This window comes from Oreochromis aureus, linkage group 15, assembly GCF_013358895.1.
Source record: "Oreochromis aureus strain Israel breed Guangdong linkage group 15, ZZ_aureus, whole genome shotgun sequence".
In the NCBI taxonomy this organism is placed as follows: domain Eukaryota; kingdom Metazoa; phylum Chordata; class Actinopteri; order Cichliformes; family Cichlidae; genus Oreochromis; species Oreochromis aureus.
In genome coordinates, this window is record NC_052956.1 from 22,938,676 (window position 1) to 23,010,764 (window position 72,089).

The 72,089-nt window shown below is 39.7% G+C and overlaps 3 protein-coding genes across 5 annotated transcripts; 1 reads left to right on the plus strand and 2 right to left on the minus strand.

The window, feature by feature from the left end:
* Positions 1 to 4,840: 4,840 nt before the first annotated feature.
* Positions 4,841 to 14,793, minus strand: pex3 (peroxisomal biogenesis factor 3). Its single transcript, XM_031751603.2, has 12 exons — positions 14,584 to 14,793; positions 12,078 to 12,209; positions 11,902 to 11,983; positions 11,654 to 11,697; positions 11,387 to 11,508; positions 10,381 to 10,447; positions 10,225 to 10,279; positions 9,895 to 10,033; positions 9,737 to 9,807; positions 9,524 to 9,646; positions 8,376 to 8,472; positions 4,841 to 7,656 (listed from the first exon to the last, which is right to left on the minus strand). The coding sequence occupies exons 1-12, from the start codon at positions 14,654 to 14,656 to the stop codon at positions 7,573 to 7,575; spliced, it is 1,089 nt and encodes a 362-aa protein (XP_031607463.1). The 5' UTR covers positions 14,657 to 14,793; the 3' UTR covers positions 4,841 to 7,572.
* A 477-nt stretch (positions 14,794 to 15,270) lies between these two features.
* On the plus strand, positions 15,271 to 20,932 carry adat2 (adenosine deaminase tRNA specific 2). The gene is made up of 6 exons (XM_031751606.2): positions 15,271 to 15,531; positions 16,998 to 17,102; positions 18,254 to 18,404; positions 18,487 to 18,593; positions 18,801 to 18,873; positions 19,046 to 20,932. Exons 1-6 carry the CDS (start codon positions 15,436 to 15,438, stop codon positions 19,072 to 19,074), a joined length of 561 nt encoding a protein of 186 aa, XP_031607466.1. The 5' UTR covers positions 15,271 to 15,435; the 3' UTR covers positions 19,075 to 20,932.
* Positions 20,933 to 25,245: 4,313 nt separating this feature from the next.
* On the minus strand, positions 25,246 to 57,497 carry aig1 (androgen-induced 1 (H. sapiens)). Of its 3 annotated transcripts, none has more exons than XM_031751604.2 (7): positions 57,189 to 57,496; positions 46,580 to 46,735; positions 43,132 to 43,233; positions 29,081 to 29,196; positions 28,612 to 28,778; positions 25,828 to 25,839; positions 25,246 to 25,594 (listed from the first exon to the last, which is right to left on the minus strand). In XM_031751604.2, exons 1-7 carry the CDS (start codon positions 57,327 to 57,329, stop codon positions 25,518 to 25,520), a joined length of 771 nt encoding a protein of 256 aa, XP_031607464.1. In that variant the 5' UTR covers positions 57,330 to 57,496; the 3' UTR covers positions 25,246 to 25,517. The 3 variants fall into 3 exon arrangements, 2 of the variants coding, with proteins under 2 accessions (XP_031607464.1, XP_039454440.1); XM_039598506.1 differs by lacking the exon at positions 57,189 to 57,496 and adding an exon at positions 55,095 to 55,152; XR_005608272.1 differs by lacking the exons at positions 25,246 to 25,594; positions 25,828 to 25,839; positions 28,612 to 28,778 and having other exon boundaries at positions 46,558 to 46,735; positions 57,189 to 57,497.
* Positions 57,498 to 72,089: the final 14,592 nt, after the last annotated feature.

The window sequence follows — 72,089 nt, forward strand, 5'->3', positions numbered from 1 at the left end:
AAACAGGTTCAGCTCAATATGGCCGCTCACCACATGACTGTTTGTCACAGTTTGAACTCTTGTAGTGGCACTGTTTGTTCCTGCTCCACACTGTGACTGTCTTTGTCTTGTTTGTGGTACAGAATTGGAAATCCCCTTGTTGTTGAGTTAAAGTCTGACCCGCTTCATGTTTCTGCATGATGATAGTCACGTCTGAACTCTCAACCCTCATTGCAACAGAGGAACAGGTAGTTCCTCTGAAAATACATGCTGCAAGGTTATGTGGAAATTCTGCCACACTTAAATCAAGGAACAGAGAAAATTGCTTCTGTCTGTGCAATTGTCTGACTTCAGTTGCTGGATAAAATAATCTCAAAAAGTCTTTATCTTACAAAAAACCACTTCTAACATTTTTTTATCCTAATTTGATACTTCAAAGTACATCTTTTGAAAATTGGGGTGCCCATTAATTTATTTATATTTTTGTTTTTGAATGTGGTCTCCAAAGTGTGAGCAGTTACCCCAACGTGTAAACCCCCCCCCCCAACAAAAACACTGTTCCCTCACCTCCCTCTATGAGGGAACAGTGCTAACCTATGTTCTGAATAATTTAACTTAAATAAACAGTGAAACAGTAAAAGGTTTTTTGTATTTAGATTAATTCAGTCTAATTTTATGTGTTTATGCATACATTAGATCCCTAAAAGAGTATACAGTTACCTGGAGCTCCAGTGGTTACTCCTACTTAGCCTAATTCCTTTGTTCCTATTTACTGTAAATTAGTAATCAGTTGCTCAGTTTGTTGTAATGTAACATTTTATTATTTTAACCATTCAATCCACCCACACCCAAAGGACAAAAAGGGCTCATATTTTCTCCTCCATATAAGGGAAAATGTTCAGGTCAGAGCAGAAGATGAAGTCATGTTGACTCACACTCCACCAGGAAGAAAATGAATGTCATTATGTGTGTGTGTGTCCACACACACACACACTGACACAGGACTTTAAACAGATTTTCGATTAAAATCCCAAAAGGACACCACAGCACTGGAATATTAGAAATCAATCTGAGTGAGGTTGCTGATTGATTGTTTTGATTGTTCCTGCTTCCTCACAGCTGACCCTTGTACTTGTGTGCAGCCGTGCCTCTTTTGTCTTCCCTGCTGCTGATGTTTAGTCTGCTGGTTTTTTTCCACTGTTTGCACTTCTTGCACTTTTATTTAGATAAGAAGAGCGCTCACAACAGTATTCAAGTCTTCTGCCAGCTGGTAATTTCAACAATTGTGCAACAGCTGATGCATCAATTATTTTGATAGATGATATACAAAAATAACCCCCCACTTGGACCTTGAGTTATCTGGAACTGTGGTGACAAATAGAGGCAGGTAAACATTTACGAATTTAGCTGACTCCAGAGCTTTTCTCCCCAGTCGTCTGTCAACTCTGGAACAGATACTGAGGTTAGATATGTGAAACTTTAATTTAAAAGCTCAAACTTGGGAAACATATGAATCAGTTAAGATCTGTCCCTCAGTTGACCTACAGACCGAAACACTTCCTCCACCCAGAAAGGAGACAGCCTAGAAGTTACTGAGTTTCTTAGCAGGAAGTTTTCTGTTAGTGTCTGGCTTAGTTTAAGAGTAATCTTTTCTGTCTGTAGTTTGACATTTAAATTCAAAACATGATGCATAAGCGGAAATGAGTATCGGGGAAATATGTCTACATAATGTTTGTACTGTAATTACATTAACTTGCCTCACAACCTTTAGTATACGCTTCTAAGTGAATCCAAATATTTTGAACTAATTTTGAGAGCTAACCTTTCACTTTCTTTAAATAAGCATCATCATCATCGTGCTATGACTGGTGTCACTGCAAATACTATGGTGTTTTCAATGATACAGTCCAATAACAGCATTATGACTAAAAAGACTTGCCATGAAGTTTCCTGAAAAAGCTGAAAATGGCATTCAAATGGGACCTTTTCTGCCATACTGTTACAAAGATGGATGCTCTTTCTGATCATGGAAAAGTTTCAAATAATGAGGTCAACAAGTAATTCCTGTGAGCATAATGCACAGGCTTCAAGTGCTGTAAATGCTCAGTTTCAGCCACTTTTTTCTACTCTTTGTGCTCTGTCATGTCAGAGTTAGAGGAAATATCCCTAATAAGGTCTGCTCTGGCTGTGAATGTGGAAGCCCCGCCCATCAGCTATTTGAATTTTCTTCGTAAAGTGGAGCCAGGCAGAACAAAAAGCTTAAAGGTTTGTTGCCTTTTGAGATCCAAGCCCACCATTTTCCCAGGTTTTGCGTAGCAGGTGGTGAGCTCATTTTCTTGGAAATAAAAATGCAAATCACCTTTGAACTGTGCTGGTCCTTTGGCACTAATGATTTTTCTGTGGAAATACCTTAAACAAGTTCTGGCACCGACACCATATTTACAAAGACAGATCCCTAAAAATAACAAAGGTAAAGGTACTTATTCTCTAGCAAAATGTTCCCATCAGTGTTATTATTACTGTTGAAGATGATTCACATGTTTAAGGTTGAATTTCCTTTTAAAACGCTACATTCTATTTATTCTACAGTAATCCATCATATTCTATAAAATAACATGCCGGTAATGTGGCTGTTCTGTGGAAACCAACAACCTCTGAAAGCCGTTTTTTCTTTCAATCTGCTCAGAAACACAGGCATACCACTTGATTATAATAAGAATATAATAAATATATTTATTTAAAATAAACACAGCTTAAAAAGCTTGAGTAGAGTGTGACGTGGGTATTTATCAATATCTACAGGTGGATCAAATATTAATGAAAAATAAAGGTGGGACATTAGCAAGACAGATGGTTAAACTTTATAGATTTAATCAATCAAGCAATTTCTCAGAGATACTAATCTGGTGCTGATGGAACATGCATCTGTCCAGCATTACAGTTTTATTAAACTGGACATGGCAGGAGGTCCCCTCTCAATCATCAACGCTTTCATTAGTGATGAATTATTAAAATGAGTTATTGAAACTTTCATATGTCCTACATGTTGGCCGAGGTGGTTAGCAAGACAAAAGTATCTGTTATAACTGAATCTTAGTGCTGATCTACTTGGTAATGCTAGGTGTTTCCACACAAAGTGTACATAGTAGCTGATCTCAGAACCGTGAAAGCAGAGCCAGCAGCAGCTTGCCTAACACGATAGTCTCCTATCAGTTTCCTGTCAAAGACTAGAGGCTTATCCACACATGCACATGGACAAACAACCAGAAAAAGAAGCTGGCCTCTCAGCTTGAGAAGCTTCATTTATTTTTAATGGGATACAGACATGCCCAAGGGAACGCCTACCTCAGATTTCAGAAGCTCTGTAATCAAGCGGAATTAATTTTGCTTGCAGAGACAATAGCCGACTGTGGCCACAAGGTGGCAGTAATGAAAAAGAAGGTGGTAAATATGCAATAGCAAAGCTTTGCGATGATGCTTGAGATGAAATGAGATAGATCGTTTTATTTTATGTTTTAATTGATGTTTATTTTTACGTCTCACTAGATAAGCACTGCTTGCTTTGATGGAAAGTCACTTTAGCTTACCCATGTCTAAATATTGTTGGCTTCCACCCAAAACAAAAAACAAGACTTGGCAGTATGCAGGAGCATAGTGCTGTCTGTGCAAAACTCCAATATGGGAACAGCAAAACTGGTCAGCTAGAGGAACTGCAAAAATCACTGGGTGATCAAGGTGGCAACATTTTTTTTTTTTAAACTGTCTGAATCTTATTAGACACTAGTTACTGATGCTCCTTTCTGCTTTCTATGTGGAGTTTGCATGTTGCCCTTGTACCTGAAGCCAAGTATGCTTACCCAAACATGTGCATGTTAGGTTAACCAATGATTCTAAATTGACTATGGAGTAGATAACGCACTGTGTGACTCTATGGTTAGAATTTGATTTGTAATCTAAAGTCACTTTGAGTGGTCGGTAAGACTCAATCAGCGCTATAAAATGTGGTCTAAGTGGATGGAACTGGTTCTAAATTGAGCACTAGTGGAAAATGGTTTTAGTCTTGTGTTTTCCATTTTAGTTAGAATAGTTGAAGTTGCACATTATAACCACACACTGATTTTCCAAAGCTCCAAAGCTTAACTGGAGCATTTATGATGGGTTTGATATGCTCGAGGGCATGTGAGCTGTGGTTATTCCCTTTAACTTTCTCTGATCAGACTTAACCTTCAGGTCATAATAAACTGTATCAGATCTGTGTTTAAACTTAAACTTCTATCAAACTAAATACAGACAACATTACATCAAGTTGTCAAATAGTTAGAAAAATTCAAACTCTGATGAAAAAGTTAATCCACAAAATACATCTGAATAATAATAATGACAATATTAAATCAGCTTTCTCCTTTTGTGTTAATTTTCAGTCTGACCAACTTTTTTCACATCATAATGCAAGGTCAGCCAGCCTTATCTTGGTTTGCAATGCAAGAAAGCAATGAGCTGGGCTTTTAATAGCACACATGAAGAGGCTGTCTCAATCTATCCATAAGACCACAGTGGAAAGAAAATAATGTGACTGTGATTACGAAATGTTTTATTTCTATTTTAGGAAAATCTTTCCACTAAATTAAGTAATTAATCCTTTCATACGTCACAAGAGTCACACAATTTTTAACAGCCACACTGATCATTTTCCAATACCAGCATTTTCCAACATGTGGGAAAATGCTTATCATCCTAAGATCTTATCTTAGAATGATAAGAGCCCACAGTAGAGAACAGTAGAGTGCCCCTTAGTGACACAACAACTTCATGAAAATTTCCAGTTTGAACCTATAAAAATACACAAAAGAAAGACAGTATATGAAATCACGTGTCATATGCATTATCTCTTTAATGAATTGATACAAACATACATTTCAGCTGTCATTCAGGACATTATGCTTCAAAAAGGCATAACATCTGTGATTAAATACAGAGTTTTACATTCTCACCCTGCTGCGTTTATTATGCAACTCGGGAACCAGGAACTAAGTTAGTCAGACCGTCACCTGTTTCCTCATGTTCTGAGAAGGAAACTAAGTGAAAAATTTGCCTTGACAAACAATTAGTGGAAAGTCAGACTCAGAGTTTTTCTCCATTACAGCTGCAGGAGCATTTCAGGCGATCAAAAGTGATCCACAACTTTGCTTAAATTAAGACTTTTAGGAGCAGAGATTTTTATGCAGCAGATATGAGAGTGAATACACCTGGCTGGATGTTGTAAATTCTTGTAATCAAAGCCGTATGAGACATAACGTATCAAACATCATATGAAAACTGCGATGGAGACAGAATTCAGAACTGAAACCTGGCACTGACTTCTCAGAAAGAATTCTTGAAGCCGGGAGTTTTGATACTGATTAAATCAAACACCTTCAACTATCAGCAACCTCATTCCTCTCAGTGAAAACAGTGACTCATAGGGGCTCAAAGTGCAGTATTTCTCAATGTTCTACCTACACGATCAGCTGATCAGGTGTGACTATTTCTTTTAAACTCTCTTTTGCACATATACTCCTTCCTCCCCTCAACCCGATGGCATCTCAGTGTCAGCTTCACATCTAAAAGCAAACAGTGGCTGCACCTTTGTAAAACTGCAATCATACCAGCTCATAACTAGTATTCATTTTAACAAGAGTGCATACACGCTGCCATACTAACGGAAAGGCATATACAAGATCTCTTGCGCATCCTTCTGAGTTGTTTGTGAGTTGGACTTCATAAAACAATTCATCTCAACAACTCCGTTTCTGATTTACAGGATGAATTTTTACTGTTTCAAAAACACAAAAGAGATTTCTTTCTCACAGGACAGCCCCAGGGGCAGGTACACCTGTCCAACATTCAAAGGTGTGGTTGCACTTTTCTAGAAACAATGCAAACAACACACTGAGTGCAAAGGTTCATCTGCCCTTGTTGCAAATGCACACACTGCTGCTCTTTCCATCACTGTGAGAGGTATGCACAAATAAAGCAGTGAGGTACTTTGATGTAAAAGTGTCACTTTACCAGACTGATGAAACAGTGATACGCGCCCATGTCTCAGAAAAGGGCCTGATGTAGCATGTGTAGGCAGAGAGTGAAAATATGCAGCACAGCAGGACGACAGGAGAAAGATTGGGCTTTGAATAACAGTCCTGTAGTGTCTATACAGATGAGTCTAAAGCCAAGTGGTCAAATACATATGAGCATAAGAAAAATGGGAAAGATTAGAAAGATTTTGCACCAAAAATGAAATTAACTTGAAATAATGAGAAAAATATCTGTGCCATTTAAATAAAATGATGCTGCTTTCTCACAAAGACGAGAATATTATACCAATAATATAAAGAATTGAAAGACGAGGGACTTCAAAACAGGGGAAGCAACTTCATGTGAAGCTAAAGGTTGGAAATAAGCATATAAACAGTTGAAGAAGTGTGGCACCTTGTGGACAACAAAGGAACTGCAGAAGTTAGAGTTAAAAGAGCCTCCAAAACAGATTTATAGCATGAAATCAGATTAAAATTCAAGGAAGTCTTCATATAATTTATAGCTCCATATTAAAAAAACACAGTTAACTACACTGGGTGTTTCCAGCATGAAAGACAACGCCATTGGCATGTCTCAGCTATGCACATGGTCTTTTTCTGTAGCTATATACACTGGATTACAGCATTGGTGACGTACGAATGTCACTCCCAGCTTGTCATGCTTCACACATTTCCCATTGTGGAGCACCCCATTTTAACCCAAATAGCCACATCTTTTCCTAAGACCAGCCGAATTAATTTTAGTGCCCAAACTCAACCCGTAAATGAGAGTGAAAACATGTGAAAAAGGCCCAAAAGTGACACAAACCACCGTCCACTGACTGATAAACCTGTGACCAGAGACCTTACGCCATCAGCAACCATCAAACCTCCCAATGTTGGTAGAACTCTAAAAAATGGGTCATTTACTCTCATTCCATCACCATGTGACACTTCCAGAATGAAAACAAAGATACAGATTTTACTATCCATGACATTTTCATTAGCTTCTTCATCCAAGTTTAAGTTGAAATATTCTGAAAACACCATCTGCTGCACCATCTGCCCCCCACAATAAAAATACTGATTAACAACAATAATAGAAATGTGTCCACACCTGACCAATCTTACAAACAAGCCACTACAGAAGTTTTAACAGAAAAAGAGAAACACACTGTAAACTCTTCTGATCTTCAAACACACAGCCGAGGTGCAGAGCAAACAAAAACCACCTTACTGGGTTAAATGGGACTCCAGTTCCCAAGGAGCAATGGTCCTAAAGTTGATTGCAGGCTCTGCTCTGACTACAGACTCAGTGGAGGTCTCATCTTCCTCCTCCCGTTTGGTAATTCACCACGGCGCTGAGCTTGAACACCCCTGCTGTCCTGCCGTGGCCACAAATCACGGAGTAAGAAGTCTGCGAGATGCTGAGGAGGAAAAGTGTCTCATGAGGAGCTGACAGTCCAGGACTTTTTTCATCCCACTCTTCTTCCTCTTGAATCCTCCCTCGCCTTCTCCTCCTCATCTCGTCCAATCCAGACGATTACTTCTGCAGCTCCTGCGGCGTGCTGAAGGTCTCGTAGACATTGGCTGCAAACTCCTTCACCTGGTCGTTCATCAGCAGCTCCTGCAGAGATTGCACAGATTTAAACATGTTTTATTAACATACAACCAAGTTTGTAAGAAAATAAAAGTCAAAATAAACAAATCTGCAATATGTTGTCTTTGTACAATTTTTAATTAAGTAAAGGATATACATGATTTGGTTTTATTTACATGTTACACAAATCCTAACTTTTTTGGAAAAAAATAAAAATTAATATATAGTCAAACAATCCTCTTAAATAATAAAAATTAATATATAGTCTCTTAAATAATTTCAATCAAAATAAAGGTTTGATAAAGGGCCCAAAAGTGCAGATGAATAAGAATAAAGTCATCTAAGAGTGTCTGAAACACATTAAAGAAAGTGAAACGGATCGCGCAAGAGTAAAGATTTCATAATCAATCTGACAGTGACTCTCTAGAACTCATTAACATGTGTACTCTGATATGTGAGCTGCAACTGTCAGCAGGTTGGAACATCTGTTTGAACATTACGCTCCCAACAGTAAAGAAAATCAAAAAGCAAACAGGGTGTGGACAATGACCAATTGACAGATAGCCAGCAGCTACAGCAGCTGCCTGTTCCAACTGTTTCACCCTGAATCTGGCTGTTTGAAGACTTCATAGAAGTTATTAACAGGTCAAAGCCAGTTTGCCATTCTGAAATACTGCACATCTCTCTGATACAGTTCCCTCCCACCGTTTGTTCATCTGAACCAAGAAAATGGTGTTCGATGTTACCTGAACAAAGTGACTGGGGGTCTCGCTGCAGATGGTGTTGATCTGACCGTTGATGATGGGGATGATCTTTGCCAGCGGCAGACTGACTGCAGACAGACTGAACACACAAACAGAAAAAGACAGCAAAGTTAAGGTAATGCCCACTTGATGCTAATGTGTGCTGGGAAATAAGAACAAGAACAAAACCCCCCCCAAAAAACAAAACAAAACAAAACACCCACCTCACAACACTTAATATGTTTATAAGGAGTGTCTTTTACATTACACATGGCTGGTATTTATGTTCAGACAAAACCGAGGAGTGACCACGACCTCCACAGAATCAGATCTGACAACCCCAAACAACCGACAGTGAAGCAAGTTAGATGTTAATATAGTCCTCCTGAACAGGCAGGACTATATTAATGTCCATTTTGGCATTCCCAAAAGGAAAAGCTTAAAAAGAACAATCAAAGTACACGTCTGAGACCTGACTTGAATGTTAACATCTTCTAAATCATTATGTGTATTTTCAGTTTCAGCTTGTGAAACTGGCTCTCTGGTTACCTGTCAAAATCACTGCGGCAACCCATACTGAATATATGCCCTGGTGAGGACCAGGTTATGTTCAGAGGTTTAGTTTAAAATCGCCAGGAGGGCCCACATTTTCCTTGATTCTTATATTCGCAGCACGTTTTAAATGCAATATCGATTCTCTGCTGGAGGGACATTTTTACATGTGCAAGCTGTTAAGCCATACTTTACTAAAACCACTGAATGAAGTACAAATTGAACGCTGTAATGTCACAGGAATGAAAATGTATAAATGTCTTTATATTTGATGGTAATCTGCTGCTTGGTCTGTTTAACACTGCTGGAACTGCAGCTACTTGAATGCAGAACATAAAGGGATTATTTTGTGTGGAAGAATATGAAGCGCCCCGTTTTATGTGAGCAGAATGAAGCAGTTGTCAAGCCAACGTAGCCAAAGAAAGCCCGGCGTTATTGTAATTTGTTCACAGTGTAACCTTCAGGTCACCAAACTCACAATGACAGAATAATATCTCCAGCTGCTATCACATATGTAGGGATTTAATAAGATTTCTCCACGTTTCAAATGCAAATGATAGCAGTAAAACGAACCAATAAAGCAGGTGTCAATGGCTTACCTATCAGGTCCACAGCTGGGGGCAGAGTCACCTGGAGGCGGGCGGAAGAACTCGGCCAGGTTGTCACAGAGACGGGAGAAACCTCGGTTCAGACAGGCTTTGAGGACAGTGGTGAAGTCTGGACTGAAGTCAGACACAAAAAGCAGAAATTCACCTTTCACGGGAGCACAAACACAATCTTGTAGCATACCTACAAACAGGTGTGTCATTTACCTATCCAGCATGTCTCTAGTCTCGTTAAGCAGCTTTATGGTCATAATGTCATTCTCTGTAAGCCCGCACGCCTACAGAAGCAGAAGAAAAGAGATCTGTAAGACTCTGTAATGGGGTTTTCCCATGAATGGCGGTGTAAATCTGCTGTGAGCAGTCACCTGATCGGCCAGCACGTTCTCGTCATCTGCAAGCAGGTACCAGGACAGAGACCGCCTCGAGCTGGCCTCCATCTCCGCTCTGATCCAGTTCAGCTGCTGCTCCAACTCCAGCAGAGACCAGGTCTCCTTCAGAGACACGCTGCAGATGAGAAATAAACCACGTTGATATTTTGATGATCGATTTTTTAATTTAAAAGATGCACAACAAAGACCAATACAAATAATTTATTCCACATTGCTTTTACCAGCCTAAGCTAAGTTGTTAATAACTTGTTCCATTGCTTTATAGATCACTGATGGATAATGAAGAGAATAATTGCTGCAGATCACCTTCCCAGTGAGCTCTGTACCGCCTTCTTCACTACTGTTATCAGCTCTGTCAAACCTAGTGTGAGACAGAGACAGAAGTCTGTCATTACAAGAGTCCTGCACTGACAGATGGAAACAAGGATTTTACAGTTTTCTGCTTTTGTGTGAGTGCTATACCGTCTCCCAGTAGGTGCTGGATACTTGACAAGTACTGCTGCTGGACGTCTGGGGGGGCAAGAAGAGTCTGCAAGCAGACACACAACACAGACACACTCCCGAATAATATTCACCTCAGCTTTAAACAAATACAGGCAGAGATTTTTTGAGCCAATCTAAGCTTATTTTAATTAACAGGTCATTAGTTAAATCTTTCACGTATTCTCTTCTATGTTATTCAGTTCAGGCAAAAGCACTGCTGTGCTGCTCTCTTTAATCACGGCCATGTGTTACACTTCACCAGTTTCACTGGGGAATCAAATAAAACTGGACCTTTTTTTTTTTTTTAACCTGTTAACAGTGTTCGTCAGGGAAACCTTGGGTCCTGGCATATCTGGATATTCATTCAAACATTTTCACACAAACCTTAGATAATCTTTCATCTTACTACAGGAAACAGGTTTCTGGTGCAGGAGTCAGTACACAGGACGACTATTTCCTAGCTGTGGGTACACCAAAATATTACCCGTCTTACTGTCAGACTGACACAAACAGCATAACTGGACACAAACTGGGAACTAGCAGGTCAGAAATGGGCATTCTCACATTCTCATATCACTGAAAGATGTGGGAAATATTTTCTGACATGTACCACCCACCCAAACAATGTCCACCCTGCCAGTGGACGTGTTTGGAGCATGACAAAGAACCCAAGGCTTTGCCCTGGGCTCCAAACTCTCCAACAGACAAACCACCCCACAATTCATCACCTCAGTGTGGCAGAAACTGCAGGACAGTCCGAGAGGCTCACAACAGGTCAGGGCTTTTTTGGGGAATCCAGATAATGTTTAAAAGGTGTATTTTTTATGATCATGGATAAATATTATCAGACAGATATTTAACATGTCTAATATGTCTCTCTCTTTCCAAACAGTTTCCAAAGTTCCCAAAACTCCTGACACAGTGAGCTGCAGCTGATCCATTTATACAGTAGTCAATCAGTTCTAGGAATCACTGTGCTCCTCACCGTTGTGCTCTTTCCCACTGAGTTATCCAGGTACAGGTATCCTCCAATGATGTTCAGCTGGACTCTCAGTAAAACCACCAGCATACAGGTGCTGTACACCGCCACAATCGTGCGTGTAAAACCTGAGCGAAACGACAAGTTCTGTTATCAAATTTTAAGTTTTCTTATGTTTGTTTTTAAATCCAATAAGTCATTTATTAGATTATTTAGAGGCATTCGGATTTTACTCAGATACACTCTGTGACATCTGAACTGAAAAACACTTACTGATGATCTTTAAATCTTCCCAAATCTCCAGTTTATTAGCCGGTCTGTAAAGTAGATGTGAAGGAGAGAAATGGGCGTAAGCCACTGTACACATTTATTTCACCACATGAACTTGTTTTCCTCAAGAATAAAAAAAAAAAACTGCAACAGTCAACATAAAATAATGAACAAAAGAAAAATGTAGCCTTAAATAATAAACTTATGTGTACTACTACTGTTTGAACGAGTTAAAGAAGCTTTTTCCTCACTTGGACTTGAGTAGTGTTGTGAGACTTTCTGAGTTGAGTTGCGTGACAATGGCTTCTTTGAGCGCCGGGAGCATGGACAGCACTGCAACACACATTTAAATCTTTCACTTCAGTGTTGATCCTCACCTTTTTCTGTCAACTGTTAGTCATAACAAGGTCAAGTGTAAAATAATTACCAGTCATGTTGCAGGTCCTCTGGTTGCTCTCGAAGTGGAACTGTCTTCTGGCCTGAGCAATGTACTCTGTAGCCTCCCTCTCTTGGATCTCGCGGAACTTTATCTGGGCATATTTACCTAGAAGGTACACGCCTGAGGAGGGACACAGGCAGCACAATGAGGTCACATTAGATGAAGAAAACTATCCTTGGCTTTGGAACGATGCAAAAGCTAACCAGGATTTGCCCTGGAGATATTTATGACATGGAATAATACCAGAGGGCTGTACTTTCAGTAGCAGATTTACAGATTTGTGACGAATTAAAGGTGTTGAATCACTGTGTAAAATATAACAGCTCAAATGAGCCTTGAAATGGATTCTCCAAGTTTCTCCAGTGCAAGGATAAACACTGTTTTTCAAAAGTATATTCCCTAAACCTAACCATCCAATAGTTGTAACTGTGAAAACATTATGGTGTAAATTACACAGGACGGGCCATTGGGACTTCATTAAATCACCTTTAGCACCTTTATGGGGGAAAGAATTTTAATTGGTGGGGCACAGGTTGACTGGCTACAGTGGCGTACAGGCACCTTCTATGTATCACATTTATTTGATTGCAGAACCAAACGTTTCCTGAACTTCGATCAGATTGTTAAGCTATATAATTTGCAGCGCAATCAATTCTGGAGATATGTCCAAACACGCAGTTCTTTATCAAAATGGCTGGAAAGCCCCACAAGTTGTCCTGCAGCCAGGCCTGTGGAAGCACTGCTTTCAAGATCACCTCTAAGATGTACCATTTACTGCAAGATCAGTTAGCTGACCCTCTTTCCAAAGTTAAAGGTTGTTGGGCCCAAGATCTGGCAGTGGACAGATCTCCAGCTGAATGGGAGTCATGACTTCATAATGTTAATACCATGTATAAGGAAATAGGCAGCAGATTTATCCAGTTAAAGATAATCCACAGGTGGCATTGAACACCGCAACAATTGCAAAAATGGAATTTGATTCAATGGACATTTGCTGGAGATGTGATAGCCAGGATGCCTCGATTCTACATATGCTATGGAGCTGTCCGGCACTTTGGGACTAGTGGGAAAATATCATGGAGGTCATTTTTAGTGTTCTGAAAAGAAGATTTCGCGTCTCACCAAACTGTCCATGCTTGGTATAACCATAGAACTTTCTGACTGTGACTTCTCCCCCCATAATAAAAAATGGATCATCCTGGCCCTTACTACGGCTAAACGGGTCTGACACTGGCAGGAAAAGTGCCCCCCTCCCTAGGAAGAATGGTTGACGACAATGGTTAAATTGGCATCCTACCTACGAAAAAGTGACTTATAGTTTAATAGACAAACTCTATCAGTATAACTGTATTAGGTCGTCTTTTACTAGCTGGCTTTCTGGAACTTGAGGTGCACAGGGGATGAGGGAGTGGTGGGTGTGGGGTCTGGTGCGTGAAAATAGAGTGTAATAAATGTAATTTTTCTTGTTTTTTTTATTTTTAAACTTTTAATATAAACATGTTGAAACAAAAAAAAGTATATTCCCTTATTGGGTGATTTGATGATTGCGGTAGAGAAGTTTAAACAGCTGCTCAATTAAGCTGGGATTGGACAGTAAAAACATGTGATCATTTTCAAACCATCCAGTGACTCAATGAACTAAAGAACTGTCATTCTGCAATAGACAAATTTCATCAGGAAATAAAACGTTTCATCAGAAGACAAAGGTGCTCATTCAGAAAAACTTGCACTGCAGGGACCCTTGCCTCCTGGTGCCACTGCCTGCTATCTCTGGACTCCCCCCCCACATATTTACCACTCTCAGTTTTAAACCAGTAAAGTCAAATCAGAAGTAGAAACACTGCATATTCTTAAACATTAAAAATGTGGGCTAATTATTAAAAGCCCCCCCACCCATTTAGCCACCGGATCCCACTTACAAATGTGTGCCTATGTTACGACTTGCTGCAGATGCTATAGCTTATCAATTAATATGATTAGTGAGACTGAATTTTCCATAAAGCCACGTGAGATAAAAGGCCATCAGTTATGTGGAGGTCAACGTACACTTAATTCATTTTAAACACGAATAATGAACAGCTACACCAAACTTCATTCATTTGTTGGCTATTTAAAGAGCCCCATATAAAATACACAGTAAGAACTCCAATTAATAGTATTTAACTTAGTAATCAACTACCACATAATGCAGTGTTAATTTCGGTGAAACTAACTGGTTTCCTAAAAAGGTCTTTTCAATGCAAACACACCTTGTGGGTTGTTTAAAAAACAGGGTAGTTTCACTAAATATTCTGCGGCACGATGGAGAAAACAAATTCTGAATAAACCAAATACCATTCTTTTTTTTGATGCTTTTGAAATATGGGTTAGTGTGCATTTCTTCTGTCTTTATTTTACAGGGGGATAAAAAGCCCAGTTTAAACGCTGTTCCGCGGAGTCTGGCGTGTTGCTGCAGTCTTGCATTAGCACGGCGGCTAACAGGAACATGACTTACCTCCAATTAGAGCTCCGGTGAAAATAAATTTCTTTTTATGGCGTTTTATAAAATTCCACGCAGACGAAAACATCCTCGGACAGAGAGAGGGCCACCAACTAAAACAACAAAAACTCTATTTCTAAATTCTTTCTTACTATTTTACGGACATGTTTCGGATAGCAGCTTGCTAACTCTCAAAAGTGCCAAAGTACTTTGGTCATGGTAACTATTGTAATGACTTCCGGTTATCTATTTCAAAATAAAACCACAAGTCGAACTATAATACAGTAATAACAACGTGACTATGTCTGCAACAAGGCTCCTGGAAACATTCTTATTTATTTATGCAAGGAAGAAGCACTTACTATTTTTTAAATGCATATAAATTATACAATACAATGCAATATACCAATGCACATACAAGCTTTGCAAAACTGAGCCAAAATTTTAAAATAAAATATTTCAAAATTTGACGAAAACAAAAGTGGATATCTAATATATAGATAGGTGTCAGACTTGTCTCTGAAGTAAAACACTATAGATTTTTTTTTTTTTAATCTTATAAACGAATCGTATCGAGCCCTAAAAATTTAGCCCTGTATGTATCACTAGACCATGAAATTGTTCTTTTATTTAATTGGGTAACATCGATAACGTCCGGTTTAGATCCCTCCACAATAGTCGTCAACTTGACGTCATTAGACCAGAACGAGCGTGGAGCGCAGGTGCAGCGAGTGGTCCGTCCAATATTATCTTCCCCCCACCGGTGTGAGTTCGTTGCATCGGCGCGACAGCGGGTAAAACGGGAATTAAAAAACAGAACTCTAAAAAATGATTTTTTTATATTGAGTTTTGGTCACAGCAGTTGAAATGGGAACAGAGGAGGGTGGTAAAGAAGAGTCTGTGGAGCTGTTCTGTCCAAGTGAAGAGGAAATTGAGAGGTGGATGGCCAGAGCTTTTGACATGGTGAGCTCCTGTTTTTAATCACTCCGTTAACTCTTCAGCCGAGTCACGGAGACTTTGTTGTTTGTTTTGTAAAATTTACAGTTTTAAAACAATTGTTTTCATTTAAACTACGAAGTTTCTATTTTTTTTATTTGCCTTATTGTATTGATTGAGGTATTGGTTATTTTTCTAGCTAACTTTATCTAGTAATGCTACTTAGATGTCTTTATTTATATTTCATTTTTTCTGTTATAGACCTCTGATGTCCCTTTTCTGCTGTTTATCCAGGCTCTGATCATGTTTAGTGATTAAGTAGTATTATTATATACAGCTGGAAAAAGTTTATTTATTATAGTAAATAATAAATAATGTAAACATTTGCCAGATATGGTCACACAGGTGTCTCCGTGAACCTCGTAGATGTTTGTAGATAACACTGTGATCTGTAGTAAACAGGTGGAAGAGAGCGGAATGAAAATCAGATAGAAAATCTGTGTGAATGAGAAAGACATAAGTGTAATAGTCAAGGTAGACGAGTTTAAATACCTGAGGTCAACCATCCCAAGCAACAGACAGTGCACAAGAGAGATGAAGAAGAGAGTACAGACAGGATGGAGCAGGTGGAGACGAGTGTCAGGGGTGATTGTTGACAGAAGGTCAGCAGCAAGAGTAAAAGTGAAGGTGATGGTAGTGAGACCTGGTGTGATGATCTGGAGATGGTGGCACTGACAAAAATACAGGAGGCTGAGCTGAAGATGCTCAGATTTTCAGTTGCAGTGAGCAGGATGCACAAGATTAGAAATCAGAGGGAAAAGCTTAAGTATTTGGAGATAAAGAGGCAAGGCTGAGGTGGTTTGGACATGTGCAGGACATGTACTGGACAAAGGGTGTTGAATACAGAGTTGCCAGGCAAGGCCACAGAGGAGGTTCATGGATGTAGTGAAAGAAGGGTTAGTATGGCAGAGGAGGATGATAGAGATGGCAAGATGGTAAATGGTAAATGGCCTGTATTTATATAGCGCTTTACTAGTCCCTAAGGACCCCAAAGCGCTTTACACATCCAGTCATCCACCCAGTCACACACACACATTCACACACTGGTGATGGCAAGCTACGTTGTAGCCACAGCCACCCTGGGGCGCACTGACAGAGGCGAGGCTGCCGGACACTGGCGCCACCGGGCCCTCTGACCTCTTGGTCAGAGGGCCAAGAGGCAGAATATCCACTGTAATAACCCCTTAATCCTTAAAACATAGTGTATAATGTAAAAATAATTTCATGTGCCTCCTTTATGGTATTAAGAAATGTCTAAAAGTTTAATCTAGAGAATCCTAAAGACATCACACTCTCAAAGCTGTGAGTTGCAGCCAGAGATCTGTGCACAGGCGTATCAGTGATTTTTCTCTTCTGAAGTCCTTCTTAACACTAAGTAATTTTCCATCTTTAGTTCCTTCCTGTTGACTGCCTTTTTAAATGTGTTTCTGTAGGCCAAAGAAGCTCTGGAGAATGGAGAGGTGCCTGTCGGATGTCTCATGGTCTACAAAGACGAAGTTGTGGGGAAGGGAAGGAATGAAGTCAATGAGACTAAAAATGTAGGCAAAATCTGCCGCACATGACTAAAGCTGTTTGTCTCTGCAAATGCATGTATGAATGGTCTTCTTTCAGAACTTATAAGTCAACAACTAAGACAAAACAAAATGAATAAACTGATACACTAAATATTGGTGTGGAGAAAAGAAAAGAGGAGAAGAAGAAATAATATATTGGTATATTAAAATGTAACAAGTTCAATAGTTTGAACAATTATCTGTTCAAACTATTGAACAAACAGGTCCCAGAGGGTTTGGGTTAATGGTGCCCTGTACAGTAATCTTCAATGAACCCCCACTGTGTAGTTTGCTTTGACCGACCTAATTAGTTTCTGTTATCTGCGAGTGTCAGATCAATCACTGATCAATATTTGTCCTTAAGTAAGGCAACTCTGTAATAGTGAATCCTCTGTGGCGTGTGGAGTGAGAGGCCATAACTGAGAAAATTCTTTCATGGTGTGAACAGTTTTCCTTCCAAATAAATGTGGCTCAAACTAAGGAAAAGTCCCCACTGTCCCTGCATCATGTCTGATTAAAGATGAGCAAGAGGGCGTGAACAGACATACATCTGGGCACTGTTCTTGATGAGAAAGTGGATTTTGGATTTAAATATAGTCGCTATATATAAGGAGGAAAACACTTTGCTCTTTTTATTTGGTTGCTTGGGTCATTTTTGTCTTAAAGTCTGAGCAGTTTTATTTTTAAAGTTCATACAGGTACAGGAAATCCTTTTCAGCTTTACATTTAAGTGCAAAGAGAGATGGTATCAAAAAGTGTTTTTACTGCTGAAGAAATTCGGAGTTAAAGCGTCACCTTATCTGGACTGAAGTACAAAAAGTTCCCACCTCACCTCCACAGAATCAGCTGTGCTTTTTTGTATAATGATTTCAGCCCATCTCATGAAAATACAAAGAGTCTTTTGTAAATTTTGAAATTTTCAGGGCTGAACCTCTGTTTAAAAACTGCAACCAAATCAATTTAAAGCCACTCCAAGGGTCCACACTCGCCATTGGCTTTTGAGCATCAGTATGAGGGGATATATCAGAGTTTCAATCAGCTGTTTAATGTTTCATGAAGTAGAGGAACAAATACCTGAGCATCAACATGATACCTGAGGTTTGCATACGTTTCTTTGTGCGTGGTGGTTTTTTCAGGCCACTCGGCACGCTGAGATGGTCGCTCTGGATCAGGTCCTGGACTGGTGTTGGCGTAGCAGCTTGGACGTGAAGAGCGTGTGCGAGCGGATAGCGCTGTACGTCACCGTGGAGCCGTGCATAATGTGTGCTGCAGCGCTGCGCCTCCTCAGTATCCTCGCCTCACCTCTCTGCTAGTGTGTGTGTGTGTGTGTGTGTTTGGATTCAGTTGTTGTTCCTTTACCAGCTGTCAGACATCCCCGTGGTCGTGTACGGCTGCAGGAACGAGCGCTTCGGAGGCTGCGGCTCAGTCCTGGATGTCTCCTCTGCAGACCTGCCTCACACTGGGACCCAGTTCAAGGTCTGTGTTTGCTCCTGGTGTCTTTCTGGATTCTGCCTGCATGTTTGTGGAGTAGTTTGTGGTTCCTGCAGCTGAGTTCAGAAAGCTTTGGGCAAGCAGATCAGCTCCTTTTCTGAATGGGATGTTCAAGAGTTACATGAATGTAAAGTCCTTGTGTGGTGAATATGATAGTGGTTATTATATGTGTGTGTGTGTGTGTGTGTTCAGTGTATTTCAGGTCACAGAGCAGAGGAAGCTATAGACATGCTGAAGACTTTCTACAAACAGGAGAATCCAAATGGTGAAAAACAAAACCACTCTGCATGTCTTTTTTTTCTCCTCCTCACGCTCCATTTTCAAAGTGTTTGATATTTTCATACTTTACTGTTGCTTTTTTTGCACCATTGTTTCTTTTTTACACTATTATACCTTCTCTTCTTTTCTAACAGTGTAAAACTTTCTGTCTGTTTCAGCCCCCAAACCCAAAACAAGGAAGGAGTGATCTCCCAAGAAACATCCTATTACAAGTTTTTAATATTTTTGTGTGGATTTTTTTATAATATTATTAATTAAATTATATTTTACATACATTTTTGTATATTGCTTTTTTTTACTATTTGTCTAACCTTTTTTTTACCCATTAATATGACATTAATAAAAGACATATCTATTTACAGTTATAATTTAGCATTAGTGTTTCTGTTCATGCAGACTGCCACCAGAGGGCGCTATAGACCAGCGGTTTTCCTGTCACTGAACCTCCACATAGCAGAAATTAAACTTTAGTCTTTGGAGTAATAAATACTGTATTTAAAAGAAATTTATGTTATTTTCCAAAACTAAAGGCTCAAGAATGACAATAACAAATGATTTTTAGAAAGGAGGAGGCAAATCTTCACTGGATGTTGTGCGGGTGAACTTTACACGCTCTTTTCTCTGTCTTGCGTATTGATTTGTATAGTTTAGAAGCACACTCTTGGCCTGCTTCATCTGTAAATGTGATGCATACCACTTCCTGTGATATTTTTCCGAGAACGAGTCAGGCAGTGTGAGAAACTAAGGAAGTGTGCGTGTGCCTGAGAGCGCTTCTCAACGGGAGTGACCTTCACAGCTGCTCGTATAACAGAAACACACATGCTGACACAATTTAGCTCGTTTCACTTCCTCTCAGACACACACACACACTCTGTGGTGTGTCAGTTGGTAGCATTAGCAGTTAGGTTGTATTGACAGTGTCTGCGTGTGCGTTGCTGGGTATGTGTGTCTGTTTCATGTGTCCTGCTGCTTTTATTCCTCCTTCTGGCTCCAACAAAGGGATTGATGGAATTTAAACTTTTTTGCACTTTCTTTTACTCTTTGTCTTTTCAAGGTTGTCACCACTTCCTTCCTGTCTCCTTCCTTCCTTTTTGTGGCTGATAACTTCCTTCCTTCCTTCTCCACTTCCGTCCTTTTATTTGTTAATTTCCCACTCCCCTTCTTTTCCATAATTTTGTACAAGTAGTTTTTTGTCTTAAAACTTTCTTCTGCTTACTGTCCTTTTACTGCTTTTGACTTTTTTAATTTTCCACTCTCACTTTTTCCTATCTTAAAGTAGAAAGTTATTTTATGTCACTGCATAATAAAATAATAATAATGATGAAACAGGATAACATTGTGCGAACACGATCAAGCTGCATATAATACACCTGCTAATTAGCACTATGTAATAGACTAAGTGCTACATTTTAATCACTAAAACTGAAGCACAAACTTATTGAAGCTCAAAGCAGGACATGTTATTTGTCACATAGTAATTCCATTAAAAATGCACCAAAAGCATAAATGTGACGTCCAGATCAGCGACTCTCTTTAGATAGTAAGAGTTATAAACCTTAGTAGTGAGGCTTAGCAGACAGCTAGGAGCTATAGCTTTGTGTCGGCATACTTGTCAAGCCTTAAAATCCAAAATGTGTGAGTTATTAAAGATACAGGCAGTATATATTCTTTTCAATGCTGTTGGATAATTTAACGTGGGAGTGATTTATTGGGAGTGAATCTTTTTTTTTTTTTAACCAGGCTTCAAATGGTCATTTATGGAACTGCAGTGTTTGGCAATTTATTTTTTCAGACACGTTTTTAGACATATTAATAATTATATTAATGATTCTCAGCGTAAATGTAACAGATCCAAATTTTGTTCATCAGAACTGAAACTAAACATTTTGTTGACTGTGTTAGTCAAACAAATTGCTCATCAATAATCTAATATTCCATAACAATTATATATACTGTATAATATATATAATTACAAATACAATAAATATGATTGTGTATTGAATGTATAAATATATGTAATACTTGTCTGTTGGCAGCCATGTCTCTTAACCATAAACTTTAATAAAAAAATTTAAAAAAGTTCTCACTTGGCATCAAGAGTGAAATTAGCTCTAGAGACAATAACTGCATTTTGTGTCAGGCTGTATTTATTAGATTTATTACTCCTGCAGGTCTGGACAATTTAACATTGGAGTCTGTGGGGATTAAGTCACTTTTTCAATTGTTGTTTTTTTCCCGATATGCTTCTATACATGGCTTTCTGATGTGCTGTTTTGAAACTTTAAGACAAAGGAGGCCCTGATTGTTAAACTGGACACTAATTGGCTAATTACTGACATCTCGTTAGCCAATGAGCATATCATTTTGATACTACAGCCAATCCTTCATTTTAAAACACAGGTATCATTTTCTAAACAGCTTTAATTTTTCAGTCTATATGACTAAAAATGAGTGACTGAGCCAATAAACTCAGCAGGAAAATATTTCCGGTGGTCAAGTCAGAAAGCTGTTTTTGCACAGACTTCTACAGGACTGGAAGTTTTGTTTTTTGCATTCACCGCTATCGCCACCTGGTGGTGCCCTTCCACACTGGCTTCATTTTTCCTACCCACACTTCTACCAGTGATTCCCCAGTTGTGGGAATTCAACACGTAATACAGGTAGGCTAGGCTGCACAAAAAAATGTATTTATATTTATATTTATTTATATGTATATGTATGCATGAATGAAGTTACACCTTTATGAGCTTTTGTACAGATGAATCCTGTAGGATACGCTTCTGTGATAAGATGCCTTTTATAGGGTGAATAAAATGCTTTCAGACTTCTATAGGCAGGGGTGCACATAAGTGGTCCGCAGGTGCGCATGCGCTGTCAAAATAAAAAACGTGCACCAGATAAGAAGTTGCAACGCGTGTTTCTGTACATAAGATTTTCTGTCCTCAGTTGCGTTACAACTTCTTATCTGGTGCGCGTTTTTTATTTTGACAGCGCATGCGCACCTGCGGACCACTTATGTGCACCCGTGTCTATAGGATCAAATCCATTGGGAGTAGTTCCCATATCAGGTGGGATTTCACATCAATACTTTATATAATTTAGTTAAAAATTTACATAAATGTTTAATGTTTAGAAAGAAATCAAACTAATGAAACACGGCAGTGGGATTTAAAAAATACTTATGTGTCATTATCATTCCTCTTCTCACCTGTTTTTATTGCTGAGCTTGTCAGTAACTTGAAAATTAAAGCTATTAATGGAGAATGAAGTTCTCATCAAGAGTCACAACTAAAGTTTATTAAATTCCAAACGGCTGTTCTATACAATCTAATTTTGTGCAAATACTGGTGTCGCCTCCTGCTGGCCATTAGAAAGAACACAGGCTTCTGGCACATTCACGTGTTGTCTTTCATATACAGTCTGTGATCTTGGCTGGTGTGATGTTTTAACCTGCCTTCCTCACCAGTTAATTTACTTCAGCCTTGTTCTGCTTCCTTTCATGACCTTGTTCACTTTCCCCTTCATTCCCCCTTACTATCTCTTCTATCATACAGGGGTTTTCTATCTTTTCTACTTCCACTTTTTCGTTCCTTTTATTACAAACTTGTAAAATACATACACACGTTCCCACGATATTTTTTGTTTACTAAAATCATCACGAGAAGCAGCTGAGAATTTAAAGCCGTGTCGGTTTTCTCATGAACCCGTTTTCCTGAGGACACTGAGCTCACAGATACATCAGATATATCAGATACACAGTTCTTTGTATTCATGTGAAACACGTGCCTCAGTCCAGCTCCTCTCGTCTCGTTAGCATGTAAATATATGCTAATACATGCAGAGCAGAATATTCGAGAATGTTTTAATGTGTCACCTCAGAGTGGAGGAGTTGATGTGTTAATGAAGAGACAGCGCACACACACACAGAGCAGTGCAGGGTTGGCTGCGAGGCGCTAATGAACAGAGTGTGTTGTGTCAAACTCTCCTTTCCAAAACGACAGTGAGAGGAGTCTCACACACACACACACTTCTACACACACACACACACACACACTGGAGAACACCAAAAAAAAAAAAGCTGTGTAATACGAGATGTCACGTTGTGTAAAGGTGTTTTTATTATATTACTGTCACAAGAGAAGAGGTGTGTTTGTGTTCAAGGAGGAAGCAGATGCGGGGGGAGCTTAGCTGCTGTTGACAGGAAGTGTTGCATTGATGTGTTTTGTGGCTTCACAATTTTAACCTTTGCAGTCTAAAGAAATCGAACTAAAAGGGTCGTGCTCCACCTTTCTGCTCAGCACAGAGGGGGAGGCATCTTAGCTTCTGCCTGTGCTTTGTTTTGCAAATTCTTTTAAGTCAATTATGTTTCAATCAGTCTGCATATATTTACTTTATGGTCCTAACTTCTCTTTCATCCTTCCTGCATGTCTGTTTTCTTTGTCACATCTGTCCAACATTGAGAAACCCACCGCATTACTTCTTTTCTGTTTGTTCCCTCTTTATTATTTTTTTCTGCTTTGGTAATTTTCTGCACACATCAGTTTTATTTTTGGCTCCTTATTTAATTAGTTCCTCTTTCATTGCGGGTCCAACTGCTTCGGTTCCTTCTTTCATTCTTGACATATTTGCTTTCAGCCTCGCACATCTGGGCGACAGATCTTGATTTTGTTCTGGTTTATTCAGAGGAGGCCTTGGCAATTTACAGCTAACGGGGTGTCATGAGTGTCATTCACATCGTGTCTTATTGTTGCTTGAAGTTTACGTTGTGACAGAGAGCCGGAAAACTCGGGCGCGGTGAATTCTTTCTCTCTTTGCTCACCGCTTTAACCCAACCTCTGCTTGTGTGTGTGACCAGCATGGACACTGAGGCCAAATATTATAGACTTTATAAATCAAAGTAGTGTGTAGACTGTTGATGTCTTCTACTGTGTGTGGGTGTAATTAAGGATGAATTTATATTTCTATCCTTTGTTTTAGAGGCCTTATGAAGGTTTTATGACTAAACCGATGTTTTTATTAGTCTCATTATCTGATTATTATTCTCTAACTGGATGACTGAATTCTACCTGGTGTGTGAGTGATTATATGAACACTGCTTTGTACCAATTCAAGGTCAGTTCGACCAAAACCATATGACTCAATAAAAAAAAAAAAAGTGGTAAGTGACATAGTAGGAGAAATTTATCATTCATTTGTGCAGAAAAGGCACATTAAGTGAAAAAGGGGGTGTGGCTTGAATCTTGAATGACAATGAATCTGATATGTTGCAGATATCAAATTCAAAATAAACCTTCTTTCCTATCAAACGACCTAATTTATAGAAGAAGATGTCGATGAATCTCACCATCATCCATGGGTTCAACGTCTTATATGCTGGCGACCAGTGTTGGTCAAGTTACTTGAAAAAAGTAATGAGTAACTAATTATTGATTACTTTTCCAAGAAAGCAATCCCGTTACTTTACTGATTACTTATTTTCAAAAGTAATTAGTTACTTAGTTTCTTTTTAAAAACATAATTTACAACCTGAATAGGTAATAAAGCGATAGATCTTTCAGCCTAATTCTACTTTTTCTGCATAATCCATCATATAAAATGTAATCAAATGAAAAAGTCTCTTTTTTAAAACTAGTTTGATTAATTTTAATTTTATGCATCAAGCAAAAATTAAATTATATGCAACATTCTCTGACTGGAAGATATTTCTTTAACATTGAAACCTATTTTCTGTATATTCCAGCATATAAAGTAAAATAGTTTTTTGTGTTTAGGGGTTTTTTCGCTGTAAAGAGAAGTTTTCTTCCCACGCAGTGAACAGCGGACGCTAATGTTTTTGTCACTTTTTATGGAATGAATGGTAAATGGCCTGTATTTGTATAGAGTTTACACTTTACATAACCAGTCATCCACCCATTCACACACTGGTGATGGTAAGCTACATTGTAGCCACAGCCACCCTGGGGCGCACTGACAGAGGTGGCTGCCGGACACTGGCGCCACCGGGCCCTCTGACCACCACCAGTAGGCAACGGGTGAAGTGTCTCGCCCAAGGACACAACAACCGAGACTGTCCAAGCCGGGACTTGAACCGGCAACCTTCCGATTACAAGGCGAACTCCCAACTCTTGAGCCACGATCGCCCCAACTCAAAGTAAGGTCAGTACTTCCACGCTTTAAACGCTGCACACTCATACTCTCTCCCGCACTCGTTATATTATCCATTTTTGATCTGCACAGAGCTGCTGCGGTTATAACTCGCTGTAACTCGCAGCCAAGACGAACCTGTTCTCATAAATTTCTTTGGTTTTTTGAAGCATCAAGTGCAACTCAGGAGTCACATGAAGGAAGAAAATATTTTTCACTCAGACTTTATTGATAATTTACCGACCTCTAGTTTCTTCCACACATGTAGTGAGAGCACAAGATGAATAGTAATAATAATACTAATAATAATAATAATCTTCAACACAGCACTGGTTTTCAATCATTATGAAGAAGCTAATAAAGAAATTTGTTCACTTGAATGTGCTAATTCCAGAAAAACAAGTCCCATTAATGTGTGTTTCCTTTCCCTGCATACATGTGTTACATACATGTGTTTACTGTATGTCAGAGTTTATGTCCTATGTTTTATGAAGATACATGTATGTGCATATTTTGTCCATGTTTTGTCCTCGATCTGCAGGATGGATGTTTAGCTTTTGCTTCTGAGGAAACAAAAAAAAAACAAAAAGATGAGCTCTCATTCATTTTTTCTTCCTTATTTACATTTAATCGATGATGCATCTGTCTTCTTCTTTTTACTGCGCAATGTCATGGATAGAGTTCAAAAAGTACGCGTCTTTTCCACGTCCAGAGAATTCGCTTGTTTGTGTTCTGGTGCTGTCCTGGGAGCGCAGGCCAGGAGAAGTCCTCCGAAACAATTTTGAAGATCACTCACCTTTGACCTTTTCTTTGAGACAGAGACAAAAGGGGCCAGATTTAGTGAAGATGGCAGGTGACCTTTATGTTACAAAAAAAAGAGCAATCTGAGCATTTTTTGAGCAAAATCATGAGCCCGCACAGAGCCACCTTTGGTCCTTAGAGTGTAGGTGACACAGGTTAATAAGCAGGTGTGCGGCTACTCTTCAGAGCACATTTATGATTATTTGGTCCTTTTAACTGTGCATTTTAAATAATATTATGTTTTTGTTGCATTTAAGAAGAAATGCTCATGTATAGGCACACTGTGAACACACAGTTACTATAAAGATACATGTTTTTGTGCAAATTAATCGAACTAAGTGACCTAATTTAATAATAAATAAAACAGAATAGCTTTAAAAATACTACAAAAATAAAAGTGATAAGCTTCATTTCTATAGCAAAGCACTCACAAGGTGCTCCACAATAAATAGCAGTATTAAAACATTAAAAAGTACATAAAATAAGTAAACATGAGGCTTGAACAAAATTATTATAAAACATTAAACAAAAGGCAGCCTTATTTACTTTTTAAGGGGAACTGATTGTGCTGATCGTAACAGGAACATTGTTCCTCAGTTTGGGCCAAAACAGCAAAAAGCAGCCAGATTCCAGCCCAGACCTGGAATCTATAACAGGAATTGATTTTCTGATCTGAGGGACTCGGGGGCGACATGTAGTGATTTTAAAGTAATCAGTGAAATTTTAAATTGGATTCTGTAGCGGATAGGAAGCCAGAGTAATTCTGCGAGGGCTGGAGTCGAGTGCTTGTGAGCGATATTTCTGCTGTGTTTTCTACTAACTGTAGACAGGAAACTGCTGCATCACTGAGGCATGTTTACAATGAGTTGCAATAATCTAATCAGGAGGAAATGAGGATATGGATAAGATGTTCGATTGCATTATTTGGAAGAACTGGTTTGACCTTTGCATTTCTAATCTGTGCACAGCGAGGCCGGACAAGACTTTTGATATACCGATTGAAACAGATGTTGACAGAAAAAATTGCACAGGTTTCTAGGGAATTGCCTCGGGTCAGTTATTAGGACACTTTCCATGTCATTTTGACTCAGGTCCACCCACAGACCAGGCATGCCGCTAAGCCAGCAGTGTTGGTGGTGAAAGCAAGCAAATCTGTCCACCGCTGTTTGGATTTGGAGTCCAAAGCTAGGGGGACTCAAAACTAACCTTTTAAATACTAAACACCACAACTGAGCTTCAGATAAACTAAGAGGATAATGCACCAGGTCATAGACACAGACTGTGACCTGCATTTTAGTTGTCAAAACATGAACTTTTTTGTAAAATTCTGTGTATTTGTTGCATAGTTTTTGCACTTTCAGTGCATCTGGAAAGTATTCACAGCACTTCACTTGTTCCATATTTGATTATGTTACAGCCTTATTACAAATGAATTACATTCAACTTCTGCACACAACACCCCATAATGTGAAAGTGAAAAAAGGTAGCTTGAAATTTTTGCAAATGTATTAAAAACAAAAACATAACATACACATAAGTATTCAGAGCATTTGCTTAATACTTTGTTGAAGCATACTCTTTTTAAGTATGATGCTAAAAGCTTGAACACATATTTATGGGCAGTTTCTCTCATACTTCCTTGCAGAACCTCACAAGCTCCACCAGGTTGGATGGGGCGTGTCAGTTCAAGTCTGGGCTCTGGCTGGGGTGCGCAGCGGCACTCAAAGAGGATCCTAAAGCCACTCCTTCCTTATTTTGGCCGTGTGCTTACAGTTGTTGTCTAGTTGGAAGATAAATTTTCACCCCAGTCCAAAGTCTAAAGTGCTCTGGAGCAGGTAACCATCAAGTATGTCTTTCTGCATTGCTGTATTCATCTGTCCCTCGACCACGGCTAGCCTCCCAGTTCTTGCTGATGGCAAACTTCCCCACAGCATGATGGAGCCACTACCATGCTTCACCAGGCGATAAACGGCGCCTAGTTTTGTTTGTGTCTAAATTTGCAAGAATTTCAAGCGAACTTTTTAAATTTTGTCATTATGTGTGTAGAACTTTGAGGAAAAAAATGAATTTAACCCATTTTAGATTAGGGCTGTAACACGATCAAATGTGGAGCAAATGAAGTGCTGTGAATCCTTACGGATGCACTGTAGAGAATGGAAAGAATCACTTACAGCAATGATAAGTGAAAATGGCATTTGTTTTATTGCTAAAGAGCAGCGTGCAGCTCCAGAGTTGCAGGTTCTGTCTTACTGCAACAATAAAAAGGTTTTCTGCTCTTAAGCGTCCATCCTTGTGTGTTTTCAGATCTCTGTTTGGAGCCTGATTTTGACTCTGTGGTCTCTGAGAAGTTTCTATCTAGTGACCGTTATTTTACAACTTCGACTGGTTCTGAATTACATTTTATTCAACTTGAAAATGACAAAATAGTTTCTTATTATTTCTTATTATTTCAAAAAGATATTTTGTGACATGAGAATTTAGCCTTGATGTGTGACAGCTGGTGTGTGCATGTATTCATATCTTTGTGGGGACCAAAAATTGGAAGTTTACTATACTTGTGGGGACCAAGAGCCCTTATGGGGACCAAACTCCTAGTCCCCACGAGTTTGAAGGGATTTTTGAGACTCAAAATGTGGTTTTATTGTCAGGGTTACATTCAGGGTAAGCATTAGGCATTCATTTTTGATGCTTAGGGTTAGGGTAAGCGGCTAGGGAAAGCATTATGTCAATTAGATGTCCCCACAAGATATAAATACCGAACGTGTGTGTGTGTGTATACCTGTGTGTGGTTTCTCCCAGATGTAGCTATTGAGGATTTCTCCGAGGACATAGAAGACACCAATTACTGCCATCATTGCACTGAAGAAGGCGACTCGAGCTACGGGTGCGATGCGCTCCAGCACCGGGTACACCCACACGCCCGTCACCTGGTGCACCCAACATGTCCTGAGCAGGCAGAGATATCGATGGGCTTTATTTTACACATCAGTTACTATACTGTACTCCTTTGGCTTAAGTTGAACTAGGGGTAGACTGGATGCTACACTGACTGTTACTGTATTCTGTGGCATAGTAAAATCAGTAGATATCACTGCAACGCTAAACATACGGAAATTGTTTTTCGATTACATACTGCACCTTTAATTCTCCCATTCGGCTAAATGTCAAGGCACTTCACTTGTTACTTATTTAGGACGTGTGGTGTACACGGCATTTATTGAGTGCTGAGAAAAGTAAACATTCATTACCAGAGGATATATCCCACACCGAAGCAGCACACCGCCGCCAGACCCCACGACCTGCTGGGATACCGATGGTGGGTGGTCCGCATCTCGATGATGATGAAGGGAAGAACAGTGGTGTGCTGAGAGAGTAAGACAGAGCGAAAGAGAGGGGAACACATGAAGGTAAGGATAGCTTCAAAACAGTAAACATCTTTCTGGCATTCATTGAGAGGTTTCACTTGAACTACCCAAAACCGACAAAAGCAAAAATGGCAATTAGGGAACTGGAATTCAAATGTAGGGTAGGTACAATATTCATCCCAGCTATATCATGGAACAAGGCTCAGTGCAGACTTTAATCGAAAGATGGGAAATTGACTGTTGAAACTAGTTCAATCTTTGAAAAAGAAGTGCCTTCCTTTTCAAAGATTGTTTTATATTACTAAACCAAAGACTTCCAGTTTCAAAAAGTCGCAGTTACACAAAACTTCAGGAAAAAAGTTGACAAATCTTACAATCCTTACAGGACAAGAAGGTTACGGCTTAGTTTCAACCATGCTGTGCTGAAGGCCACTGAAACACTAGCATGGTAATTAACATGGCTGGAGTAGATTGGTGAGACTGAAGATTTTTGAGACTGAGATGATATCCTAAAGGTCTGTTTAACTGAAAACTACTTTATTATTATTTTTTGTTTGTACTGTAATTTAATTTTTTTACCAACATGATAATGTTGAAGATCATAATGACGTGGATAGGAAAAAAAGAAAGGATTTTAAAACACTTTTTGATTGAAGCCTAAGTTCTTTTATTTAGAGACAACCACCTAGTGGTCATTTGTGGTACTGCACATGAAAGTAGCCAAGCTATAAACAGCTAACACTTTGTTATTATTGTTAACATTATTGAAAATAATGAGGACAGAGCCATGACTCTATTCTGCTCTGTATTCCTTTATCCAACCAGCAAAACTAACAAAGAAATAATACACTATCCACTACACAAAACCCAGCATTCTGAATGTGGCTGTCCCACAGGGGTGTGTCCTCAGTCCCCTCTTATACTCACTTTTCACCCATGACTGTTCACCAATCCACACCAGTAACACCATTATAAAATTTGCTGATGACACCACTGTCATAGGACTGATCGACAACAACGATGATTCAGCCTACAGAGAGGAGGTTCAGCATCTGAAGCAATGGTGTGACGACAACAACCTGCATCTGAACACAGCCAAGACCAAGGAGATGGTAATCGACTTCAGAAGAACAAAGCGATCTGAGCACTCTACCCTCTACATTGATGGGGAGGAGGTAGAAAGGGTAGAAAGCTTTAAGTTCCTCGGAGTCCACATCTCGGCCGACCTTACCTGGTCCACAAACATCTCCCACCAGGTAGGGAAAGCACAACAAAGGCTGTACTTCCTCAGGAAACTACGTCAGGCCCAATTACCCCAAAGACTGCTAGTAAACTTCTACCGCTCCACCATTGAGAGCCTTCTGACTTACTGCTGCACACTCTGGTTCAACTGCTGCACTGCGGAGGACAAGAGGAAACTGCAGCGGTGGTGAGGGCAGCAGAGCGGGCAATCGGCACTTCACTAACCCCCTCAGAGACATCTATACTGGCAGACTTCAGCAGAAAGCCAGCATCATCATCAAAGACCCTCGCACCCTGGACACTCACTTTTTCCCCCTTCCCTCTGGTAAACGCTACAGGTCCATCAGGTCAAAGACAAACAGACTCAACAGAAGTTTTTACCCACAGGGTGTCAAACATGCCCTACCTCCACCCTGATTGGAGGATAACTGCACTGCCAACACTCATGGACATTACACCTTATTTATAAATCGTATTTCTGTTTATACTTCAATGCAAACAACACCCTTACCTCTTTAAACTGTATTTATTATAACATTATTTAGTATAGTTCCAACAGCACCCCCCCCACTCAATGTGCAATATCACTGATCACACTGCACCTCTCAATGCACCTGCTAGTTAGATGGCATGTATGTGTATGTATATAGATGTAAGCGTGTATGTGGAAATATGTGTGTGTATGCATGTACGGATGCAAATATGTATATGTACATATATGTATGTGCGTGTATGTTTGGAGGTGTATGTATAACTTGTACATATCTTTCTTGTGTAAATGTAAATTTGTCATTGTGTAAATACTTACACTATTGTGTACTCCACACACATGGAGAGATGCCAAACTGCCTTTCACTGTTCTTGTAACAGTGACAATAAAAAGCTATTCTATTCTATTCTATTCTATTTAATTTTTTTTTTAATTGATTCATTTCTGCAGTCCCAGAAGTCCCAGAAAACTGGAAAGAAAAATAAAATAAGATCCCTGTACTCTTTTTACATTACATGTAACCCCAATTGTCACTGGTTTGGTCTGTTTTTAATTATTCATTCATCTCTAAATACAGAATGCGTGTGTGTTTGTGTGTGTGTGTGTGTTTGTGTTCGGGCACCAGAGTTATCCATCTAAACACCAAAGTGCCATTTAACGGAGGTCACGACATGTGGTGCTATTTTCTCTGAAGCCATTTGTCACAAACACATGAGAATTGTCATTAATGTGACACACTCACAGCTGTTTACACACACACAAACACACACTTCCTGCATGCTTGTAACATCTGTCTTATTCATAATCCACCAAACATCAGTAGTTCAATCATTTCATCTCACTATTAAAGTCCACTAGTGTGCACTACTATCCAGCAGGGGGCACTCACACACATGCCTACAAACGCAAAAATCAAGCGTAATTGTCTCAGTAGAGTTTAAACCTCTTACTTCATTTGCTCTCACAGGAGCACAGCTGTCGATCGGTGTGTGTGTGTGTGTGTGCGTGTGTGTGTCTGTGCGTGCGTGTGTGCACGTCTAACCTGAGAAGAGTCAAACTGCTGAGCTCTTTAGTCTACAGCAGTTGAGCTTGTTGGATTTGTTATGTTAAAATAGGATGATGTTCCCAGACGGACAGCTGGGAGTGATCCTGTTTGTACGATGCGGCTACAGTGGCTGTAAACGCTGGTGCATTTAATTCAAGTTTCTTAAGAATTCTTTTTAAGGAAATTCATAAACGATAAATGCCTGCATCAGTGTGAACAGCTAAAAATCCAGTACTCAGCCACAAACTGAAGCAACAGCTGTAACATAGCCGCAAAAGACAACAAAACTGTAATTCAATTAATTAACTACACAATTATGCAACAGTATCCAAGCTTCACTCAACAAAGTAACAGATTAGCGGCTCCTGTGCGAGTGACTCAGCGTATCTCAGCAGGTTCATTGTAGGAGATGATCTCTGCTGGTGTGCGAGAGAAGTCGCTGCAGTGACAGAAACTGAACGCTTTCAGGTGCCACCTTAGTTTACTCGTGCATAAAGTTCAGATAAGCAGTAAATTATGAAGGAAGCATATGGATAAAAATAAGTAGCCTTAAAATGTAAATATTCTCTGCCATTTATGGTTTCCTCTTTAAATTCACATGCCAGCGTGGGCCAGAAGTTACGAATGCTAATGCGTGCCACGTTCGTCATGCATCTCTTGATATCTGTAATCGGGTTTAAGACACAGATGTACAAAATGTTCACTTCCTGGTTCAGCTTTTTCCTCTCCTTTATCAACACTGATGCAGGGGTTTTTTTTCCCTGGAATAAAATTCAGGAGAAAGCCACAACAAGTCCAGCTATTTTTTTATGTTCTATTGTCTTTATCACCATTTTATCATCAACATTCGACAACATCTTTGACTTTGTAGGTGGTACTCATAGGGATCATTTTGTGCAGAAACAGTCATATGAAATGCCATTTTTATGTGAGAACCTGAAGCGGAAAGATGGGTTTAACAGAGGAAGTTGATAACTTCTGCCATTATCTCAGATTGGGTTTCAGCTGAGACAGAAAGATCGGCTGAGTTTTTTGTAGTTTAGCCCTCTGCTCTACCTTCTGAGCTGCAAATGTCTCAAATAAATCAGTATATAAATTTCGACAAAGGAAAACAATAAGTGACCTTCAGATTACAGCAGAATTTCAGTGTTAAGTGTTCAGTATTAAACTTCTCATTGTCTGAGAAACAGGATGTGTATGCAGCACACATGCCAGTAAGTAACAACACTGCATCATTTACAGAAAACAATCATTAACAGATCAATAAGTGGAGTGGCCCGCACTGATTAGCATCACTTTTGTTTTTCCCAGCCTAATTAGCTGATCTTGTGGCTCTACAGCCAGACTGAAGAGCAGACAGAGCTAAGTGATGGCTGGTGCTGGATTTTTTTTCCTTTTTACAGTTCATAAATACATTTCAAAACCACCACCTTACAAATAAACGAATGAATCTAAAAAGAAAAAACAGCAAGGAAATCAGTAAGTGGTAATCTTTCCTTCAATCATCAACGGTAGCATGACTTTTGTGGCTTGCCAGGCTTTAATCAGAGGCTTGCATAACACCAAATGATTATATAATAATGCAGCCAATACACATAATTCCTAAAGTCCCTGAAAGCTACACAGGCTACAAACAAGTGACATACCCATACTCGCTGCAGCTTACAGCCTTCTGAAGAACCACAAAGTGCATTTGGACTAATGAGCTGATCACGATTAATCTGGGGTGATTATATATGTACACTACAGTGCAATACAAACATGTAGACTTTTCATGTTTATCTCAGTCAATGCTTCTGAATGAAACTGGAGAAAATTGTCCAGTCTGGCCACAGTGCTATTAAGCCGTTTCAAGGTCTCTTGCTAGCTAACATGTGGTGCACGAACAATGAAACCGGATTTATTTCTAATCAAAGTCGCAAATCAAGTGGAGCGAAATGAGGGAAGCTGGCAAATAATAAAAAGAAAAAATTGAAAAAGAACTCTTACGTACGTCATTGTTAGTTTTCACAAGCTTACCATTTAATTAAAATATTTAAAAATTTAATCCATGTGACTAATTCTTTCATTTATTAAATATCATATTTAAAAGTGAATTTAGGCAGGATGCATTAGGCCCACTCACTGGCTGTGAATTCACCGGACAACGACCGGCACCATTCTCTTATGTGTGCAGTTGGACATCATAAAGTCTTTGCACTCAGGAATTAGCAGGCAAAAACAACAGATTATTCGCTATCTATCTGCTGTATATATCCACAAATATGACACAAGTACCTTCTTCAAAGAGGTTCAGAAAAGTTCAATGCTGCTGTGCATGTCTGAAAATGGCTTTAGTTTCTGTGTCTGTAGGGAATCAGAAAATGTAGACATTCAGTTACAGTTTCGCAATTCTCAAACATTCTAAGTGGTTTTCACAGCAAATTGAAAATTTCTGAGTATCTATTTGTAAAAGCAGCACTGATCTGTACACTGACCGCTGTGTCAAAGCCTGACCTTGACTCCTTTTCAGGCTTCCCTTGAAGCACTCGGAAAGGTCAGAGTGGAGATGCCAAGAATGCACAAACTGAGTAACAATATAGCTCTCTCTCCTAGGGTCTTAAATTCTAGGTTTCTCCTCCTTCATTATACTGTACACACAGACACACAAGCAAATGTCCTGACGCTGCATTTTTCCCCCGTGTGCCTCAGAGGAATTCCAGTCTCCCGGTCAAGTATAAGTTTAGTATCTGCTGAGAGGACGCGTAAATAATACTCCCTTTATTCCCTCCGTCCTTCTCGCTCTCTATTTTTGCTCCTGGGTCTCTTCCTTTGTTGTCCTCTCTCTCACCCTCTCTATGTCCATCTCCCCCCAGGAGGTTTGCGGTTTCACTCCAGCTGCCAGCTTTCAGCCTCCGTGGAAAATCCCCCCTCGCCGGCAAACAGCAGTGGTGCGATCCTGTGGTCTGGGGCTAAAAATGGGACAAACCATCTCACACAGAAATACACAGCTGGGGGCCGGGTGGGGTCACATGACTGAGGGCAGCTTCACGAGGTCAAACATCTTCCAGCGGCAACGAACCGCTGAAACTGACGCATCAGAAAAAAAGCTTTACTGTGGGAAGAGATTTAAAAGGAAACCATCTGACTTGCAAGTTAGAAATTCACCTCCAAAATCAAAAGAAAACATTTTATTCGAGAAACACTAACCATGCTGTTGATTGGCTCTTGAGAAAGGTGCTACAGCTGAAGTTATGACACTCAAGTGGTAGTTAGTATAACAGGTAGGCAACTTTGGTAATTTTTGCATCACTGCCATCATCAGTGGGTTTTAAATTAAACGATCAAGATGTGACTGAAGTGCAGATTTTCAGTTTTAACTCAAAGGCTTAAAAAAGTATTACATTGACTGATTACAAATTACAGCCTTTTTTAGTCAGAGTACTCCTCTATTTTCAGAAGCTCAAAGGTAACTGAACAACTGATTGACAACCAGTATCATGACCAGTTGAGGACTGTTTCCTTGTTATTCCAAGACAAATTAAGCAGACAAGAGATCTAAACTTGCACTTGGAAGCATTTCGCAGGAACTGGAAATATGAGATCTAAAGAAGGAATGGTCAGCTAAGCAACAGCAAATGCCTGGAAAATGTGGATGATCGCAGAATTCTTTCCATGGTTAAGGAAAACCCGCTTCCCAGCATCTGAACAATTCAAGAATATGGTGCACCTACCTCAGTGGAGGTATCATTCTCCAAGTCTACAATCAAGACATGCCTTCATGAATGGAAATAGAGAGGTTTTACAAGAAGGTGCAAACTGGCTACACCCAAAACGACAAGGTCAGATTAGACTTTGCCAGAAAACACTTAAAAGAGGCTGCAAAGTACAGAGAAAAAAATCTTAGGATAAACCAACTAAGGGTTTATTAATGATGTGACTGCTGACAGAAGGAGCAGGATGAATTCTGAAATGAATATGTTTGGCTAACCTTGAAAAAATAAAATTCATGATTGCATTAATTGTATCCAGGGATACTGTGGTGGGCATTATTCCCTCAGAGTAACTGATGATGAAAGTATTAACTGGTTACAGCTTGTTTTACTAGCCGTGTCCACTTTAATCAGTTTAATTTTCCCATGTGTTTATTTAAATTTATGAGAAATATATAAATGGTGAATAAAAATATTGAGCGAGTGACATTCTAGACCAACACAACTTCTTAACTCTCCACAATAACATCAAATTGATTCTTTTATTAAGTTGAACTGACACTTTTCATATCTTTGCAAACTTTTGTAACTTGAAGAGAATTCAAAATAAACTTTAGTGGGTTTGGGGGGGGAAATATTTCCCTCCCTATAGTTACAGCTTTAGAGTTTAAGCAGTCAGAGTGAAGCAGCTGATGCAGAGCTCGTTGCTTAGTCTTTTAACCCTGCACTGATAAAGGTTTTTAACTGAACTCCAGCTGAACTCGGAAAATCAAAAGATAAGTCTCCTGTTGACATTTTTCTCAACAGCTTTCCAACTAAAGGAGCTTATCATGTCACAGAGGGACAATCCAGTTACACTTTCTATCACTCACTGAAAACGTGTATGAACTTGAATGATCCTGTGGCAACACTGCCAGTATTTATCATGTTTTTCTTGGAATATGCTGCACATTTAACACCAATATTAAGGTTTCTTTTAGCTATCTTCTACTTCTGAAGCCTACACCAGAGTACTGATATTTAATAAAGCCAAATGCTGAAAATGTTTTGATAAACTTGGTGCTTTGCATCAACTAAAGGTAAGTAAGACAAAAGTAGAAGTGAAAGCCCTAAAAAAATGATTTACAGTATCTCAAGACATTTGCACAGTACTGCACCTTAAATAACTGTAATAGTAAAATTGGCAAAAGCCTGCAGCCTAAGTAGCATTTTCAATTTCCCCAAATCAAAAATGATGCTTTCAGTTTGCTTGTTTTAATCAACCCACAATTCTAGCCTCCGAAATTAGTCAGTCTTGGATAATAAAACAGCAGCAGCTCACCTTCTCACTGTGGAGAAGCAATTTCTGATAATTTCCTCTCATTTGACATCAGTGTAGCTCCACATGATATGTAAAAGGTAAAAATAGGTTTTCACATTGGCACAGCAAATGAGTCTGATGAGCACACACAGAGTGATAACGATGCAGGCTGAGCAGACAAGAGATGAAGGTTAAGTGTGGATGCTGAATGAGGCTTCTGTGTGTGTGTGTGTGTGTGTGTGTGTGTGTGTGTGTGTGTGTGTGTGTGTGTGTGTGTGTGTTGTGTGTGTGTATACTGAAACTCCACAATGATTTCTCAGATGTAAAAAAACAGGTGATCTTCAACCAGAAGAGCTTTAATAACAAAGCAAGGACAAAGTGTGTGTGTGTGTGTGTGTGTGTGTGTGTGCCATAGGTCGATGGTGTCAGACCCAGTGTGAGACTATAATCCCCTGTTGCTAGGAGAAACCTTGTGGTGTGTGTGTTTGCCTTTATAAACTGCAAGATTAACAGAAAAAGAAAACACACACACTATTAATCTGCTGGTTTTGCTACACTTATGAACGCATTGCTTTGGCCACAATGGAGAAGCCTGACCCTGAGTGGGGCTGGGCCAATTCCTGTTTTAAGTATACAAGGAATGAATGATTAAATAAATAAATGACGGTCAGTTTTGTTGTTGTTATTTGTGTAGTTTTCCTAGAAACCAGCACTAAGCATGACGATGGAACAGGATCCCGACCCCTGAATCATATCATCAAGATTTAGTGGGTTTTTTGTACATATATTCTGCACATTTCCTGAATTTATTTCATCTTCAGCGTGCAAATCTCTGCTGTGTGCTGCTGTCATTTACAGTCATGCTAGTTGGAAGCCTTTCTCTCTTCGCTCTTGACTACCATGTTTCACAGTGTGCGCTTCTCACAACAGAGTTGTTAGAGTTTTATATCTTTTAAGACTTCTTATTTATCTTTATTTTATTTTATTTTATGTTCCTTTAGTTTCCACGGTTGTTTTGCTTGTTTCACTTTGTCTTCAATTTTTAAGAAATGCACAGTAAGACAATAATAAAAACACCAGACACAGTCAAGCAGGGTCTCTAGAGGTGGACCAGTAACGCTATTGCTTAATTACCTATGAAAAAGACCTCCAAATTGTTACTTTCAGTGTAAAAAAGTTTAACTACACATTTAATCCCTGAAATGTCTTAAGAAAAAAAGGCAATTTTAATAATACCTCTCAGTTTCTCAACATTATAAAGGAACAAACCCCTGTTGTAAATGGTGAGTAAGAAGGAACTTTTCTTTTATTAAATTGAATATTAACAATAAAACAAACTAATTTTCTTGCAGTTAATGGTTTATCAGCTTCTCTGGTATGTGAAGTTAATTCTTACCTCCTCTTACACACAATGCAGAACCAAGCCAGTCCACTGCCAGGGCTTTAAAAAATGTATCTAAGATGCTGGTTTTACATAAAATACATGAACATCCCTTTAGTAAAAGGAATGATTTATTCAAGCCCACCTAATGTAGGATACTTAAGACTAATACTGATGCTAATATTCAGTGATTCTGATATATCGGGTGATATTTTTTTACTTTCATACAACGTTGCAATGTCAACACTCAAAGCATGGCTGAAGGGTGTAAATACAGAAACTGACAGATCAACAAACAGCTAATATCAGGCGATAACATCAGTCAGCTGATAAATCTTTTTTTAAAAGCAAGAGTTTTTTTTTTCTTTTTTTGATTCCCTCTCATGCAGTTGCTTTTGTTTTCTTGCATTTTAAAAATGGAAAAATGAGAGTTTGAGCTGCACTTGTAAATGGGTCAAGATTGACATGAAAATAAAATTTAAGTTACACAAACTGTGCCTTAACTAAATTAACGAGTGAAAGCAAAAGTAAAAAGGAGGACAAGCTGCAAAACACCAAGGTCCAAAAGGGTGGCGTACCACAGTCTCCAGGCCCCATCACGGGATGAGAACCAAGTAAAAATAAGATGAAAAGAAAATGAATCTACAAGTTAAAGAAAAAAAGAGCACCACATTGGAAACAGGAAATGAACCATGGTCTCCTGGCTGATAAACCTGTCCCTGATACTCCCACCAATCATCCACCCCACTTTGCACAGCACTGCGAGAATAGCAGAGAAATCAGTAACATTAGTTATTCTATTACTGCAAGTTTAGCAAAAGCATCCCAAGCACGGTCAATCTGAATAAAACAACAGGGCAAAATAAGTCTCTTTCTCATTTCTGTACCCCACCCATCCCCCTTGTGCAGTCAACTGAGGGGAAACATACTTAACTTTAATCCCAAACCCAAGCCTGCAAATGACAAAAGAAAGCAATCTGCAATCTGTGTGTATAAACTCATTGCATAATGAGCATTAGCAAACAGCGGATAAATCACGACAGTTCAGTTACAAGCCTGCAGGCAATCTTCTTTTTGTTAACTTTCAATTATCTTCTAGCTGTGAGAGTCAGACACATTATTAAAATATCATGTCTCCTCTTTCTCCCTCGATCAACATCACTCAACCCTTCCCTCCTCCAATGGGAACGGCCATACGGTTGCCGTGGTAGCCCAGATAAACAAACAACAGCGATACCATGGAATACCGCAAAATATTTACAACCAGACTGGACTCACACACACACACACACACACACACACACACACACACACACAAAAGACTCCTCACGTTTTCTGTGTCTAAGGGACACGCATGCACGAAGGCTTTGGTAGTGCTCTGGTTGTTTTGGTCTTTGGCGATGGCACCATAGCAACAATTCTATTACATCAACTCCTGGAGTATGATACATCAAACTACACACACACACACACACACACACATGCCATCTTTGTCTTTTTCATTTCAGCAAGCATTAAGGGGAACGATCACCTCACACGCCTCTGTGGATCACTTTCTGGCTGCAGGAAGTTTCATGAGGTTTTGCATATCACAGATGGAGTTCTGGAAAATTTTCCGATTATCACTCGCAACACACACAGCTGACAGCGCTATCAGCCAGGAGGTGTGGTGTGCTGGTCGTTGTCTAAACATGAGATTAAACCTGCTTCCTCTAGATGACAAATCAAAGCGACCCGCCGCTCGCTCTATTCAAATTCAGAGGTTCACCAGCATCAGTGTTCTCCACTGATAAGATTTATCAAGGTTTATGGAGTTATGATCCACTGACATGACTAATAACCCAAGGAGGACCAGCTTTACATGTCCTGCCATACAGAAACCTAATATGGCGATTCATCAATCAATAAAACTGTTTAGTGCCACTTCTCCCACAGCAGGCTGAGGAGAGGGTTTCTCAAACATCCTCCAGGTTCCCATGACGGTCCTGAGGCAAATTCCAGGGGAAAGATGTATGAGTCCTGCACCTGATGTGCTCACCCAAAGTCCCTGATACTGTGCATAAAAGATAGAAAAAATTTAGACATTGCCTGTCTCTGCTTTACATTTTACGTCTTTGAACATCTATTATTCTACACAGAGGTCCTCAATTTTGTTAAAAGTTCTTTAGCTGACTTGAGACAAATGGGATCACACTTTTAACCATTTTATTTTCTTAACTTGGGGACAAATTCTCCCTCTCAGTTTCAAATCAGATGAGTCTAGAACTTGTAATGTCTTTTTGTGAAAGTGCACAATACTATACAGAGACACAGCCTGTCAGTGTGGAGTTTACACACTTTCCTGAAGTCTGTGTGGGTTCTCAGGCTTCCACAGTCCAAAGACAAGCTTGTTAGGTTAATTTGTGATTGTAAATCAGCCACATGTGTGGATGTAAGCATGTAGCTGTCTCTCTGTGTTAGCCCTGTGACGGCCAAACCACGTGTCCAGGGTGTACACCCCACCTTTCACTCTATGAGAGCTGCCATAGGCTTCAGTGACCCCTATGAACAACCTGGGCTGAAAGAAAACCTTAATGGTTCAAATTAGGTCCCAAAAGCTGCAGTTCCTCTAATGACCACTAGAGGCTGGCTCAAAAATGTGGGTCAATCCCCACAGACACACATGTTAAAAAAGCCAATGTAACTGCAGAAATAAACATGTTTAATGGTTTGGGTCTTTAGAGATTGGGCAGATGTTTGTACCAACTCACTCATTTAAAATGTTTGGATTATTAGCGATGTGGTCACCAGCTGTATCAGCTACTTCTAGTAACTCAACTGGACCCCTTCATGAAGTTATAACCAGGGGTGCACATAAGTGGTCCGCAGGTGCGCATTCGCTGTCAAAATAAAAGACGCGCACCAGATAAGAAGTTGGAACGCGCGTTTGCGTACATAAGATTTTCTGGAGGACGACAGACATTTGTTTAGAACTCTTAAAGATGACGCCGAAGTAAGCTCATTTAAGAAATTACTTTGGCGTTCCTCCACCTCCAAAGAAATGTCAGAATGAGTCCGAACCGCAAAAGAAGCGCGTATTCTCGGAAAAGTGGTTGCAGGAGGTGAGCTGGCTTCAAACAAATGATGAACGCACAGAGATGTGGTGCAGAATATGCCGTGAAAATCCCACTCTAGCGGACAAAAACAGTGCCTTTTATATGTACGCAAACGCGCGTTGCAACTTCTTATCGGGTGCGCGTCTTTTATTTTGACAGCGAATGCGCACCTGCGGACCACTTATGTGCACCCCTGCACATCACAACTTTGATGTGCACATCACAACTTTGATGTGCAGTTTACGGTTAGTCTACACAGTGCATCCATACAGTTTATAGACACAACTTGCTGATCAGGCTTCTACCACTTGCTGATATCTCAACTGCTCATGGTCAATTTTGGCTCCAGGATGCTAATGGCTAAGCTTTGGCTATTATTTCAGCCCTAGAAAAGGGGAGGACTCTAGTTCCCAAACATAAAATGGTTTTACTGGTCTGCTCAGATATGTTCCACAATGTTTTCTGCTCAACAGATGTATCACCAGCTTGGGTGAATATTGAGTATGCATCAGTACCAAACCTTCCATTACAGTTATATAAAGCCTATCAGCATATTGGGGATACCCCTCTCATTTCTCACTTCTCCCTCACAAGGGAAAACACCTATTTCAGAGCAGGGCGGGCAGATGGTGGTTTCAAAATATGTGCTGACAAAAGTGTAAAGAAGACAGGAAACCTTTGTTTGAATGGTAATTATCTTTCACTTGGTGAGCTGTGTCAAAATATATGACATTCCTAAAATGCACATTTTGAGGTCTTTTATTTCATCCAACTCTGAACTCCCACTATCATCTGAAAATCCTACACCTGAAAAAGAAAGATTAAACTTATATGTTTCTCGCGTTCTTCTTTGATGTATTATGATTATGAGGTTAGGTAAAGCCGTTACAATACAAATGGTTAATGAGAACTCATATGAACCCCAGAAAAGCTGAATAATTGGTCCCAGCATCCCAGACACATGTTGAAAATGTTCGTGAGGAAAAGCAGCTCTGGCTAACTGCATGTTGATGTGAGGAAATACGCTTCATACAGAAGAAGCTACGAAGAAAAAAAATGTGTTTCTATGGGTATGTATCCAAATAATTTTACAGTTAATTTGAAGCACTCAACTTTAATTTGGACTACTCCAGGCTGGGAGAATGATTCTTATCATGGAAAAATATGGAAATACATTACCTTCAATTCATGTGTGGATGAAAGGAATGGCTTCTTGTATTACAAACTAACTTATATCATCAGAGGGATAGCAGCAGAATTTAAAAGCACGAGGAAACCTCTGCTAGTGACTCTCAAGCATCAAAGTGCATTTTAAATATGCTTTTGTAAAATACACTGTCTTCTGTGACTTTTTTTAATTATTAATTTTTCTCATTGAGCGATTCTTTGTTTCTTTAATCATGACTTCTATAAGTTGGATGGTTTGCATTTGATGTTAAGTATTCATTATTATTTATCTAAAGTTGAGAAGAAGAGGAAACTTTCTTTCTAACCAGTCAATTTTCTCTTAATGTAATTCTTTCAGACCTTGATGATCACTTTATATTAATCCATTGAATTTAAATACATTTACTGCATCTCATCACTTTCCTTCACCATCTACCTCTACAACTCGGCCTTATGTGTTGTAATCTCAGTAAGTCATATGATCAGTTGAACCACAACATCTGTAGAGAAAATCCAACTCACCATGCCGTGGTTGAGCCACTGAGGAATGAAGTTGTCCAATAATTTGGGGTAGACCAGTTCCCTGTCATACATGTAGAGGCTCCAGAAAGTAAACACCACAAACTGGAGAGAGAGAGACACATACACATAAAAAAACAAAAAGTTACCAACTAAAGTGCAACATGCCTTATGGAAAACACATCAGTGCCAGATAATTGGACATGCAGCACAACGTTTCTGAACTACTCCTGCCCACACAACGTCTGCTCTGTTGTCAGGTCAGTGATGAGAAACATTCGTCATATCCACCACTTACATTTTATTACACTCTGTCAGTGGTTATTTAATATGTTGAAGGTACCCCACTGGGACTATTTACCTTGGAAAATGCAGTTAAGTGTTACAGAGACAGCAAATTCAATGTTTTTGAGATGCTACATGAGTAAAAAAGTCAGCAGAAAGTGAAATCTCAGTATGATTTAATAAAAACAGACAATAGAGAATCATCAAGAGGCAAGCTCCAGGACTAAAAAATGAAATCAATGCGCAAATGCAGTTCTTCTAATGGCCACTTCAGGCAACAGCAAGTCAATCACCAAGAACCTCTTGGTTCAAATAACAGTTTTTCCTTAATCCTATGAACTACACTGGTTGTGAATATTATCCACCTCATCCTAGAGTTAAACTGTAAGGGTTAAAGCTTTGCCTCCACTACTTCAAGACACTGGTTTGGACCTCTTGACCATGTTTGTGGTCTCGGTGCCTCTTGGAGCATTTTAAATTAAATTATTTTAACAAATATTATTGTTTGTTGTGAGGTACAGACTATCGAAGGATTGTGTGCTTTATTTTTGGTGAGTGAAAATTTAGTACTTGCTAGCACTAACTAGCAAATATGTGTGGTGCACCTGAACAGTTTATGATTCAGCTTATAACCATCTCAACCCAATTTGGCAGCAGTCTGGGAGTCTGGAACTGAGTCTGGGAACCAATAGGTGACAGCATCCATCTTTTGGATTCAATCTGTTTAAATAGAATATGCATAAGATATGTATGTTGTTTATCTAATTTTTAATTTAACATGTGCATGTAATAATTTAACATGTGCATGCATGTTGACTACTTACATCTTTTAGTTCTTAGGCAGTGAAAACCTGGCCCCTGGCACATGCATTAGGCTACACTCTACTTTTTACCTACTGTTAGAGATACATATACACTGTCCTCATTTATCCATTGGGTAAAGAAGGACATTGGAGGGAGACACATGAGGGTCATCTGTGATAACTTCTGCATGTCTTCTGTAAACCAAAAACTTCCCAATGATACATGCAGCGATTGCAGCAATCAGATTTCCCACATGACCTGAATGCACCATAAGCTGACCGGCTTCCAGTCTAATGTATCTTCACGGTTTGGATCAAGGCCAGTCCAGGTTCTGTAAGACGAGGATGGAATTACCTGACAGGCGTCTGCGTTCCAGTTTGAGGCATCTGAACCAACCCACCTCTTTTTATACCGTGACTGACGTGTTCTCTGTTTCAACAGGCCAGTGGTGGCGGGAAACAATGCACGCACTTTGTCCCCTGTTGGGCACCCACTATTTTCCACCACACCATACCGTGTGGAAATGCCTGCAATATATGCACACTCCACACTTATGCATGGATAGAATGCACAAATGGAGCTATAGCAACATATGCACACACTTCCTTTACCAGACGGGCAAAGCTTCAGACATTACCTGTGGTAATGTAGTAGTTACACCTGTTGTGCTGTATATAACCTAAACTGTGAGGCCAATTCACACACACCAGTTAACAGCTTCTACAGGTGTGTGTGTGTGTGTGTGTGTGTGTGTGTGTGTGTGTGTGTGTGTGTGTGTGTGTGTGTGTGAGAGAGTGAGTCAGAGAAAACCTGTTCCTGGCTGGAACTCTTGGGTTACTTGGGTTTAGAGATCAACTGTGTTTGACTAGTGTCTGGTAGTCTATAGCATGAATATTTATGATCTTGTGCCAGTGCGTCTAACCCCGGGACACAGTAATAGTCAGGTAGCCACACAAATTCTCCAGTATGCCGGCTGGGGGCCACGTTGCCTACTAAAATCTTGAATAAAAGTGTGTGTGTTAAGCAAAAGACTGCCAGCCTTGCAAAAAAAAAATGGATTAGACAGAGGTCAAAGTCTGGCTGTCTGGATGACTCGTCAGTGCTTTCTCCGTTCTGTTCAGCGCATGATTGAAAAAGATGAAGCACATCATACCATTACACCCATTTTTGTAACCTCAGTAAATTTTGACATCAAGTTAATCTGTGTTCTTTCTCTTTACACAAACTCTCACAAAAGGAGTTCACCCAGGTATATGAATGTAGCCAAAGTATATCTGGTGACTCTTTTCAGCATTTTTTTTTTCCAACTAACTGAGTGAGCAATCACAGCTGTTGAACTTCTTTCACTTTTACTTTTAAGTTTAAGTTACTGCTAACCAGCCAGGACCCTTTTCATCTCATGTTTCCCTACTAACACGCTGACAATCCATAGTTGTGGCAGAGCAAAAATTGGCTTTTTAAGTGATGATTTTATTTATTAAGGAAAAAAAGCCATCTAAACCTGCCTGACTCTGAGTGAAAAACAGTGAAACATGAAAAACAAATATTAAAAATACTAAGAAACCAAGAAGGGGGAAATTGGTTTTATTCTCCTATTTCCTAGTTGTTTCCCTTTAGTATGGCTTATTCTTGTTTGCCTTTTTTTTCTCTTTTTACCTTTTATTTCTTTTTATAATGTCGATATTATATATTTTGTTTTGTTTTAAGGTTGCTTTTAAGGTCTAGCCAGGAACTATGGATGAAAAATTAGCCTACGGCTAACACTGGTGCATTTACAGCAATGTTTAATAATGAACATTGTTCCTGTTACAAATAAACAAATTAAATAAAAAAAGTTAGAAACAATCATTGTTGGCACCAGACAGCATTTAGATATCACGTTGTAAACTGTAGACCTTTGTGCTTTGCAGTGTGATCGTTTGCAGATACACGGTGTAATGAGATTTTATAGCTCTGATATTTTTAAATAGTTTATTGTTGTTGTTATGTGAACCATCAAGGTCAAAGGCTCTCGGGCTTACCCAACCATGCGCCAAATCAGAAAAAAAGCTCAATTTAAAGCATCATTCCCTGACATTAATCACCCCATGAGGTGAGACTGAAAATGTCAGACAATTTTTATGCGGTTGACATTAACAATTTCCATGATTACAGGTTGGTAGGACACTGCCACCACCCTCAGGAGTGGAAAAAAAAACCAAGGGTAAGAGAGACGTTAAAAAAAGGGGAGCATGGCGGAGAGTTGATTATACTAAAAATGGATTACTCCGGCCTTCGATTCCTGCAAGGCAAGCCCATCCATTCCCGGGCTATTGTGTGTTTGCCTGTGTACGTGCTTGCCTATGTGCATTAATCCTCTCACCGCTCCGACAGGGAAGGCCAGGACGGCCATCATCCAGTCTCGCAGGCCAATCAGCTTTCTCAGCTGCCGCTCCTGCTCCCTGCTGTCGCCTCCCTTAGTCAGCAGACTGGACACATCGATCAGGACACACAATCCGAAAAACACCGCCTGGATCACCTGCAGGGAGGAACAGGGGGAGTTCAGCGAGCTCTTTCGCAGCACAAACACTTTCTCACAACAAAGAGATGAAGAGAGGAGAAAAAGAGCTTAGACGGTAGATTTTTCAGAAGAAAGAAGAAGAGCCAAAGAGAACAGACTGCAGACAATCGTTAACTCTTTCACTGCTCACTTCTCCAGTCAAACTCAATAAAAGGGGTTGAAAGAAAAAAACAGAGTTACGAAGTCTTATGATTTTAATAAATGACCAATGTTATGCTAATTCCATATATATTTATATCTGCCACCACTCACCTGAAACTGTCATGCACCAGAGCAACAACACAAACATTATCTGCTATAACTACAGTTTCAAGCCTTCTCTGGCATTAACATCAGTACAAACGCTGTATGCTGGGAGCTTCTTGGCATTGATTTCTATGCCTGTAGGAGTAATGTGCAGGTGGGCCAGTGTTTTTGTTCTTATCATTTCAGTTTCAATTCAATTTTATTTATACAAAGCTAATGATTAAATGCAGAGAGGCGTATAAACACATAATGCGTGTTTACCAGTTCAGCTGCTGATTAACTCTTCAGTTAGAAGGGCTACGACAGCTACCATGTTCAGTGTAACAGTTTCTCCCATAGACTTCTATTCAGAGTTATTTGAGTGCTGTATCTCTATCATTTTAGTAGTTCTGGCTTAAGTTTGCTTCCAGCAACCAACAAAAGCCCACAAATATTCTCTTAGCAGTTAGGATTGGGTTTAGTAAAGACCAGCTGTTGGTTTTAACTAGTTTCAAGAAACTGGCACGGTGTTAAAAACTTTGTACGAAGTTCCTTTAAAAGGGGTCAACACAGTGGGTAGCATTTATCTGCCAAATATGTGGAAATCGCTTGAGTTTGTTGGCAGATCAAAAAGTGACTGAACAGACTTTCTTGGTGTGTGCGCTGTGTTCTAGTAGCTGCATTTTCAGCAGCGTAAAAGCAATTTAGCAGCAGATTAAAATCAGTTATAACATATATACATTTTCTGCATCACTAAATTAACACATGCACATTCCCCCGCCAACGTGACGCACAGTTTGCGCTTCATTTAGTCGTTTCAGTGAGGTACGGTTTAACAGCTTGCACGTGTAAAGCACAGAATCTGTAATGTACTTAAAAAACGACCGATTTTAAAGTGAAACTCAGAACAAGCCTAACCAGTTTGTTCAGCAGAGGTCACCATGGTGATTTACACAGTTAAAAACGCACACGAAACTCTGCCTTTAAGCTCTACAAAGCTCGCAAAGCCATTAATTTTGCTTCGAAGTACAACAGAGGGCACTCTGGAACTTCACTGTTGGCGTTACTCGTGTTTGGAAAACCACAAACACAACAAGCCGCAGATTCAAGTAGAGTTGGGCTGAGCGTAAATGAAGAATCCGCGACTTTTTGTGAAAGTGAAGATTATTAAGATTAATTAAGTTGGTTTTTTTTTTAAATTGCACTGTTATATCTTTCTAACAAGGACTGATATAAAAGTACATTAAAAAAAACTGTTATAAAAAATGTTTCGATATTATGGGTCTGAGAAAAAAAATGTCAGGAAAGATATTGATTTTTTATTACTACTTTAATTACTAAATATCATTATTGTTTTCTAAATATCCTACATTGGTCAGTCTCTATCATAGGTGCACAGCTCTGGCTGTGAGCACAGAAGCTCCATCCACCTGCTGCTCAAACCTTCTAATTGTGAGGGACAGCCAATCACAAGAGTGTTTGCAGAGAAATAGGCAAAGGGGGAGGAGCTAAAACAGCTAGGACAACTAAGGGTCATTTTGAATCAAACCTGCTCTTGTGTCCAAGAATAAAAACATGGAGCTGGAATCCAACATAATAGGTCCACTTTAAAAAACTTGAAGTTTCAGTGGGTTTTGCTCTTTTCTTTCTAAACTTAATTCAGAAATCCAGTGAACAAAAATCATTTGCTGCCTGCAAAAGGGAGGAGGGATATTTCCAATTCATGCCCATCACTTAGCAACAGTGCTCTCAGACTTGAAACACTTACATGCCAAAGACATCCTGCACAGTTCCTGTGTTAAACAGAACCTTACTTAAAAGGCACTATAGTGTAGTTACTGTATATTGAGCAAAGATGGTGAAATATACATGACAATAGGCCATGCCATAATAAGATGCAAAGACCCTGAAAAGCTTTCCCTTTAAACAGGTACAGTGAAGAAACTAGCAGCTATAACTGGCTATTATTGTCGCTGATTACCTAAAACATATAGAAAACAGTTGGAACAATCTCTAAGGGCACTGCTGCATGAATCCCCATGAGCAAAAATGAGCTTAACAGCTCTCAAACTGACTTCTGGAGTGTTTGTCCAACATAAAAGAATCATCCACCAGCAGGAAACACTGTGACCTGCGTGCAAAAACTATTCCTCACGAAATGCACAATATTTCAATAAAACCACACGTGGCTTCTTTCAACATGCACCAAAAATACTTCACACTTCAAATGCTCGATTTCAAAAGAATCTCCATTAAGTGGGCTGTGGTGAAGGAGAAAAGCAGCTCTGTATATTTTACCCATCTTTGCGTAAGGAAACACTTCCATCAACATGTTCGCAATGATGGATGTGACCTTCGCTTCCAGGGAAAGATGGAGAGGAGGCACAGACTACCTCTCCTCTCCTCAAACCTCCCTCTGAGACTATTAGGTATCGCCCGGTGTGATGACGGCTGCTCATTAGAGGCATTTTGGCTTTAAAGCATAGTTATGGGTCCTTCGGTATATACACGATTCTGCTGGTGAACACTGGCGTTTTACAGCGGGCAGCCTAAATAAATGTGTGTGTCTACTCACTGAAATGTGTGTAGACAGCAAATATAAATCTTAGAAAGCTAGCATGTCTAAAGTAGCATGCCTGCTACATAAATAATGGGTTTCTATGAGAACTATGAGCAGCAACAGCACACTCACAGGCACGCACACAAGAAATTCTGAAATGGACCTAAAACTCAAGCCCTCGTTTCCGTATCAATGCTGCATCAATTTTGAGGCTTTCGTGTTCCTCGTGAGAAACTGATACACACAAACGCTGGAGCCAGATGTTGCAGCGCAGTGTGTTTCCTGGCTGCTGGTGTGTGCAGGTCTTTAATGGTACAGTTAACTGGGGGAGAGGTCTAATGTGGAAAATATGACACAGCTATTTCCCATGCTCACAAAGACACAGGTATGCTCTTCAGAGATTATTTTGCCTTTAAAAGGGCCTAAACTAAAGTTTATACATGCCAAATTGATCAATCCCACAGATTTATAAATATCGAAGGATTATTATTATTGTTATTATTACTACTACAAGTAAATAATTAGAAATCCACTGACCAATAGGCCAGACAAACCTGTTTCAGCTGAACGGCTATAACTGGTGACAGGCCAATCAGTCACAGACATATTCAGTTCTGAGCCAATTTAATTAGCCTGTGCTGCTGCCTGACGCGCACCTTATCAAAAACGTAACTATAGAAACGTGGCGTGCTGATTTGTGCAAAGATATTTCTTCAGAGAAACAACATGTGATATGTAACGGGTCATGATTACATCTGGCATCTTCATAATGCTAATGCACTAACTGGTAATCAGCGAGTGCAGCCATCTGCTGTTTTTGTTTTTAGAGCTCTGCTGATCCATGCGTACACTCAGATGGTTCGGGCAAATTGTGTTGCAGCAATTTGAAGGTACACTTCTGAACTTTTTTTTCCCCCAACGTGTGATCAGCTCAGTTGCCTCTATTTGAAGTACAGAAAGAGACGCCACGCATTACAGAAACCTTACCGCCGACTAGTATTTTAGAGGCTAAACTGCAGAGCACTGTAGGCACATAACATGTCAAACATGAAGTTGGATATACTCTAGCTATTAGTTCATTTAAAGAAATGTTGAATATTCTGTTAGGAAACTTCCTTGAATGAGAACGATAAAAGGTCCCCTAACCTGCTGATAACTGTAACGAGGTTTTTATAATGAATATTTAAAGGAGAAGTTTTATGTAAAAAAAATTATTGTATACTTTCAAAAAGAAAGTCTAATGTATTATAATCCTGACATGTTGTAGAGCCTGCATGGTGTCCTTTACACAGCGATATTGGCTTCTGAGAGATAATGTGCCTATTTTAGAAATGTCCAAAGTCTGCATTAGTAGGTTGGAGGGGTGGAGGTGACATTTTTCCCCCGAGTTATCACCCAGGACACACCTTTGTCTTTTGCACTTTGCTTCTTTTTTTTCACCTCACCTTGTGCATTAATGAGTAGGGCTGTTCGAGATAACGATATATATCGGATGACGATATATAAACGTCTATCGTTTCATTTTACGCTATCGTTTGTTTCGTGGTTCGCAAAATAAACTGTTTACGGCAATATTTTTTCATCGTTTTGATGGTTACTGTAGTGGCTATATTAATTTCTTAAAGTTCTCTCTTTCTCTTATATTGAATATAACCACACTACAGAGGGACAAGCGCCTGTTTTTATGCGTTGTCGTTGGCAACAACGACGGTAAAACCATCGCGTGTCCGCTTGTTTATTTTCCACATAAACCTTTCACAAAGCTCAAGATCCTGTTGAGACTTTTCAAAATAAACTGAATCATGAGAAAGAGTATGCAGAGTATTTACGGATGAGAAGCAAAAAATTAAAGCTAAAAAATAAACCTTTGACTCAAACGTTAGAACAGGCTTTTCCCGCAGCACGCCGTGAAATAAATACTTGCAAAGAAAACGGCTGCCATTACAACTTGTGTCTAAAAATGTACCATTTCATGCATCGGTTAAAACACTCGACTCCAGGTACACGACGCCCAGCTGGAAACACTTCACGCAAGTCCAGCTGCCCGAGATTCACAGAATTTACAGAAAATGTTAAATTTTTGTGATTTATATCGTTATCGGACGATAGATGTCTTAATATCGGGATATGAGATTTGGGTCATATCGCATAGCCCTATTAATGAGCCATTACAGCCAGGGATGAGAACAGGGCTAGTGGCCAAAATCGATTACATTTGTAAAAACTGTGAAGCACAGTCAGTGGAATCTGAGCATTTTTATGTATGACACGTGTTGTTGTTTTAGTTTTCTTCAACCAGTGGATGAACAAACGCATCGACATCCCTGCCGCATTTAGATAACGACAGCAAGAACTCAAACGGTGCACGCAAAACAGGAAAAAATCTGCTTAAGAAATGTCAGCTAGCTTCCTCTTTAGACACAAACACTGCAGAAAGAAGGCAACCTCTGGCTGAATATTTCTCTGAAATTGGTTAGCTTTTTATAGCGACTTCACACCAACTTTAAAGCTGAAATACTGTGCTTGTGAATGACTGCCTAACAGAACCGGCCTCTAACAGAAGTCCCTCTTTGTGAGTGCATGTGTGCGCGCATTGTTCGCGATGAATGGGAGCTGTGTGTGTCTGCAGTTTTGTGCCTCTCGTTGCAGCATAATTTCCTTTAATTTAATAACACTTGTGAATCAAGAAAACTGATTATGAACACTAATGTTTAGCCTGTTGCTGCCTCTCAGCTGATATGTTAAGCAGCTTTTACAAGTACAGTAAAGAGCGCCGAGACAAAATGCTCTTTGTGCACATTTTATGGCCTCACAGCGACACATGTGCTGCAAATATTGAAGGAAATACGCGGCGTACTTCAGCTCAAGCACTTCATATATTACCAGTACAAAAACTTCAGCTTCCGTTATTGCAGCTTCAAGTTGTAGTAATCAATTGCTTTGTTCGTCTGGGAGCAACTATAATAATATAAAGTATGTTATCAATAATTAACAATATATTCAGAATAAGAAGTTTGATAACAATAAACACATCTAACAGAAAAAGTGACCAGTTATTGAGACAATTTTAAAGCACAAGACAACAAACACCAGCGCTCTGTCAGCAGTCACCACACAAATGAAAACTCAGCTGACAGGATTTACTGATCTCTACAGGAGAACTGATTTTATTAGAGTCGCTACTGTTAGTAAATAATGGCTGATGATTAACCTCTGGCAACTCTCATGACGTCTGGCCACCAACGCAATGCTGCGCTTCGTATCATAAAACTGATCAGATATCTTTCTAGAAATTTAGGCACAAGGTAATCACAGGCAAATATCATATCATATATGTGCAACGCAGTACAGCCCTGTTTAGAAAGCTTAAATGCAGCAAAAATGCGCATGAGCACTTCCTTGTTGATGAATCACAATATATATAAGAATTAGGGCTGTTATGATATCAGGCTTTCACTACAAGAATAAACCACAGAATTCACATCAATGACATTATTGCACGACCTAAAGAAACTTTTAATTTGATCTTTACTTTTTCTTTGTTTATTTCTGTGTGTTTTTTTAATGTGTGTTCTGCACATTTTTAGCAAATAAAATACAAATATGTATTGCAATGTGACGAGACAACAACTGCACAAATGCATGCAAAAAGAGCAAATGCACTGAATGGACAGTGAGACGTTAGTTATGATACACCATGTAAGTTAGGGCTGCTCGATTATGGCAAAAATGATAATCACGATTATTTTCACTGAAATTGAGATCTCGATTATTTGACGATATTTATTTAACAATAACAATGTATTGAATAATGGCTTTAAAGATTGTCAAAAAATAATATAAAATAGTGTGCAAATACTGATTACAGTGCAAATGTTTGCAATATAAAAAATAAATGAAAAATGTAAACATCTATGTTTAGTGAACTTCAAAATACTGCACAATATTTGATCCACGTCTGACTCTGCAAACCCATAATGTTTCCACCAATGTTCCCTCAAATATTTCACGTGTCTGAGCGAACACACAAACTCCCTGAGCGATCCCTTGGACCACTGTGAGCGACATCAGACGTGTGCACTGTGGTCACGCCAGCATCTAATCCATCCAAGTTACATGTTTATTAAAATAATCAAATTACAGCATTTACATTTATGTTAGACTACTTTTAATTAACTGCTTTAGCCCACTTACAGTGAAAATTTAAAAAATCTTGTTTATGACCTGTGTAGTATGTTAACACTATTGGAAGTAAAAATAACTTGAACTCCAATTTTGAAAACACAACTTTCTTTCTTTTTTTTTATAAAGCTCTGACTTGTATTATGAGTATGAGTCTGTGGTCTGGGAGAGAGTCTGTAACTCTCTGTCTGCAAAATACAGTATATAATGACCAATGTTGGGCAATTAATTATATAGTTACTACTTCAAAAAGTAACTCAGTTTGGCAAACAACAAAGTTTTTGCAGCTATTTATTTTTTAATGCAGCCAAGGCGTTTTTAAATAAACATTTCAAACTATTTACAGAACAATCAGCTGTTCTGCATCAAATCTGATGCCACACAAATTATTTGTGTCACTCCAAAAAATAATTTCTGTCCCCTATGAGATAAAGGAGAACAACAGCCTGATACCTGCAGGCCTGACAACAGGAGATGTATCACTCCTGTAACACCTGTAACATTACGCAGCCGCCTCATTGTTCTGACACACACAACAAAACTATTGACTACACTACACACTAACTACACAAGATTTGCGCTAGTCGCAAATCTCTCACATCTCAGAACACCGCCTAAAACTTCCCCCCGTTTCTTAACAACTAGATGCCACGTTGCCACATCATTTTTTGATTGGTCGACATGGTACTTTTTTCGACCAATAGGAAAGGGTGGGGCTTTTTGGTTTTGTTTTTGCTCACAGGCGGAGAGTGCTTTCGAGCGTTTTCCTTATAAAACGCCGTTTTTACCGTTTCTTCTCGCAGTAAATATAAACAACGATAGTATTCAGGAAGAAAACCAAACATTGCATATATTTTTATCATAACTCTGGTTTTACGTGGCCTATCAACACAATTAAAAAACTAGTATAAAGTCCACACTTTTTCCGTCAATCGTTCCGTCTGTCCTGCTCACATCTCCAATGGTTGTACACGTTGTCATTAATGTGGCTTCACTGCACATCAGCCACGCCGCTTTGGTAGCTAAAACACCGGTGTCGGCACATAAGGACGCTGTCATAGCCTGTCAGCGACGTTGATTGGCTGCGTATATACTAATGTGAATCGCATTATTGGCTGGACTATAGGATAAGGTGGCATCGTTCTAATCCCATACAGGAGCAGCCAGTCACTTACTGACTAACACTGCAAAACAGAATTGTTAAAGTTTGAATTTTAATTTCAATTCAGGTTAGATTTTTTTTGTGCGCAACGCAGATTTTCTGTGCGCAGAGACCGTGCCAGCAGTGCGCAATTGCGCACGCAGCAGCTTAGAGGAACATTGGTTTCCACACCACTGAAGTCGTTTTACCTCTTTTCAACCAACAGCATTCTTTCTTCAGCAGCCATTATCCTCTCCTCTCCAAATAACTTCTGCTTAGCTTTCCGAGCTTTCCGAGCTTCCCTCGGGTCCTCTTAATTGTTGTGACGCGTGTTCGAAACGCAGAGAGGTGCGCTCGATTTGCCACACGGAGCAGCGCGAGAGTAAAGCACGAGGGAGGTGCTAATAATCGGCTCAGTCATTTTTAATGATCGTTGAAAACCCAGATCGTAATCGAGATTAAAATTCGATTAATTGAGCAGCCCTAATGTAAGTGTACAAGAATAAAATCTGCATGGCTACAATCTTCAAAGAACAGTGACCACTGATCTTACTCAGGGTTGCAGCCGCAATGTTCAGACGCTTTATTATTCAAGGTTAGGGAAAGCTGCGCATTTTCACTAACATCATATTTTGACTTTCAAACTGACAGACACTGCGCTCTCATTGGTCCACACCTTGTCAATCACAAGCTTCTTCTAATATTTGCTTTCAGTGTTGTTGTTTTTTACATTATGTGTCTTTAGCACTTGAGAGGTCACTTTCAAGCACTTAAACATATTTCCTTTGCTGTTAACAAAGAATTTATATCTTTGGGTCAAGCCTCTTCTTGATTTTGATTGGCCACTGAGAAAACAGGGACACTGAGCACTGAAAAAATTCTGTGCATTGAGCTACCAACTTTGCTGGTGATTCTATTCAGACACTGTACAAGAGTTATTGTGTTTTGTCTGGGTCTGATCCTGTGTGATGATCTACACCTGATGAGGTGTGGATAAAGGTGTCTGGTATCAGTCTTTATGTTGTGACTTTCAAGTCCGGTCACAACAGTTACTACCTAAATCCAAGTTACATCATTACTGTTTACTGGGGTCACACAGAAATCTAGAGGAGGGCTGTTTTCCTGCAGACTTCTATGCAACCAGAAGACTTTGTACAACCACAACAGACACCTTTTGCTGGTTTAAGCCACTTTCTCAAAACTACATCTGTCTTTTATGATGTCTGTAAAGTGGAGAACTAATTTATAAATTAAAACAAGCAAAATTTGTTCACAAGCAGGACCTACAGGTAACTTATGCATATTTTCACCACCATATTTTTATTCCATTATGCTATTAGCGTGGTGTGCACGATGATCAACATCATCAACACAAAATGCCTTAACCGGCACTTTATAAAGGCCACCAGGAGTTGACCCTAGTGCTGTGCGAAACAACTCCGAGATTATGGGAAGTCTATGTGAAAGCATCCCTCGGTGTCCTTGCTCCATGACCTCAGTTAGCACTTTGGCAGCTAGCTTCAAGTTTCACTGAATAAAACATCAAGTCTATTTTATAGAAATCATTTCATTCTGCAAGTCGGAAAAGAGAATTTTCCAGAACATGTTCTTGAGAAGGTGATTAGAGTCTGATACAGCTCAACAGTGAAAAGACTCATCTCAAGGCTTTGCAAACATCCCAGTGGCTATGTCCATCTTTTATATATACAGTCTATGGTCTAAAAAGGACTTGAGTGTAAATCCCACTTTCTTAGTACAGATATGTTCTGGGCTGCAGCTTGTTTCGAACTTCTTTAAAACACATAAGAAATAACTGAGAAATTGATTGACAATTTATGACCGATTTTTTTTTTTCTTGTCCTACAATCAGCGAGCACTAAAAATCCCACATCCCTGTCATTTCTGAGCCTCTCAGTCCTTCGTCATCATTTTTCTGACACTTCCCAACTGCAAGCTTTCACAAGGTTCGGTGCACCCGCGGCGCGCTCCCGCAAGGGGAAGCCTTTATGACGGGAGAGCTTTCTGCCCCACAACGCACCTGTTCCGGTTCACCTCAGCACCTAACCACGTTGCGAGCTTCAAACGCGACTGCAGACCCCGTTTAGTGAAACTCCGTGCAATTCACCCCTCCCTCTGTCACTCCCGACGAATCAACGAGCCAAACAAAGAGCGCAAGGAGGCGGAATTTAAATGTGATCGCAGCGCCACGCGCGCACTCTCTGCAGCGCGTGCATTGCCGCGAGCTGCGCGCTAACTTCAATGGGGTGTTTAGGGTTGAGATCAGATTAGACGTGAAATCTCACCAGGTCGATGAAGGTGAGAAACTTCCAGCTGCCGCCGTAGGTCTGGTGTGCCGGCATGTCTAAGGCTTTGTAGTGGCACAGGATGGAGAAATAAGACAGCAGGATGGCGACCCGGAGAACCTGCGAGGGGATCAGCGCCATGATGCTCGCTTTGCACCTGTATCTGTTTGTCCGTCTACCTGCCTGCGCTTTTTTTCACCTCCCTAATGTCTCTATGTGTCCGTATTTTTACTTGGCTTAACCTGCCTGCCTGTCCGTGCTTTTCCTGCCCCCCTACTGTCTGTGTACTGCTTCCGTGTTATGGTGATGATGAAAGGGGGAGGAGTGTAATCTCCACAGTCTGTGCAGTTATAGCGGGAGTTACAGTATGTTGGTGTTTTCTTAAGGAACACATAGCTTGAAGAAAATTAGAATAAAGCACACTGGGACAATAAATAAATAAAAAAAAATACACATCAAAACTTGGTTTAGTTTAAATGCTAAATAAAATTGCAGTCAAATAAAAATCAATCTGGACTTAGAGATACAAATGACCCAAAGGTGCGGGTTCTGTGCATTCATTCAGCTGGTGGTGCAGAAAATGTTGATGAAGCTAGTGGGAATAAAGCCAGTAGAACAGTAAACGCATACCAAGAATACCTGTTTAATCAATAAGTGAATGAATAATTTCACTTTGATATACCAACAAACTGGCACATCATCTCCTTCACAGGAGTATGTCATGGTAGCCCTATAATGTGTCAGGGCTGTAATGTGCAGCCAGCCAACATATTAAAAATAAGTGTCAGCAGCGAGAGCGCACTCATAAAATAACTAATAAAAAACAAATTAAAATGTTTGTTTCACCACTGTGTGTAATAAATCATCAGATTTATGGCTTTCTGCAGCATTAGTCTCTTATTTGCAACAGTATTGCATATTGCTGTTACATTTTGGGCTTTTTTTAAAATAGTTTTTTATCACAATTTTATCATCTAATAACAGCTGATTGAAACAGGCAGCACCCATCAATTCTATATGCGCATATGAAAAATCATACGACATGTGAAACAAAAATCACACAGAGGCTGAAGTGAAAAGCTGATAGCTGCTGTAGTGGTGCCCGTTATCTTAGACTGGGGTTTTAGGTTTTATAAGGGCCAGCTAACGAAAGCATGGCATTGTTTAACATACTTTTTTACTTTTTTTTTAAACCTGAGCCATACCAAGTGTCTCTGGAGAAATTATGTTCAGCATTCCCATAATTTTGCCTTGCACTTTGCCACTGCCAAGGAAATAGTTTTGAAAGGTGTGGCCTTTTCTGGCTTCATGGTCAGACAGTATTTTCTGTTTGATTTAGAATTATTCTTTTTCACTGACATCATCTAAAGAAGCAACAACATCTGAGAAGCATCTGTTAGTCTGGAAAGGGTTATAAAGCCATTTCTAAGGATTTTGGATTCCAATGAAACCACCATGTCCATCCATAACCGCCACCCATAAATAGAGAAAACTCGGAACAGTGGTGTGCCTTCCCAGGAGTGGCCAGCCTACCAAAAATTACTCCAAGAGCACATCAGTGACTCATCCAGGTGGTCACAAAAGAAACCAAAAAAACATCCAAAGACCTGCAGGCCTCACTTCTCTCAGTTAAGGTCAGAGTTCATGATTCAACAATATAAAAGCGACTGGGCAAAAATGACATCCTTGGGAGAGTTCCCAGGTGAAAACCACTGCTGACCAAAAAGAACACAAAGGCTCGTCTCACAATTGCCAAAAAAAACATTTTGAGGATTCTCAAGACTTTTGGGAAAATATTCTGTGGACTGACAAGACAATAGCTGAACTTTTTAGAAGGTTTGAGTCCCTGTTACATCTGGCATGAAACTATTTATACAAAGAACATCACGCCAACAGTTAAATTTGGTAGTGATACGAATCTTAAGATTGGACCAAATATCTTCAACAGTGATGTGAAATAGTCATTACCAGTTACACTGTAACGGCTCCTTCTGGTTTTCAAGAGTGTCCACCAGCCTGATGGTGGACTTGGTTCATTTGTTTGTCATACCCTTCAAATATTGTTCTTTTTTTAAAACTATACTTAAGCTTTAATGAAAAGAATGCATGTGAATGTGTGTCACCTAATTTGATGATGGAGGGTAAACCTGTGTGTTTTTAATAAATCAGTTGCTGAAATAAAAATCAACTGATTTAAGCTATGTAGAGTATCTAAGGAGGCTCTGCAGGCGAGCAGAGAGGTGATGTTGTTGCTATGGTGACGCTGAGCAGCTACTCAGGCAGAAGTGTTGTGCCATCTCTGCACTTACAGCTTTATGGATGGATGGGCACACGAACAGATAGACCTTACACAAGTCTCTTGTGACTGTCATGTAATGTGTTTCAGGGTGTTTAGTGCAACATAAGTCATGCCTGTGACTGAGCAGCCTGTTCCACCTGCCAAAATACTGTAAAGACCACACACTTATGCCTAAAAAAGTCTCCCTTTTTGGGTTCCTTTGCCAGGCCAAATGTTGTGGTGAAGCTCTGTTTACAGAGCCATCTGTTTGTCTGTTCGTTTTTTTGTCTGCCAGCAAAACAACACAAAACCTACCAAACTGAATTGTAAAGGAACTTAGTGGCTTGGTGACACATCTGCAAAGGGTCCATCATTGGACATCACAACATGCTTTGGATGAAGATCCACTTTTCAAGTCTAATTACAATGTGAAGAAGTCAGTGCTGATGATGAACCTACAGAGATTTGTCAACAGGATGTGCAGCCCCGTTCTAGTATTTTAGCTCATGTATTTCATATATTGAAAATTTCTATTCATTTGGATAACATAAGTAGGCACAGCAGTACAGAGGTTATTACTGTCACCTCACAGCAAGAAGATAAATTAATGATGGAGTAGGAAACTTCAGTCAGCCTGACTGGCCAAGGGGTGACCACAAGAGGTGACAGTACATCTATCCCACCATAGCCGCCCATCTGGTTACACCACGCAACCAGCGGTGGTTAAGTGGCTAAGCTACATGTCATAGAACTAGAGTTACATTCTATTTAGTTTTATTTGTAAAGCCCCAGTTCACAACAGGACTTGTCACAACGTACCTTCTAGAGCAGGGGTCTCGAACTCCAGGCCTCGAGGGCCGGTGTCCTGCAGGTTTTAGATCTCACCCTGGGTCAACACACCTGAATCAAATGATTAGTTCATTACCAGGCCTCTGGAGAACTTCAAGACATGTTGAGGAGGTCATTTAACCATTTAAATCAGCTGTGTTGGATCAAGGATGCGTCTAAAACTTGCTGGACACCGGCCCTCGAGGCCTGGAGTTCGAGGCCCTGTTCTAGAGTAAAGATCTAGAGAGAATACAGCGAGAGCCTCAGTGATCATGTGATCTAAATAACACTTGGTGATGGTGGGAAGGAAGAACTCCCCCAATTCCCTTTCAGAAACAGGCTCATAGAAGGATGGTCATCAGCCGTGATTGGCTGGGAGTTGGCTAGAGTAAGAAACGAGGTGCACAGAGAACACATAAGCCACAAAGAGGACAAAGCACAAGTTAAAGAGACATAAGTGTCACATACCATACTAGATGTGTGAGGAAAAAGACCAAAAACAAAAAAAAAACAGGTTATAGGGGTTTGTTCTCAGTTTGGTCCACCTAATAAAAACTTCAGCTGAAACCCAATTTTGTCACCAAATGTTTTCACCTTTTCAGAAATACGTATTTCTCCACCACAGTGTGGTTAGGAGGAAAGAAACAGGGGCAGTTGCTATACATGGAAATTATACCTGTCATTTTGTGGTACATGTGGTCTATTTACAACAGTATGACTGGTTCTTATAAAGTAAAGCACTTTTCTACTCTACCTTAGTACTCAAAGAACTCACTTTGTACAACTTGCCTCATTCACCCATTCATGCAAACACCTCATTCTATGCTTAAGTGCTTTCTAGATAACATTCACACACATCTAAACTCCAATGGGTGGATCCGAGAGCAATTTGGGGAGTTTTTAATTTTTTGCCCAAGGATATTTGGCAGGCAGACTGTAGCAGCCGGGGTTTAAACTATGAACCTTCCAGTTAGCAAATGATCTGCTCTACCTCCAGAGCTACAGCCACCCATGAGGTTGTGTTTTCCATGAAGGAACACCAAAACTCAGGAAGTGGATCTAAGTATACTTCTTGTTCCAGAACGTTCAGCCTTCCTCCTTGTTCAGAATAGACATTGAGATTATGGTTAGCTTTCCCCTCTTACCTTGTTTGGACTGTCTGTCTGCAGTGACGGTTTTGTAAAACCCGGTCCATTTTAGCTGCCAGATGCTTTCCATGGACCCAGCAAGAGTAATGAATTGATTTGACTCAGTTTGGGACATCTTTGTTTATAAGAGTAGTGACGAGTAATTTAATTTTGTGTATCCATCAAGTTTGGGAACTCATAAGAGACAGGTAAAAAACAATACATCCATACTTCCTAATATAGGTCGAGCCCAGAGCAACTAGTTTCTTTTCCATGAAACAGTATGACTCAACACAGTAGTTTACACTGTAAAACCATTCACACCTGGTAAAACTGTCGATCTGTGCACCCCCAGTTTACGTTGCAAGCTTCTTGTTATAAATTGGAGGGGTCTGAGCCTGAAGTCAAACTGGTAAAGCCCCCTCTTAAAATACTGAGTCATTTATTTAGTCGTGCCAGAGACATTATGACTTCATCCAGCTGCCTGTCTGCAAGGCTTGGAACAAGGAATACTGAATATGTTTTGGTGATGATCCAGATTTGGGAAGATTTGGGATTTCCGCTGTTAAATTACCGTAACATAGTGATAGATGTGTCCAAATCCAAGTAGTCAGTTCCATTTAAAATGCAAGTAATATGTGTGATTACTTTGAGATTCAGTAACAAAGTGTAAATGGGTCAAATCTGTTGTCAACTGCCACTGTTGCTTTCATAGTATCTCTTGTAAACACAAAAGATTCCCAACAACAGAGCTAACAGAACAACTCCACTTGAGATATTTAAGGATTGAGTGTCTTGCTAAAGGGCACCTCAGTTGTCGTTGCTGAGTGACTGAAAACAGTGTCTTATTCCGACTGGCAACTCAAAGCAGTAACCATGGCTGCCATGGGAGAACGCTCTTAATACCGCTTGTTTTGGGGTTTGGAAGAGTTTTGTGGAAAATGCCAGAATGATTGGATGGAATACTTTGACCCTCACAGATCCCTGAGAATCCTGGAAAAAGCTGGTGCTTCTGTGTGTGTGAGAAAGTGTGTGTGTATGTGTGTCAGTGTGTGGCTGTATGTATAAGGCTTGTGAATGAACTGCTGGGTTGTATCGGTGCCCAGTAAAAGATAAGTAAGGATTATTTTGAATAGCAAATTATAAAAAGCTAAAAAAGTATAACATTTCGGAATAATAGGTCCCACTGTTGAAGGGTGCAGGTTTGAATTTAGGTCAGATTAATGGGGTAGTTGCTTGGGTAGACTGTGGCATTTAGTTGCACTGGTTAAGGTAAAGTAAGGGGCTAGGAAACTATGTTAGTATATGACCTCACAAAGATAGCTCTGTTTCTGTCAGTGTGTTAGGGGCATGTGAGTTTCCCATTGTGGAAATAAGTCAGTTGTACCAGGATGCCAGTTTCCAGCCTTGTGGAGACACACTTTAAAATCTATGGAGGGTCTGCATAGAGCTGGCAGAAACTTGCTTCCTCTTTCCCCTTTTCTTGTTCTTGTTGTCTTCCTCTTTTCCTCTCTAAAATATTCCAGTGTGGAAACATTATTGTGACTGTCGGGGAATAAGAGGGAGAAAGTAAGAACAAGTCAACATATTCCAGAGGTTAAAAACTAACCGCACTTCCTGAAATAACTTGTAGAACCACCTTTAACAGCAGTAAGATCTGAATGACTTTATCCAGCTCTCGCATTTGTTTTGGTGTTTTGCTCTGAGGCTCTTTGTGATGTCTATCTCGAAAGGTGCTATGCATATAAAAGTTACTTTACTTAAATTGTTGTGGAGGAATATTGGTCCTCTCTATGTTCATTGAGGTTTAAGGGGATTCATTTACCCACAGCTCTCTTAAGGTTCTGCTACAGCACTTCAATCAGGTTCAGGTCTGGACTTTGGTTGGTCCATTGCAACACCTTGACTGTTGTCTTCTTTCTATTTGCTTATGTGCCAGGCATTAATATCCTTTCAAATGAACCAATCTGAGCTAAGCTTTAGATGTCACACAGATGACCTCACATTTGACTCCAGAATACTTTGGTATACAGAGGAGTTCACGGTCGGCTCGTCGACTGGGGTGCCCAGGTCCCGTGGCTGCAGAACAAGCCTAAACGATCACCCCTCCACCACCGTGCTGACAGTTGGCATGAGGTGTTTGTTCTGGTATGCTGTGTTGGGTCTTCACCAAGCACAGACACACTGCTGTGGTTTTGTCTGTCCAAAGGACATTCTCACAGAAGGTTGTTTTTGTTGTTGTTAAGAAGTCATGCATTCAAATAAGTCATACTTGTTAAGTCTTTTTATGGTTATACAGCCATGAACTTTAACTTTTAACATGCTGACACCTGATTCCTGTAGGGTCTGAGATGTATCTCCTGTTTTGTTTTTTTTAAGTTTCTCTCAGAATTGCATAGTCTGACCTTGTGGTGAAGTAGTAACTGAGAGATTTACTCATGCGAATGTCTTGACTGTTTCCACTTGTACCTTTTCATTGTAGAATGATGAACTTGAAATTGTTTGGAAATGGTCTTATGACCCTTCCCAGATTGATTGGCAACTTCTCTAAGCTTACAGTTGATATCTTTCCTCTCTGACCAGCACAAAATCTCCTTTTTTTTATATAGGTGCTCACACTTACTGGTGATAAGTTAATGAAGTGCATTTGATCAGCAGCACCTAGCTGCAAGCAGGTACAAGGGTGCACTTAGTTATTCACACGACTGCTTAGAGTATATGGTATAATAATGACTGCAATAACATCCCTTTAGTGGCCTCTGTAGGCTCATTTCCTAAAAATGTCATTTTATGCAGGTTTGGTAACTTTATGTTATCTTTAAAAGTCGATGAAGCCAGTAGGTGTGATGAGTTATAAAAAAAATACAGTTATTTAATTCCAAATATTTTTAAATTAAATAATACATTATTATTCAATTATTCAAGTCAAAGTATATAACATTTTGACCAAACAAGGTCTCTCTGCAGAAGAATAAACACAGGTGCAGGTGATTTCGCAGATACTCTCTGTCTTGCTTTCTTTTATTTTGAAATACTAGTTATGATCCACCACAAGAGAGTAAATGAAAACAAAAAACTAAAGAGGGGAGCAATTAGAAATCTTCTGATTAGCTTAAAAAGTGGAAGCAATAGGTGAACAATGTCATGTTATAATGACAGCAACAGTAAAGAATATAAATAGATGTCAACAGAATACTAGTTGAGAACATTATTCACATCATGAACATTATTATTAATAATCACACTGATTTTTAACTCCTTGTTTTTCCAAGTTCACAATGAAGACACTGGTTGAGTGTGTCTGTGATTCACAGACCAGCAAGGGGCGCTGTTTAGCCCTAAAATCTCTGGTATGGTGGCATTACTGTTGGAAGTATCACACCACCTATGAAGATGCCCCTTTGAACGATATCTCGCATGCGGTTTGACCTTTGCCCTCCCAAGCTTTTATGTAACCCTTAGGTCACGCCTTAGTAAAATGTGAGCGTGTGCAAGTGTCTGTGTCCACCAGCAAGGAACAGAAGATGGTAAGATAGAGAGTACAGTATGTATGTGTGTGTGTGTTTGTGCATGTTCAGAAGTGTGTGTCACTCTGTGAGAAACTAGGTGTGGTAGTAAGGGGAGCGGTCTTGCTCTGTGTGTGTGTGTGTGTGTGTGTGTGTGTGTGTGTGTGTGTGTGTTGAATATGCGTATCCTTGTATGAGTAAGCATTAGTAATCACTCAGCTGTCATAGAAGTGCTTTGTCTTGCAAAGCGTTACAGTTCAACTCAAGCACAAAGCTGAAGGCAACTACTTGACTGTCTGCATGTGTTGTGTGTGCGTGCGTGTGTGTGTGTGTATTCACTTCTCTTATGTAATGGATTATTCACAACTTCCCATAAATACTCAGCAGGTTCCTTGTTCACGGTTGTTTTTCTTTACACTGAGCAGAGCACACAGACCATGAATAGAGAGGATTAAGAGTTCCAGTCTGTGACTACAACCAGTACATTAAAGCTTGATAAATGACTCGCTTGATGGGATTGCGGCCATGCTTATTATTTTAGCCGATACTCAATGTGATGAGAGAATTGGCACCAAAACCATCTCTGTGTCATAGAAGGTTCTGTGAATACTAATGCTAAGTAGTTGTAAATGGCTGATTTAATTTGAGTCATGTGCAATGATCTCATTTTTCATGAATTGCCACTCAGTACTTCTTATATCAGCTTTAATCAGAAGAACCAAATAACCTGTGTGTAAGACGAATCTTGAAACCCACAGAGAATTATGACCAAGCAGCAACCCCAGGGGCCGAAAAATAAAGTCAGTGTGTAAGTGCCAACACACGTTTGGACGTTCGGTGTGTTTTGCAGCATATTGATGTAATTATCTGACAAAGAAGATGGTTTACTGTGTGGGACAGGCTGTCAAAAAGTGTGTGCATGAGTTTTAGTGAGTAAAATTGTCTTTTTGTGCATGATTTGGTTCTTCAGGCTGTGGTCTCCAACTGGGCCTGGGATGGTTTGCAGCTGAGTGTGAAGCTGCATAAGTGAGAATTATCACCTCCAAGGCCATGGTTCTCATTTGGAAAAGGGTGGAATGCTCAGTTCATGTCCAGAAAGACTTGCTGCCCCAAGTCGGTGAGTTCAAGTATCTCAGTTTCTTGTTCATGATTGGGGTAGGTAGATTGGGGGGAGCTGGAGATAGACAGGCAGACAAGTGTCGATGTATTGTGGTGAAGAGAGAGCTGAGCGTGAAAGCAAAGCAGTTGACATCGGACCAGGACACCTCAAGGATGCCTCCTGGGTAAGGTGCTTTGTGGTGCCTGTAGCTCAGGAGCTAGAGCCGGTCATCTCCTAATCCAGAGATTGGTGGTTTGATCTCTGGCTGCTCCAGTCTGCATGCCAAATATCTTTGGATAAGAGACTAACAGCACGTTGCTGTCTGACGCATCCATTGGAATGTGAATGTGTGTGAATGTTAGATAGAAGGCACTTCAGTGGGACAAATCATAGAGATAAGTACTTCTGTGAATGGGTGTAAACGGGTGAATGAGTCATGTTGTATAAAGCACTGTTTAAGAATCAGTCCAATTATCATTTCCTATTGGAAGGAAGCCCTGGCAGAAACCCAGAAGATGCTTGAGAGATTATATATCTTTGCTGGCTTGGGGAGAACTCCATGTTCTCCTTGACGAGCTGGAGGAGAGCTTCTGAGCTTCTCAGGGATCATAGATATGATTTAGATTAAGTCAGATACACCATGGAAAGGTGGAGCCAAAAATGAGGTGGGTTGTAAAGTGGCTTGCAGAGCCAAGCAAACACAACTTCTTTACAGTAACAGTGGGCTGAAATTGACTTTGTGCTTTTGTACCTGAACTGATGTCATGCTTGACACTAAATGGTCTCAAAAATAAAAGTTAAGCTGTAATCATCAGAAGGTCATTTAAAATAATGTGTAGCTGTTGTGAAAGACTTTTGCTAGAATCCTCTGAGACTCGTTTGGTCACCGGGATCACAAAACGTTCTGTCTGATGAATGAGTCGCAGCTCTATTTCCTCTCCTCAAATCTTTGAGGGCTACAGTCTTTGTTTTGATTTCGAAACAGAGCCTGACCAAATTATATTACGCAAATATACGCTAATGCAAAACAGTGATAAAGCTGGTAATACAAAAACATGATATTTTTCTCAGGAACTGATGGAAACCAAAACAAAGATAAAGTAAAACTGGAACTTCTCCGTTGACTGTACTCAGAATTTCATAACAAAACTTCAGCTGTGTCAGTTTGCTGTGAAATGTTAGTGGAAAGATTTTCTGTTGCTTTTTAATAAAACACTTAAATGATTTTCATGACAGAAAAGAAGCATCTACTGTGTACTGCAGACATTTCGCTGTGTGTTACTCTAACTCTTTGGTAAGTATTTTTATATTCAACAGGACGTGGAAACAAGTTGAAGCTAGAATGATGATGATGATAATTAAAAATAATACTGACCCGGACTGCTCCACCAGTAACAAACATGAAAAGCAGTTTTTTCTTTAACATCTCACATAATTTAAGAAAAAAGTATGAGCCATGTGTGATAAATGCTTTTGTATTATTGTATATGGAGACATTCCAATTTTAATCCATTCGATTACCCTAAAATTACATCTTCAAAGAGCAAAAAAAATAAAATAATAATAATAATAATAATGCTAAAATCCACGTCTAAAAAGCTCTAGGTTCAGTAAATGTTATTCCTTTTTATATCGCAGGTGATGCCTATTTTTTTTCCTCTTATTTTTAAATTATCTTTCAAAGTAGAGGCGTACTGCATGGCAGAAGAACAGTGTATAATCAAAAGATGTTGATGTGTTTCATTAAAGTAGAATGACATATCCACCACATGAAAACGGCAGCTGGCTTGAAAGAAAAACAAATTATTAAAGCTGTGAGTCATACGAAGGCATTTGCTAGACATCGACTAATGGCATTCAAGTGTTTTCCATGTGTTTTTGTTCATGTACGGCATCGTCGCCTTAAATCCTGCAAACATTTCTGTACGTATACAGTATGTGTACAGTATACATTGAAAAACACTGTATGGTCTCCAGGACTGCATTCACCTTCCCGCTGGGCTTTGTATGAAAAGCAGATGCAAATTGCCACATCAGAAGCTGCTCCAGCTCCCTGTCGCCATGGTGCTGTGTTACCACGGTGTCGCCATGGGGACTCCGGGGTCAGTGGTGATGAGGTCATATCCCGATGAGCCTCTTATGGGAGATGGCAGACGTTAATCCACTTATCTGTAACCGGCACAAACACACACACAAATACAAATACACATGAACAGGAACACAAAGCAACAATAAGCATGTATACGGGCCAAGAGAGAAATCTGTCTGTCTGTCTAGTGTGGCAGTAAACAATTCATTGTTTCCCTGTGACATCACATCATTATAGGCAACACGTTAGGAACGCCTACATGGAGAACAAGATGAGGCAAGCCAGCTATTATCACAGGGTACATGATGTTCAGCCAAATGCTGGCTAGTTCTGAAATCAGACGCAATAACAACGAGTAACCCTTGCGAAGTGTAGCGTAGAGCATGTGTAGCATGTATATGAACACACTTCTCCCGGCCCATCTGCCAAATCCCTTCTTTTACTCAGGTTTTTCAATGTTGGGTCATTGAATCTAACATTGGAAGTCAGTGTTGATCAGATCAGATCAGGTACTGTGTGAAAGTGCTTAGCCACCCATCGTTTCTTTACATTGTTGCTTGGAAAATGGGAGGTACATGCGGCAAGTTTTGAAACATGTGTACATCGATATGGAAATTAAGTATATAAAGCAATAACAGTCTATACAATTAAACGACAATATTTGGTCTGACCACCTTCTTCAATACAGCCAGAACTCTCTGAGCAGCTTTCTTGTAATTTCTTGAAGTAGTCTTCAGGAACTGTTCTCCATGATTGTTGAAGGACATTCAAAGCTGTTTTTGGATGTTTCTGCCTTTTGATGATCCCACTCTGCTTCAGTGAAGTTAGGCTCTAGGCAGTGGGGAGGCCAGTCCATGAATTGAATTTCTGTGTTCTTCTATCTGGATATGTTTTTACTGCACTGGCAGTGTGTTTGGGATCATTGTCATGCTGAAAAGTGAAGCTATTCTGATGGTGCTTTTATATGTGCTCAAATGTAATCAATTTTGACAAAATGTCCAACAACACTGGGTAAAATGCAGTCCCAAACCATGACAGAGCCTCCACCATGTTTTACACATGGATGTAGACATTTGCTTTTGTAAGTCTCTCCTGACATCCTCTATACTGACAACAATTTGAACCAAAAATGTTTAATTCTCTCCATTGGACCTGATTTTCAAGTTACAAGAACTGGGCTGATTTTCATTCCATTTCTTCCTGTTTCCCTTCATTTAGAATGGCTTTTTGACAGACATCCTTTCACTGAGGCCATTTCTGATGAAGCATTAGATGAATCAGCTGAAGAGCCAGATGCATCTCTCATGTCCAGCTCGTAGGTTTTGCAGGATTTTTTTTCCAGTTTCTTAATGGTATGACTTTCAGATACTGTTCCTCTGCTGCAGATATTTAGGCCTACAACTTTTCTCTTCCACTTGTCCAGTTTTCTCAAAATTTTTAAGACCACACTGCGCACCATGCTGAGATATATAAGTTTTCAGCTAATAGCTCATTGGCGCCTTGTTAGTACAAACATACTGTGTTAGGTTCCTTTATAATGCTTAAATGATTCAAATGTCAGTGAAAATAGATGAAAAATGTTCAAAGGAAAACTTCATCATACCGTCAGAAAACCTGGAGAACTAGCCCTCCAAATCACTTTAAAAAATGACGAGAAAGGCCTGGACTTTTACACATCACTGCATGTCATGACACCTAACAATGATATTACTGCCTTGTCACTATACTGCCTTAGAGCACTGACCACAGGACCCACTGAAACTAACAACAAAATGACTGAAGCACTCACCTTTGCTTTGAAAATATTTGTTTTCCTTTAAGCTAATTAACAACAGCAAATTCTCTTCATGTAGCCATATCAAAAACATATGTATTTATATATTTATCAATGTAGTTTTTTTTTTTTTTGCAGCATCATGAGAGAACAGATTTTTTTCACGATTGCTTGCAAGTGCCCAAACTTGAAGCTTTTCCAGATCTGATTTATTTATACTTTCCTTTTGTGAAGAGGTGTTATAAATGTTTATAGTTTTATACAGATGGAAAATTGACCAGCTTGTGAATTCGCTCCACCGACTGTCCTATGTGGCAATTTTCCAGGTCTCTACACCAGTAGCATGACTAAAAAAAATGATGAAACAAATTAAATGAAAAACTGAATAATTCATGATACCAGAACCTTCTGCTATACTTTTTCTTATTTTCTGTCTTAAATATATGTTGGAAAGGTCAATGATGATATTAAACAAGTTTAAAAATGAGGTCAGCGTACGTAAACTAAAAGCTCAGGCGTTTCACTGCTCTGTCATATGGTAGTCATAGAAACACAGCTCTAGTGGTGAGCACAGAAGCCCCACCCACTACTCAAAATGTTTTGCTTGTGAGGGGCTGCCAATCAGAAGAGAGTTAGCTTAAAAGGAAGGTGGCCTTAAAGGGAGCAGAAGTGAATTATGCAAAGCTGCTTTAGTAGAGCTCATGAAAAAAATATATGAAGTTAAAAAATTAGTGGATATTTATCCATCCATCCAGGAGCCTATCCCAGCTACCATAGGGTGAAAGGCGGGGTACACCATGGACTTCTCACCAGTCTGATGTAGATAAATGGAATATGTTCCCTTTAAATCATCTATGGGTTCAATTTGCTAAACAGTTTTGCTAGTTTTAGCTTATAAATGATCAGTCATATTATAGACTGTATATATAAGATGATCATAGCTACTGGGCCAAAAAAGCAAAGACAATTCAGGAGTTCCTCAAACCAGTTCTTCCAGTTTCAAAAGGATTTCTTTTCGAAGTCTATGAGAAAACAATCCTTGTCTCTTTTTATTTCTGACCTTTGTAAACACATTCCTTATGAGGTCTCAGTTGTTTATATCAAGTCTTAGTATTGCATTATATTCCCCATAAGCGTCAAAGCGGATGATAAAGCAAGCCGAATTTGACTGACTGTTTTTTAGTCAGTACCAAATCAGTCTCTGATGACTTCTCTGCATCTCAGACTGCCGATCGTTTGTTTAGAGCTCAAGTGTTCTTTGAATAGCTGGAATTGCAGGGAAGCAACTGGCATCACAACTGTGAGCGGAAGGTGGGATTCACACTCTGCAAAATTCACACCACTCCAGACAAACACTATGTCCTGGAACATTGAAAAACAAATTAGAAATAAATCGCTTGCATCTTCTGGTGGCTCTATTACCACAGGAAAAGTGCTTGAAATGAGGGCTGTGCAAAAGGCCTGACCTGTTTATTGTTAGAGTGAATGGTTACGTCAGAGCCCGTGTCTTTGGCTAATGCTGTACCTGTCAGAGGCATCAAACTTGTGAAGCTGCAGGTACAAGGTCCAGTCATTTATAAAACCTGCCACCTGCTACTGAAAGGCACTTGCACAGCCTAATGTAACTTAATAGCACAAAGAGATAGCCACATCCAAAAAAAGAGGCTTTAACAAGCCTAATTTATTAGCAGGAGGGCTGCCTAAATGAGCTCTGCTGTATTTCCAAATGTGTTTTACACATGAAAGGAGCCAGAGTAGGTATTGTGTGAATACTAAGGGCCCACCTAAAAATATAGTGCAACCCACCAGATTGATGCACAGTTGCTGTACTCACTTTCTTGGATTTTCAGTGGTAAGAAACATGATTATAACCATTAGCAGACGGTCATCTTTTGGCGTCATTATGGTTATTTTCCAAACTATTCAACACTGGCAGGGTGTTCTGAACTAAAACTAGAATATAGTAGCTAAAGTTTTAGTTTCATGTGATGCTGGCTCTTGGCAATATGTAACTCTGAACTTCAAAATCAACTGATATAATCAAACCCTAGAACAGTTCAACATTATTAGGAATACGATAAGATTAATGTCACTTCATATGGAGCTTTAGCCAAGATCCAGTCAGCTTAGCTGAGCATAAGTATTGTGCAGCAGGATTGGCTGGCTTCCCTCAGTCCTGAAGTACATAAAGTCAAACAAT

Bases quoted from the DNA above. Each gene is read 5' to 3' on its own strand.
- pex3 (XM_031751603.2), bottom strand. From the start codon at position 14,656: ATGTTTTCGTCTGCGTGGAATTTTATAAAACGCCATAAAAAGAAATTT. The intron at 9,647-9,736 runs GTAAATGACACA...GTCTGACTTCAG, and splicing joins ACTAGAGACATGCTGGATAG to TCCAGACTTCACCACTGTCC. The intron at 7,657-8,375 runs GTAACATCGAAC...CAATCTCTGCAG, and splicing joins CCCCCAGTCACTTTGTTCAG to GAGCTGCTGATGAACGACCA.
- aig1 (XM_031751604.2), bottom strand. From the start codon at position 57,329: ATGGCGCTGATCCCCTCGCAGGTTCTCCGGGTCGCCATCCTGCTGTCT. The intron at 43,234-46,579 runs GTGAGAGGATTA...CTCTCTCTCCAG, and splicing joins TGGCCTTCCCTGTCGGAGCG to TTTGTGGTGTTTACTTTCTG. The intron at 28,779-29,080 runs GTAATGAATGTT...CTGCCTGCTCAG, and splicing joins GGTGTGGGATATATCCTCTG to GACATGTTGGGTGCACCAGG.
- adat2 (XM_031751606.2), top strand. From the start codon at position 15,436: ATGGGAACAGAGGAGGGTGGTAAAGAAGAGTCTGTGGAGCTGTTCTGT. The intron at 15,532-16,997 runs GTGAGCTCCTGT...GTGTTTCTGTAG, and splicing joins TGGCCAGAGCTTTTGACATG to GCCAAAGAAGCTCTGGAGAA. The intron at 18,874-19,045 runs GTGAAAAACAAA...TGTCTGTTTCAG, and splicing joins CAAACAGGAGAATCCAAATG to CCCCCAAACCCAAAACAAGG.